We start from the raw sequence: 72,089 nt of genomic DNA, 5'->3' as shown, positions 1-72,089 counted from the left end.
GGTTGCAGTAAAGAAGTCAGCCAAAACCCACCAAAACCAAGATGGTGATGACAGTAACTTCTGGTCGTCCTCACTGTTACACTGCCACCTGCGCCATGACAGTTTACAAATGACGTGGAAACATCAGGAGGTTACCCTATATGGTCTAAAAAGGGGAGGCATGAATCATCCACCCCTTGTTTAGTGTATAATCAAGAAATAACCATAAAAATGGGCAACCAGAAGCCCCCAGGGCTGCTCTGCCTGTAGGGTACCCATTCTTTATTCCTTTACTTTCTTATTAAACTTGCTTTCACTTGACTGTATGGTCTTGCCCCGAATTATTTTGTGAGTTCCAAGAACCTTCTCTTAGAGTCTGGATCAGAACCCCTTTCCAGTATGAGTTTCTGATAAGAAATGTGTGCTCCTTCTTATTTTTGTTCCCCTGTACAGATTGTGCCTCTTTTCTTCCAGTTCTTTTAAGACTTTCTACTTATCACTATTTCAGCAATTTAATAATAATCTGCCTCAGTGTGGTTTTCTTTGTGTCTAACCTATTTGTGGTTTTTTGGATTCTTTGTATGAGCTGAGGATTTATACTTTTTATTAAAATTGTATTTCAGTTCTGGTTTCTAGCCTAACACAGAAGGAACTTAGAAATTATCATCTACAGAATATAGCTTTAAAAAATTGAAAAATTAACAATTATTTTTAGATTCATGAAAGAATTGAGATCACAAGAAAGATACACTGCCCCAAAAATTCTGACTCACATGCAAGCAGATATGGAGAATCAGAATTACAAGAGCACAAACCTACATGAAGAAATCTCAATGGCAACCAGTATCAGGATAAGAAAACCTTAACTGTAATTGATTAATTGCTGGATGTTCAGTGTGGAGAATTTTGAGGATTTGCATCACAACAGTGCCCTTCTTAGGAAAACCCCACACTTTTGTGAGCTTTACCTTGAAGAGCCTAACAGGTTCTCATTATGATAACCAGAAACAAAGTCCTTGAGTGATTCTGTCAGGGAGAGGGGGAAAGTAGCCAGTTTGAAATATTTCCAGAGCACTCTGTTCTCTGTAACAAGACCTGTCCTCAAAAGACTATTTCACCAGCCCCCTAACCACCTGAGATTTTGCCAGAGCCTGATGTAGGGGAAGGGAAATACCTAACTCCTACCCTCTCTAGCTGTCCAGTTACACCTAACTTTGGGGGAACGGAACTGAGAAGCACTTGTGAAGGTCAGGGCCCAGGGACACAAGCTCCCTAAAAGACTGAAACGTAATCATATGTCTATAGAACACTTCTCTTCCTCCCACCCCTTATACCACATCAATAGGGTTCCTATATAACAGGGCAATACAAATAAAAGATATACATATATCAGAAATTATTTAAGCAATCTCTATACAACCCCACAGATAACTGGGGAAACAAACATAAGGGTTCCAGAAGAATTTTTTAGCCTCTAACACTGATAGCATCAGGAGTCAGACAAATGCCTAAGCAAACAGGGGTGTGTCCCTGGTGAAACTCCACCTTCAAGCTGAAGATAGTTGAAAGCCAAGCTACAAGTCCCAGGTAAATCCATGAACCAGATTAAGAACCCCTCTTCCCATTTGGCACACATTCCTCTGATTGATCCTCACTGGTCACCTATGTTACATATACTTACCCTTCCCTAATTGCTTTGTACACTGTTGTGTTCACTATTGAGTGGTGTCTTTGTTTTAGCCTTTTTTGCATACTCACCAACCAATCAGCACATACTCACCTATTCTGAACTCATAAAAGCCCCAGACTCAGCCACACTGGGGGAGAAACCACTCAATTCTGGACGGTTGACCATTCTCACATCCCTTCTCCACTGAGAGCTGATTTGTCACTCAATAAAATTATTCTCTGCCCTCCTCACCCTTCAATTGTTAGTATATCTTCATTCTTTTTGGATGTGAGACAAGAACTTGGGAACTACTGAATGTGGGTACAAGCTATTACACAGGTGGGCTGGGGGATACACCTGGCCCAGCCACCTGAGCCAGTGCACAAGCCAGGTGCAGCCCACGCAGGCCAAGTGTGCAGGCTGTCTCCTGTAGTAGGTAGCATGGTCAAGCAAGGTCCAGGCAGGGGGACATCACTAGCCAGAGGTCCCCATCTTACAAAGTAACTGAGAAAAATCCTGTGTCTACACCTATAGCTCCAGCAAAGAGTAAACAAAGCCTAACACCTAGCCAGAAAAACATGAAACCTCAGTTATTTTTAACCAGTACTTGCTGTCCTGCTTTCCAAAAGTCATAAGGCATACAAAAAGACAAAAGACACAGTCCAAAGTGATAGAGAGGGCAAGCATCAGAACCAGACTCAGAAATGGCAGTGATGTTGAAATTATCCATCTGGTGATTTAAAACCACACTGATTAATATGCTAGGGAATTTAACCTTAAAAGTGTACAACATGCAAGAACAGCTGTGTAATGTATGGAGAGAAATGAAAACTTTAAGATAAAATCAAGAAGAAATTCTGGAAATAAAAAATGCTATAGAAAAAATGAAGAGTGTATTTGTTGGACCCATCAACAGTTAGGCATTGCTGAGAAAAGAATGAGTGAAATGTCAGGAGAAGCTTCCAAAATTGAAATAGAAAGAGAAAAAGAATTAAGAAGGAAATATCCTGAACTGTAGAATATTTAAAGACATAATGTATGTATAATAAGAATATAAGAAGAACAAAAAATGAGAAAGAAAAATAAATATTTGAAGTAATATTGACTGAATTTTTTCCTCAAATTAATGATAGACACCCAACCACAAACCCAGGAATCTCAGAGAACCAAACAGAATAAATAAAAATGACACCCACACATATACAGACTGGAGAAAATCAAAGATAAAGAGAGAGTCTTGAAAGAAGTCAGAAGAATAAAATACTCTCATTATAGAAGAGCAAGGATAATAATAATATCAGATTGCATTTCAGAAACCATGCAAGATTGTTAAAATTCAACAACCAGAAAACAGTTCAAATTATAAAAGATGTGAACAGACAATTCCTCAAGTAAGATATACAGATGTAAAATAAGCACATGAAAAGATCTTCAACATCATATGTCATTAGGGAATTACAAATTAAAACAAAATGATCCCACCACACCTATTAGAATGGCTATAATCCAAAATGCTGACAATAGCAAATGCTGATGTAGATTTGGAGCAATAGGAAACCTCAATCACTACTGACAATGAAATTTGAGACAGCCACTTCAAAAGACATTTTGGTAGTTTCTTACAAAACTAAAAAATTCTTTTTTCTTTTTTTTTGTTTTGTTTTGTTTGTTTTGTTTTGAGACTGAGTCTCGTTCTGTCGCCCAGACTGGAGTGCAGTGGTGCGATCTAGGCTCACTGCAAGCTCCACCTCCTGGGTTCATGCCATTCTCCTGCCTCAGCCTCCTGAGTAGCTGGGACTACTGGCTCCTGCCACCATGCCCGGCTAATTTTTTGTATTTTTAGTAGAGACGGGGTTTTACCGTGTTAGCCAGGACGGTCTCCATCTCCTGACCTTGTGATCTGCCCGCCTTGGCCTCCCAAAGTGCTGGGATTACAGGCATGAGCCACCGCACCCGGCCCTAAAACTAAACACATTCTTACCACACAATCCAGCAATCATGTTCTTTGATACTAACCCAGAGTTGAAAACTTATGTCTACACAAAAACGTGTATACAAATGTTTCTTGTTGTCAAAATTTGGAAGCAACAAAATGTCCTGTAACAGATAAATGAATAAACAAATTTGGTACATCCATAAAATGGAATATTATTTAATAATAAAAAGTAAAGAGCTATCAAACCATGAAGATACATTAAGGAATCTTAAATGTATATTGATAAGTGAAAGAAAATAATATAAAAAGGCTACATACTGTTTGACTCCAACTACTATATGTTATTTTGGAAAAGGCAAAGCTGAGAAGACAGTAAAAAGACCAGTGGTTGCCAGGAGTTCAGGAAGAGGAAAGAGGAATGAAATAGTGGTGCCAAGAGGATTTTAGGATAAAACTATTTTAATTGATACTATAATGGTGGATACGTGTCCTTATACATTTTCAAAAGCCATAGAATGCATGACATCAGAGTGAATTCTAATGTAAACTATGCTCTTTAGTCAGTAAAACTATATCAAGCCAGGTGTGGTGTCTCATGCCTATAATCCCAGCACTTTGGGAGGCCACAGGGGAGGAATTACTTGAGTCCAGGAATTTGAGACCAGCCTGGGCAACATAGCAATACCCCTACTCTACAAAAATTTTAAAAATTTGCCAAGTGTGGTGGTGTACTCCTGTAGTCCTAGATACTTGGGAGGCTGAGGCAGGAGGATCACTTGAGGCCAGGAATTTGAGGCTGCAGTGAGTTGTGACTGCTCCACTGCACCCTAGCCTGAGTGACTGTGAGACCCCATTCCCTTGCTCAATTATAATAAGTGTACCACACTAATGCAAAATAATAATAGGAAATATTGAAGGTAATAGGTTAATGGGAACTCTCTGTTCTTTCCTCTAATTTTTCTGTAAATATAAAACTGCTCTTGTCAATTAGTTTGATCCTTTTGAGTCTCATTTTTAGGCTCATTTTAGGGTAGGTAAAAATTAGCCTTGATTCTAGAGCTAATATATTCTCGTGTTTAAGTCTTAACCAAATGAGTGACCAAGGTCTCTACCACAAGCTCCGTATTCAGTAAAGCCTATCCAGTTTGGCTAGAGAGAAATCAAACAATCCTTGGCTCTATATGAGCTCTGGGAATTCTTCAACTTACAACTGCCTAATAATGGTACTTTCTCCAGAAGTTTTTCTTTGGCCATCTTGAGGGGTTTCTACTAGGAATACACAGAGTGTTACTAAGTCAAAGACTGAAGAACAACAAGAGATTTCTGTTTGTTTTACTGTTGTTGTTGTTCTTGTTTATTTGCTTGTTTGTTTTCTGCCTAGCTTATTTATCTGTAGTGCTCTGCTCTGTAAATTCTGCCTAAACTTTGATCTCTTGATGCTCTGCAGCAGGACTACTAAATTCTGCCTGGGTTCCCACTCCATTCACCAAAATCTTAAAATCGACTGCAAAAAGCTGAGACCATCACAAGTCTCACCTCAATTGTTTTCCTTCTCTCATGTATCCCAGCCTTATGTTATCTGTTGTCCAAATGTTGTTACAAAAGAACAAGATAAAAATTATGCTATCATTTTTTCTTTATAATAAATTATCCACATAAAATAAGCAGTTCAATTTCTCTAAGTAAAAGTATCAAAATCTAAGAATATTGATAGGAGAAGTCTCAGAATTGGTCCATAATTTCAGTCTCCCTACAGCATAGTACAGTATGAGGATCACCACTAGCAAAGTTTTTAAGTGAGCCAAGCCAATGCCATTTTTTGTTACCTTTCAAAATACTTTTTTTATTGTTATCTTTCAAAATACTTTCACTTTCTTAGCCTTTCACAAGATTATAACATCCTTCAGTTCAGTCTTTAGATGGTTATAATGATTTACCATTCCATTTGCACAAAACAGACAGCTATTCCTACATTTCTTGAAAAAAATATCAAGGTCTAGATTACTGTGGAAGAAATTCTAGTGATGTGACACCTGTAGGGATTTGTAGAGAACGATTTGGGAACTCCTTTGTTAACCACAAAATTACAGAAGAATTTTCTCCTAACTTGGGTGTTTTCTTTCCTCCATTTTTCTTTAACGCATTTTTTTTTGAGACAGAGTCCTGCTCTGTTGCCCAGGCTGGAGTGCAGTGGCACAAACTCAGCTGCCTCTAGGCTCAAGTGATTCTCATGCCTCAGCTTCCTGAGTAGCTTAGATTACAAGTGCACACCACCATGCCCGACTAATTTTTGTATTTTTAGTGAAGATGAGGTTTCATTATGTTGGTCAGGCTGGTCTCAAACTCCTGGCCTCAAGTTGATCCACCCACTTCAGCCTCCCAGAGTGCTGGGATTACAGGTGTGAGCCACCATGCCCGGCTTTTTAATGCATCCTTTAGGTCTCAAACCTCAAAAGAACATTTTATCTGTTGTATCTAAAAATAATGCTACTAATTACTTACTCAAATTAATACATTGAGAATTCACAACAATTAATCTTTTGCTTAAAGATACTTTATCAATGTAAGATCTGTCTTGTGTTGTTCTGTGGGAAGCAGAGAGAGAGTAGTGTCCATAACAAGAAGCAGTTGGGTTCATTGTTTGCTGCTAAATCCTCTTTTATATTTCGTGCCCTTGCTCACTAATCTACTAAAATTTCTTCAACACATCATTCTCTGTCTTCTTAAAGGTTTTCATCTTGCTTCTTCTACCTGAAAAACTCCTAATTTGGTCAAACTCATCCATTTTCTGGGTCTCAGTGTTTGTGTTAATGTCTCCTCCTTAGGAAATCCTGCCTTTGATCCTTTCTCAGGTTAGTAGAAATCTTGTTGGTGTTTACTTTTGTAGAAGCTTTTTTTCTTTTTTTTCCATCACTTAAGACGGTAGTTAATGGATATTTGTCTTTTCAACCAATCTGTAAGTTTCAGGAGTAGAGGTACCCTGGCTGCCTTTTAAACCACTTTATCCCAGTTGCTAGTTCATTATCTGCCTCATAGTAGATTCTGAATAAATACACTTACCAAATGACATAATAAATACCTCAGTGCAGTATGCCCTCCATATCCATAGATTCACCTAACTACCTATTGAAAATATTTGTTAAAGGAAAAGGATTTCCTTTGAACTGAACATGTATCGAATATTTTTCTTGTCACTTTTTCTTGTTTGGGCTGCATTCCACTGTTACTATTGTTACTCTCATGTAGAACAACTATTTACATAGCGCTTATATTGTATTAGATATTGTCATCTAGAGAGATTATCATCTAGAGATAAAGTATGCAGTCGTATGTGTTTAGGTTATATTCAAATTAGATATTATCATCTAGAGATAAAGTATGCAGAGGTATTATCATCTAAAGATCTTATATTATCTAGAGATCGATGCAGAAGCCTGGTGATTTCTGCATTTCCAACCTGGTTCATCTCATTGGGACCGGTTGGACAGTGGGTACAGCCCATGGAGGGCAAGCTGAAGCAGGGCAGGGCATTGCCTCACCCGGGAAGCACAAGGGGGTGGAGAATTTCCCTTTTCTAGCCAAGGGAAGCCATGAAGGACTGTACCTGGAGAAACAGTAGACTCCTGACCAAATACTGTGCTTTTCCCACAGTCTTAGCAATCAGCAGACCAGGAGGTACCCTACCATGCCTGGCTTGGTGGGTCCCATGCACACAGAGCCTTGCTCACTTCTAGCACAGCAGTCTGAGATCAACCTGCCATGCTGCAGCTTGACAGTGGGAGGGGCATCCGCCATTGTTGAGGCTTGAGTAGCTCACAGCCTAAACAAAGAAGCCAGAAAGCACAAACTGGGCGGAGCCCACTGCAGCTCAGCAAGTCCCACTGCCTCTATAGATTCCACCTCTGGTGGCAGGGCATAGTAGAATAAAAGGCAGCGGACAGTTTCTGCAGACTTAAATACCCCTGTCTGACAGCTCTGAAGAGAGCAGTGGTTCTCTCAGGACAGCACTCGAGCTCCGAGAACGGACAGTTTGCCTCCTCAAGCGGGTGCCTGACCCCCATGTAGCCTGACTGGGAAACACCTCCCAGTAGGGGCCGACAGACACCTCAAACAGGCAGGTGCCCCTCTGGGATGAAGCTTCCAGAGGAAGAATCAGGCAGCAATATTTGCTGTTCTGCAGCCTCCGCTGGTGATTCTCAGGCAAACAGGGTCTGGAGTGGACGGACCTCCAGAAAACTCCAACAGACCTGCAGCTGAGGGGTCTAACTGCAAGAAGAAAAACTAACAAACAGAAAGAAATAGCATCAACATCAACAAAAAGGACATCCACACCAAAATTCCATCTGTAGGTCACCAACATCAAAGACAAAAGGTAGATAAAACCACAAAGATGAAGAGAAACCAGAGCAGAAAAGCTGAAAATTCCAAAAAACAGAGCACCTCTTCTCCTGCAAAGGATGTCAGCTACTCGCCAGCAAGGGAGCAAAACTGGATGGAGAATGATTTTGACCAGTTGACAGAAGTAGGCTTCAGAAGATCAGTAATAACAAACTTCTCTGAGCTAAAGAAGCATGTTCTAATCCATCGCAAGGAAGCTAAAAACCTTGAAAAAAGACCAATTACTAACTAGAATAAACAGTGTAGAGAAGACCTTAAATTACCTGATGGAGCTGAAAACCACAGCACTAGAACTTCGTGACACATGCACAAGCTTCAGTAGCCAATTCAATCAAGTGGAAGAAAGGGTATCCGTGATTGAAGATCAAATTAATGAAATAAAGCGAGAAGACAAGATTAGAGAAAAAAGAGTAAAAGGAAACGAACAATGCCTCCACGAAATATGGGACTATGTGAAAAGGCCAAATCTATGTTGGATTGGTGTACCAGAAAGTGACGGGGAGAATGGAAACAAGTTAGTAAACACTCTTCAGGATATTATCCAGGAGAACTTCCCTAACCTAGCAAGGCAGGCCAACATTCAAATTCAGGAAATACAGAGAACAGCACAAAGATACTCCTGAAGAAGAACAACCCCAAGACACATAATTGTCAGATTTACCAAGGTTGAAATGAAGGAAAAAATGTTACGGGCAGCCAGAGAGAAAGGATGGATTACCCACAAACAGAAGCCCATCAGACTAACAGCTGGTCTCTCAGCAGAAACCCTACAAGCCAGAAGATAGTGGGGGCCAATATTCAACATTCTTAAATGTCCAACAATGATAGACTGGATTAAGAAAATGTGGCACATATACACCATGGAATACTATGCAGCCATTAAAAATGATGAGTTCATGTCCTTTGTAGGGACATGGATGAAGCTGGAAACCATCATTCTCAGCAAACTATTGCAAGGACAAAAATTCAAACACCGCATGTTCTCACTCATAGGTAGGAATTGAACAATGAGAACACTGGACATGGGAAGGGGAACATCACACAGCGGGGCCTGTTGTGGGGTGGGGGGATGGGGGAGGGATAGCATTTGGAGATATGCCTAATGTTAAATGACGGGTTACATGGTGGGTGCAGCACACCAACATGGCACATGTATACATATGTAACTAACTTGCATGTTGTGCACGTGTACCCTAAAACTTGAAGTATAATTAAAAAAAAGAAAAGAATTTTCAAACCAGAATCTCATATCCAGACAAACCAAGCTTCATAAGTGAAGGAGAGATAAAATTCTTTACAGATAAGCAAATGCTGACAGATTTTGTCACCACTAGGCCTGCCTTACAAGAGCTCCTGAAGGAAGCACTAAACATGGAAAAGAATAACCGGTACCAGCCACTGCAAAAACATGCCAAAGTAGCTGTCTTGAAGAAGCTCAATAAAATTCAAGATAACACAGAGAAGGAATTCAAAATCCTATCAAATAAATTTAACAAAGAAATTGAAACAATTAAAAAGAACCAAGAGGAAATTCTGGAGCTGAAAAATTCAGTTAAAAAATACATCAGAGGTTCTCAACAGCAGAATTGATCAAGCAGAAGAAAGCATTAGTGAGCTGGAAGATAAGCTATTGGAAAAAGCACAGTCAGAGGAGACAAACGAAAAAAATACAAAAAGAATGAAGTATAACTACAAGATACAGGAAATAGCCAAAAAACAGAAAATCGAAGTTATTGGCCTTGAAGAGGAGACAGAGAGGGACATCAGGGTAGAAAGTGATAAGAAACTAGAAATTCCATTACTGAGTGTATACCCTAAGAAATATAAATTGTCTTAATATAAAGACACTTGCACATGTATGTTCATTGCAACACTATTCACAATAACAAAGATTGGAATCAACCTAAATGCCAATCAATGGTATGCTGGATAAAGAAAATATGGTACATATACACCATGGAATACTATGCAGCCATGAACAGGAATGAGATCATGTCCCTTGCAGGAACATGGATGGAGCTGGAGGCCATTACCCTTCGCAAACTAATGCAGGAACAGAAAACCAAATGCTGCGTGTTTCCACTTATAAGTGAGAGCTAAATGATGAGAACACATGGACGCATAGAGGGGAAACACACATTGGTGGCTATCAGAGGGTGGAAAGTGGAGAGTAGAAGGAGGGCAAGGATCAGGAAAAATAACCAGAAGGTACTATGCTTAATACATGGTTGACAATATCTGTACAACAGAGCCCAATGGCACAAGTTTATCTATATAACAAACCTGCACATGTACTCCTGAAATTAAAATAAAAGTTAAATTTAAAAAAAAACATATAATGGAGCTCCAATATGTCTGGCAGCATATTTCTCAGTGGAAACCTTACACACCAGAAGAGAATGGTATGACATATTTAAAGTACTGAAGGAGAAACCTCAAAATTTTTTATCCTAGAATAATATGTCCAGTGAAGATACCCTTCAAACATGAAGCAGAAATAGCTTCACAGACAATTAAAAGCTGAGGGATTTCATCAAAACCAGAACTGTCCTACAAGAAATGCTAAAGGGAATTCTTCAGTCTGAGAAAAAGCGATGTTAACAAGCAAGAAAATATCATCTGAGTGTACAAAATTCACTGGTAATGCTAAGTACACATGCAAACACAGAATATTGTAATTTACACTGTAATTGTGGTGTGTAAACTACCCATATCTTAAGTAGAAAGACTAAAAGACAAACCTGTCAAAAATAATAACTACAATAACTTTTCAAGACATAGTATAATGAGATATAAATAGAAACACAAAAAAAGTAAAACCTCAGAGGGGATGAAGTTAAAGTGTAGACTTTTTACTAGTTTTCTTTTTGCTTGTTTGTTTATGCAAACAGTGTTAAGCTGTTATCAGCTTAAAATAATGGGTTATGGTAACCTCGAACCGGGAAACATACAACAGATATGCAAAAAATAAAAAGTAAAAAACTAAATTATAACACCAGAGAAAATCACCTTTGCTAGAGGAAGATAGGAAGGAAAGGAAGAAGGAAGAGAAGAGCACAGAACAACCAGTAAACAAGTAACACAATGGCAGGAGTAAGTCCTTATTATCAATAATAACATTGTATGTAAATGGACTAAATTCTCCAATCAAAAGACATAGAGTGGCTGAATGGATAACAAAACAAGACCCAATGATCTGTTGCTTATAGGAAACATATTTCAACTCTAAAGATTAAAATTGGAAATAAAGAGATGGAAAAAGATATTCCATTACAATGGAAACAAAAACAAGAGCAGGAGTCACAATACTTCTATCAGAAAAAAAAACAGATTTCAATAAAAAAATAAAAAGAGACAAAGGTTATTGATATTATAGACCTTATATAAGGTTATATAAATGATAAAGGGGTCAATTCAGCAAGAGATTATAACAATCGTAAATTTATAAGTTTCCAACTTTGGAGCACCCAAATATATAAAGCAAACTTTATTAGAGGTAAAGAGAGAGATAGACCCCAGTGCAATAATAGCTGAAGACCTCAACACCCCACCTTCAGCATTGGATAGATCATCCAGAGAGAAAATTAACAAAGAAACATTGGACTTAATCTGCATTGTAGACAGAATGGACCTAATAGATATTGACAGAATGTTTCATTCAACTGTTGCAGAATATATATCCTCATCCTCAGATGTATTATCCTCATGAATAGATCGTATGTCAGGCCACAAAACACGTCTTAAAAAATTCAAAAAAAATGAAATCATATCAAGTATTTTTTTTTACCATAATGGAATAAAACTAGAAATCAATAACAAAAGGAACTTTGACAACTATACAAACACGTGGAAATTAAACAATATGTTCCTGAATGACCAGTGAGTCAATGAAGAAATTAAGAAGAAAATTTGAAATTTTCTTGAAGTAAATGAAAATGAAAGGAAACAAAACATACCAAAACTATGTGACATGGTAAAAGCAACACTAAGATGAAAGTTTATAGCAATAAGCACCTACTCCAAAAAAGTAGAAAATCTTCAAATATACAACTTAACTATGCATCTTAAAACCTAGAAAAGCAAGACAAAACTAAACCCAAAATTAGCAGAGAAAATAAAGATCAGAGCAGAAATAAATGAAATTGAAATGAAAAAAAAAATTGAAAAGATCAACAAAATAAAACGTTGTTTTTTTTGAAAAGTTAAGCAAAATGAACAAACCGTTAGCCAGACTAAGAATAAAGAGAGAAAACTCAAATAAATAAAATCAGAGATGAAAAAGGGGACATTACAACTGATATTGTAGAAATTCAAAGGATCCTTAGAGACAACTATGAACAACTATATGCCAATAAATTGGAAAACACAGAAGAAATGTATAAATTCCTGGACTCAAACAAACTACCAAGATTGAACCATAAAGAAATCCAAAACCTGAATGGAACAATAAGTAATGAGATGAAAGCCATAATATAAAGTCTCTAGAGTTTCCTCAGAAAATTAAAAATAGAACTACCATGTGATCAAAGAATCCCACTACTAGATATGTATATCCAAGGGAAATAAAATCTATTATGTCAAAGAAATATCTCCACTTCTCTGTTTATTGCAGACTACTCACTATAGCCAAGCTATGGAATCAATCTAAGTGTTTATCAACAGATGAATCGATAAAGAAAATGTAATATATACATATATATATATGCATATACAAAATGGAAATGCAATTTAGCCTCAAAAAGAAGAGAGAAATCTCTTGATTTCTAACAACATGGATGAACTTGGAGGACATGATGTTAAGTAAAATAAGCCAGACACAAAAAGATGAATGTCTCATGATTATACTTATATGTAGAATATTAAAAAATTAATCTTATAGAAATCAAGAGTAGAATGGTGGTTACTAGATGATAAGGTGCCTAGGAGGGAGGTGGGAAGGGAAAAGGATATACAAGTACAGTTCAATAGGAGGAATAAGTGCAAGTCATCTATTGTATAGCATATTGACTATGCTATATGATGATATATTATATCCCAATAAATACAGAAATAATGGATCTTAAATGTTCCCATCCCAAAAATAATACCTATGTGATGTACTTCATTTGTCAATTAGGTAGATTAAAACATTCCACAATATATACATGATTCAAAACACCATAATATACAGAATCAATATACACAATTTTATCCATCAATTTTAAAAAATGACACTAATAATTAACTACTTAATCAAATGTATATACTGAGAATTCACTACATTTTAATCTTTGGCTTCCCCAGGAACACTTGATGAACTTAACATAATCTCTGACTGTAGAAAGCCTTCTCTTCTGTGTAGTTCCAGGGGAGGGAGAGAGAGGTGTAGAGTCCAGAATAGTATAGGTGAATATAGCTGTGGGCTCACTGTCTACTCCTCCCATCTCTTTTACACCTCTTCTTTGCTTACTAATCTGTTCAAGTTTCTTTGACACACAGAATGCTCCTTCTTCAGGATTTTCAGACACCGTATTTCTTTCACCTTAAAACTCTTACTTCTCCAACCCTATCCACTCTCTGTATACCAATATAGACATATCGTACTCAGGAAATCCTCACTTAGACCTCTGTAGCCTAGGTAAAATCTTCATGGTGTGCCCTTTGTGAGGAACTTCTTTCTTTTCTACTATTTATGACAATTGAAGTTAATAAATATTTTACTTCCCTCCTTACTCCGAGTTCCAATGTTAGGTCTACTTTCTCAGTCTGTGGACCACTGTATTCTAGAGGCTATTTCAGTGTCTGCCTCATAGGAAGCTCCCAATAAATATACTTACTCAATTTAAAAAAAAATGAAAACCAAGACCTAAGTTATGACTCAGTCCAACTAAGGAAAGGATCAAATGAAGATCATCTGACACAGGCAAGAAGTTGATACCTATTATGAGACCAGCTTTAATGTATGCATGCATCTAGGCTAACAACTAATTGAAATTCCAATGAAATTTATTCCAAAAGTAAGTGTTCTATATTTACTTGATAAGTAAAGAAAGGGGATAGACTAGCATAGGCCACGAGCGATGAAAGCACAACACCAGCCACAATTTAAACATGCTCTATTCCTCTTTTTCTTATATTACATTTTTTCTTAATGCATAACTCTTTCAGAAAGAGTAGGAAATGCAAAGAACTAGTCAATCAAACTGAAAATAATTAAATTTAAATTATCTGAAAGTCCAGCATCCATATTATGCCCCTCTCAGATTTATTTTTAGGTAAAAATATGCATTTTTTCTGAAAATGGTTTTAAACAATATATTGTCTTATTATATCTCTGTGAATAGTTGCATTTTTTGCTTTATTTTCTGTACCCATCTTTTGGTTGCTTGTGAGGCTGTATATCCCTGTTACTATTAATATTCTCATGGATGAATTTACTGTTACTGATTAACTTGCATTGGGAAAGGTGTTAGGCTGAATGGGTCACATAGATGAGAAGTCAGATACAGTTAAGTCCAATCAACTCGCAGGTGATCACTGTGTATGGTATCTGAGGTCAGACTATACCAGGAGCTACCGGTTTGCAGATGAGGCTAACCGATGCCTCCAGCACTTTTTCTTATAAACAACCTTCCCTTCTTTAATGTATTATGCTGCAATTCACAGGGACCTTGATGTTATCAGGAAAGGATTTTAAAGATAATCCACTCTGAGCCTTGATTTTCTGTAAACATGCTACCTGCTAGAGCCCTGACATTAGGAAATACTGCACTGCTGGCAAAAGGGATAGTGAGGGAGGGCCCTCTGAGAAGGTCTAGCCTAAGGTTTATGTATGTCTGTACAGTACTAGAAGTTGCTGCCCTGCGTCTTGTTTTTGTTTGCTCGTTTTAGAGAGGAAGTCTCACTAAGTTCGCTGGCTAGAGTGTAGTGGCTATCCACAGGCATGATCATACTGCACTGCAGCCTGAAGTTCCTGGACTCAAAGGACTTTCCTACCTCACTGCTGAGAGTAGAGGCATGCCCCATCATGCCTGGCTACATCTTGTTTTTAATCTGTCACAGTCATTTTCTCATATGTACAGCAGTTACTATGTTCTCAGGAACTGAATATTTAGTTTTCACTAAATGATTATTTTATCTATAAAATTCAGGATATAGGAAATAACAATATCCTGCGGAGAGGAAAATGTCACAATATCCCCTGCAAGAAAGGAGATAAGTTTCAATCTCCTTCTTTGAACTGAAAAAAAAAGAAAAAAGAACCAGAGGTCAAAACTGATTTTTTAAACACATAGTTTATCCAAGCAAGAGTCGGATGTGGTTATCCCCTGTATTAGTTATATGCATTATGGACATTTTCTTACAGTGTTTGCTGTGTATTTTCACTGTGTTTACTTTTCCGTGAAAGGCAAAGTAAATACAGTGAAAATACCAGTTTTACAAAGAGTAAATTAATTTGCTTTAAGCTTCAGGAAAACCAGATTTTTGTTGTTTTATATTTAGATTCCAGCAGAAGGCATGAGAAACCAAATGATGCCCTTGTACTCACATTTAAACAGAGAAACTTATTAAAATATATTAGGATGACATTCATTATAGGTTTCTGAAAGATATAAAATTTGTACTAACTAATAAAATATTTGAGGAAATTAAGAGGGCAGGAAACTAATTTAACATCATGGTCAAAAGGATAGACTTCCTCTACATCTGGATCATTAGTTACATGAGATGGGAGAAATAGCTTAAATATTCCTCATGAGATCGGTTTAAAAGCCAAGAAGAAAAACTCGATTACATTTGATTGCATGCAAATTCTAAATTTCTTTATTTAAAAAAAAAGGCAAAGTAAACACAGTGAAAATATACAGCAAACGCTGTAAGAAAATGTCTGTAATGCATATAACTAATACAGGGTATGTATTCACAATATAGGGATGACCACATAGTCTCTTATTTGAACAGCCCATTTGCAAAATGGGCAAAAGATCTGAATAATCACTTTATTCAAATGTTAAATACACATGATCAGATGCTCAACATTACCAGCAATTAATTACTTCCAGAGCATCAACCTATATGGTACAAGATATTAGCCAATACAAGCTAATACAAGATATTAGCCAAGAACAATTTTATTACTTAAAAATGTTTTATTGTATTTGTTCTAGGGTAAAATTTATACACAAAGAAAATTCATGCAAATCTATTTGGTGGCTTCATGACCTCAGGAGTGCACACCCTGTAGTTTGAGAAGTGTAGTGTTGTACCATGCATAATAGCTAACTACTAAATAGTATCTTACTGTTTACAAAATGCTTTCACATGGAGTCTCAAAGATGAAAAGAAAAAACAAAACATTCAGGGACAACTACTTATCTCTGGAATGAGATGATAATTACTTTAAGTACTCAGCATGGAATGCCTGATATACTACACATGCTATTTATTGTAATCTTCCAATGATCACATTTTAAATTAGGTAGATGACTTACCTGAGGCCACACAGCTAGTAAAAGGACTGAACTCAAGTTTTCTGAATGCAGGTGCTCTGTTCTTTCTTTTGCCAACTGCCTTCTTACAATACAGAGTGCAATGGCATATTTTTTTTATTATTAAAAAAAAAAGAAATAAAGAAAAACAAGGTGGGTGTTATTGGCTGTGATTTGGAAGGCACCAACCCAAACATCAAGTCCTATTATAATTGAAGTATTAGCAATTATTTTATTTTCCTAAGTCATTTATCTCTCTTCAGCTAGAATATCTGCACAGCTTGATCCCTCACTTTGTTTAGATTTCTGCTTAATTGACCACTCCTAAGCTTGACCTTCAGTGAACAAATGCTGCAAAATGGCACATGACACCATAAGTCTCTATTACCTTACATGACTTGCATTTCTTCATAGCAGTTATCTACTTGACATTATGGTATATATGCTATTGCCTTTCATTTATTTTTTAATTGGCAGCCTGCTGAAATAGAACAGATTGTGAGCAAGGACTTTGCTATTCATTTCTATACTCCTACCACCTAGAATAGTATTGCACATACTATAGGTATTATATAAACATTTTAAAAAGAAATTTGTGTTAAATCAACTGTCTAGACATGCCTGCCTAAGAATGCAACCCTGAGAATCTCCACTTACTAGGTTTTATTGATACATTTGGTATTAGTAATCTAAGGCCAGAGTTAGTTGAGCATGGATACCAAGTGCCTTCATTGTACATTCTCCAAGAGGGATTTCCAAGCCAGAAATAGCACAGATGAAAAACAGAACAAACCACTAAACCACGTCTACTTGTGGAATAATTTCAAAAAGGAAAAGGTTGAGAAGGCTTTTCAAAATCTAAGACATTATGCCAAATATATAGCACTACACAGAATCAAGGTAGGAAGCTTAGAAACTTCTATCTCCAGAAGGAGTAATCCAACTTCCTATGGTTCCACTGTTCAAGCTACTCCAGATTCTAAGAAGGAAGTAAAACATGGTGTACTGCAGGGAAACTCAAAGTAATTGAGTTTGTTTGAATTTTCAGACTAAGCTGATAGAAAAACATGTGGTTTATTTTAAAGTTTCTGCTATCAGTTATTTTTTCATCATAATTTAACTGGTGAATCTGGTATTTATTTAGGCTCTGAGTGTATTTTTATTCAGGCTATCCGATATGGTTTGGCAGTGTCCTCACCTAAATCTCATCTTAAACTGTAGTTCCCATAGTCCCCACATGTCATGGGAGGGACAGGATGGGAGGTAATTGAATCATGAGGGCTGTTGCCCAATGCCATTCTTGTGATAGTAAGTTCTCATGAGATCTGATTGTTTTATAAGGGGCTTCCCTTTTCATCCACTCTCATTTCTCTCTCCTGCTGCCATGTGAAGAAGGATGTGTTTGCTTCCCTTTCCACCATGATTATAAGTTGCCTGAGGCTTCCCCAGCCCTGTGGAACTGTGAGTCAATTAAACCTCTTTCCTTCATAAATTACCCAGTCTTGGGTATGTCCTTACAGCAGCATGAGAATGAACTATACAGAGAGTGGGGTGCTTCTATAAGGATATCTGAAAATGTGGAAGCAACTTTGGAACTAGGTAACAGGCAGAGGTTGGAACAGTTTGGAGGGCTCAGAAGAAGTGGAAAATGTGGGAAAGTTTGGAAATTCCTAAAGACTTCTTGAATGTCTTTGACCAAAATGCTGACATAAACAATAAAGTCCAGGCTGAGGTGGTATCAGATGGAGATGAGGAACATTTGGGAACTGGAATAAAGGTAATTCTTGCTGTTTTACAAAGAGACTGGTGACATTTGGTCCCTGCCCTAGAGATCTGTGGAGCTTTGAAATGGAGAGAGATGATTTAGGGAATCTGGTGGAAGAAATTTCTAAGCAGCAAAGTGTTGAACAGAAAGCAGAGCATAAAAGTTTAAAAAATCTGCAGCTTGACAATACGATACAAAAGAAAAACCCATTTTCTGGGAAGAAATTCAAGCCTGCTGCAGAAATTTGCATAATTAACGAGGAGCCAAATGTTAATTACCAAGACAATGGGAAAAATGTCTCCAGCACATGTCAGAGGCCTTCATGGAAGCCCATTCCATCACAGGCCCAGAAGCCTAGTAGTGAAAAATGGTTTTCTGGGCCCCCACATCCCACTGCTCTATGCAGCCTTGGAACATGGTGCCCTGCATCCCAGCTGCTTCAGCTCTAGCCATGGCTGAAAGGGGCCAACGTACAGCTCAGACCATTGCTTGAGAGGGGTCAAGCCCCAAGCCTTGGCAGCTTCCATGTGGTATTGGGCCTCTGGGTGCATGGAAGTCAATAATTGAGGTTTGGGAGTTTCTGCCTAGATTTCAGAGGATGTATGGCAATGCCTGGATGTCCAGGCAGAAGTTTACTGCAGGGGCAGAGCCCTCATGAAGAACCTCTGCCAGGGCAGTGCAGAAGGGAAATGTGGGGTCAGAGCACCCACACATGGTCCCCACTGAGGTACTGACTAGTGGAGCTGTGAAAAGAGGGTTACTGTTCTCCAGACTCTGGAATGGTAGATCCACTGACAGCTTGCATTGTGGGCCTGGAAAAGCCACACTCAATGCCAGCCCATGAAAACAGCCAGGAATGGGGCTGTACCCTTCAAAGCCACAGGAGCAGAGCTGCTCAAAGCCATGGGAGCCCACTTCTTGCATCAGCATGACCTGGATGTGAGACATGGAGTCAAAGGTGATCATTTTGGTACTTTAAGGTTTGATGACTGCCCTATTAGATTTTAGACTTGCATGGGACCTGTAGCCCCTTTGTTTTGGCTGATTTCTCCCATTTGGAATGGGTTATTTACCCAATACCTGTATCGGCATTGTATCTAGAAAGTGACTAAACTGATTTTTATTTTACAGGCTTATAGGTGAAAGGGACTTGCTTTGTCTCAGATGAGACTTTGGACTTGGACTTTTGACTTAGTGCTGGAGTGAGTTAAGACTTTGGGCAACTGTTGGGAGGGCATGATTGTGTTTTGAAATGCGAGGACATGAGATTTGGGTGTCCCTACCCAAATCTCATCTTGAATTGTAGTAACCATAATTTCCATGTGTCATGGGAGGGATCCAGTGGGATGTAATTGAATCATTGGGGCAGTTTGCCCCATGCTATTCTCATGATAGTGACTGAGTTCTCACGAGATCTGATAGTTTTATAAAAGTCTTCCTTCTTCCCTCAGCTCTCATTTCTCTCTCCTGCTGCCATGTGAAAAAGAACTTATTTGCTTTCCCTTCTGCTATGATTGTAAGTTTTCTGAGGCCTCCCTAGCCCTGCAGAAATGTGAGCCAATTAAATCTCTTTCCTTTATAAATTACCCAGTCTCGAGTATTTCTTCAAAGCAGCATGAGAACAGACTAATACACTTTGTCATAATATTCTGCAACTACAAAGTCATAAACATTTAAATTACTGTCATAAAGCTAAGAAGAAATACCCTGCCATATTCCAAACTCCTGGAGGAGCTCAAGCTCTGCTTTCTAAGTAATCCCTTCTGTGCTTTACTACTCGATGATCACTAAACTAGGATCCCTAAGTGAGATGACTCAGTTACATTGTGGCTCTATCAGCAGCCACGTGGCATTGGCTAGGGAAAAAGAAAGATCAAAATAGTAGGCATTTGCACCACTAATTTTCTACCATCTTGTATTTTCATAATTTGTTATTTATTTCCCTTTCTGACACTCATAAGCTAATACAGTAAACACTGAAGAATATAGGAACATTATTAACTGGGCACATAGGAGTCTTTTTCCTTGTACCAAAAATTCTCAAGCACTAAATCCAAAATATAAAGTGCAATAAAATCCATATACCACTTACCCATCACTCATAAATTATTTTTCTCTTCTTCACATGTTAACACCCAAAATCAAGCAAAAGCTATTAATAAATCTAAGTTCCAATGAAATTTGCTCTTGCTGCTGAACAAATCTAAGTAAATTATAGATAGATATTAGTAACTTGAGGTAAGAATTCCCAAAACTAGATGTATGGGGTGAGGAGTTAACTATTGACAACAGTAGAGAATCTCATTTCCAATTTAAGGGATAAATAATATCAGGGGAAATCCTGAGAGCCAAAAGTGGAAGTACAGAAGTAAAGATGAGAAAATAAATTATTAGCTAGGAAGATTCCTCAATGAATGCTTCCTAGAGTATGGTCTATTACAGATAAATTGAACAAATAGAGGATGGAGATAAGAGAAATTAAAGGCACAGAGTACAGTGCTATGGTTTAAATGCTTTTGTCCCCTCCAAAACCAATGCTTAAACTTAGTACACAAAGCAACAGTGTTGGCAGGTGAGGCCTAATGGGAAGTGTTTAAATGATGAGGGCTCTGCTCTTTTAAATGGATTAATGCCACTATAAAAAGAGCTTGTGGGGGTGAATCAGCTATTTTTTGGCTCTCCTGTCATGTAAGGACACAGCAAGAAAGCCTCATCAGATACTGATGCCTCAACCTTGGAATTCCAACCTCAAGAATTGTGAGAAACAAGTTTCTGTGCTGTATAATTACCCAGTCTATGGTATTCCATTACAGCAGCACTATGCAGTCTAAGACAGTGGGAAAATATGCCTTCTTCATTGCAGAAAGGGTCAGAGAACAATAGTTTTCATGAACGAGAAATGTCATTCTCTCATATATTCTCCATGTGCCATGCAATGAACATGAGATGAATGGTGCCAGTTCTAGCTACGTACAGTATATTAGAACTTGTCCATGTCATCTCTGAAGTTTCCATGTGAATTCACCCTCCCCTCTGGCCCCAATACTAAGCCTCTCCTTTATTCCACTACTTTCCAAAGTAGAGAAATCAACCCTAGAACTACAGAAGCCCTTTCTGCCAACAGAATTTTCTGGAGTTTATAGTATTTGTTCAGGGCAAAAGGAAAATCAGGCAAAACCACAATATGGACTACAAAATTGCAGAGGAGAACTAGGTCTGAGAAGCATTCAAGTTGGAGAGGAAGGAATGCCACAGTTGTGAAAATGTGTTCTGGGTAGGTGACTGCAAAGTGAGGGGTAGAAATGCGTAACCCAACTGGAGAAAGCCTACTGGTGCCAGAATAACTGCTGCTCCCCAGAACACCCACCCTCCCCACTAGGAATGTGGAACAGACTGTAGAGAATCCAAACAACACCCTTACGCAGGAAGTAAATACACTAAGAGTGCAACCAGATGGCTTAATAGGCCATCAGTGACTGTTTTTCCCCTCTTTTCCCATTCCCTTTTCTTCTTATGGCTTAAAAGACCAGTCATGCATGTATTGCAAAGACAGAGATCTGCCTCTTCTTGCTATTACCCAAGATGGCCTCACATGTATCCCCTGAATAAATCTTTGACTACCTACCAATTTGGAGTGGTCTGCTCCTTTCTTTGGTCTGAGCTTGCCCTGTTCTTATGAAGGGTAGATCTTGGTCCAGCAGGGAGTTTTCCCAACAGTCACCTTGCTATTTAACTATATTCACTCACTGTTCAAGTATCCCACTTCCATTATTCCAACTTGTGTACAGAATTCAACTCTCTTTAAAACCTATTATATACATAAATCACAATGTATATGCATTAAGTAGAATACACTCTATGAAATACAGAATAACATGTAAAAAATTGACATAGTGGGGAAAATAAAGCATAAAACAAGATTGAGGAAGGAGATAAGCTTTGGCTCCTAGTTTCAACAGTTCAATGAAACAAAGATCAAAGCTGATATCTGACTTTCATAATTTCATTCAGATGGGAGTCGGATAGACAAGTGTTAGCTTTGCAAAGGATAAAATAATTTAGTTTAGACTTTGGGAAAATCAGACTCCTGTGTTTTAACATAAAATGTTCAGCCCAAGCAGGAAGCATAAGAAACCAATCAATGCCCTTGTGCTAATATTGTAAGTGGCAAGGCTTTGGAATAAGATAGACCTTGTTTGAATCTGGCCCCAACCCTAACTAGTCACATAATTTTGGGAAAATAGCTTAAATGATTGCTACAGACTGAATTGTGTCACCCAAATTCATATGATGAAGCCCTAACCCCCAGTGTGATGATATTTGAAAATATGAAGCCTTTGGGAGGTAATTCTTTTATGACATCAGGGTCTTCATGATGTGATTGGTCCCCTTTAAAGAAAAGGCATCAGATCTCTCTGTCTCTCTGTCTCTGTCTCTGTCTCTCTCTCTCTCTCTCACACACACACACACACACACACACACACACATACACTCTCACTCACTCTCTCTCTCCCTCAACCCTCACCAAGTAATGATCCAGTATGAATATGGCTATCTGCAAGCCAGAAAGAAGGCCCACACCAGAAGCTAAGTTGGCTGGCACCTTGATCTTGGAACCCCAACCTCCAGAACTGGGGGAAATGCCTGTCATTTAAGCTACCCAGTCTATGCTATTTTGTTATAGTAGTCTGAGACTCAAGTCAACTAAGACAATAGTCTTCTCTAAAATGGGGAAACTCTGCCTCATAGGGTTGATTTGAAAATCTAGTGACATAAAGCACATACATTGTATTTTACGGTCTTCTAGTGCATCATGAGAAATCAATATGCGGTAGGAATCATTGTTCTTAGCAAGATAAAGACATTTAAAATATTGATACTATTGAGTATCAATAGTATCAATAGCATTGAGAACTATTTCACACTATTGAGAATTTAGGACATCAGGGTCTTCATGATGTGACTGGTCTCCTTTAAAGAAAAGCCATCAGATCTCTCTGTCTCTCAAAAGTGTGAAATAACTTTTCACACTTCTCAAAATACTCAAAAGTGTGAAATAACACAAATAGTTCCACACAACTGAAACTTTGGTATATGCAGAAGGGTATGGAAAATGAGGTCAGAATGGTAAAATAGTAAGCTACCTTTTTTCATAAAGGGAGGAATGGAAGTTTCATTGTGAAAAAAATAGGTACATAATTGGGAGATTTTATGCAATAAGAGGATGAATTGAAGGCAGAACACTCATTCCTCAGCTAGAAATTAGATAAAACAGATGATGATGATGATGATGATGATGGTATTTATTATTGTTATTATTTTGAGATGGAGTCTTGCTCTGTTGCCCAGGCTGCAATGCAGTGGTGCAATCTAGACTCACTGCAACCTCCACCTCCCGGGTTCAAGTGATTCTCCTGCCTCAGCCTCCTGAGTAGCTGGGACTACGGGCACCTGCCACCACACCTGGCTAATTTTTGTATTTTTACTAGAGATGGGGTTTCACCATGTTGGCCAGGCTGATATCGAACTTCTGACCTCGTGATCCACCCGCCTCAGCCTCCCAAATTGGAAAAAACAGATTATTAAGTATTGAGGAATTTTTCTGCTGGTTGTCAAATATTTTGCATTATAAAGGCATTTATACCACAGGAATTGGCAATTGCTACAAATCAGAGCTCTTCTGTAGTTGTTATAGTTAGATTAATATCTACAGTTTTGCAACTGCATTCTATTTGTTGCATTTGTTCTTTGTTTCTTCGCCCCTTTTTCTGCCTTTTATTGTTTTAACTGAGCAATGATTTTTTCTTTTCTTCTCAACATATGTATTATACTTTTTAAAAAATTTTTATTGTTTGCTTAGAGTTTCAAAAATATAGCTTTAACTAACCAAAATCTATCTTTAAATATTACTATATTGCTTTATGTATACAACACATACCATACAACAGAAAATCCCCATTCCTCCATTTTTTCCCTGGCTCATTTCTTGTATTTATATACTATAATGACTGAATACATCATTACTATTATTACTTAAAAGAAAGTTATCTTTTAAATCAATTCAGAATCAAAATTTTTAAAATTTAATTGACTTGCATTTATGCCTTCTCTGACGGTCTTCTTTTCTTCATGTAGATCTGATCTCCTTCACTTTTGAATAATAATTTTGCCAGATATAGAATTCTAGATTGCCATGCTTTTTCTTTCAATATATTTAAGCATTTCATTTTATCTTCTTCTTTCTCTTATTGCCTCCAGTGTTTCTGACAAAAACTCCACAGTGATTCTTGGAATTGTTTCTCTATATATAATACAATATTTTACTTTTCTGACTTTGACCAAGATTTTTCTTTTACTTTTCTGCAGTTGAAATATAAAATGTCCAGATATGATTTGTTTTTCAGCATTTATTGCAGTGGATAATATCTGAGCTTCTGCATCTGAGGTTTTGGCTCTGGTTGGTTTTAAATATTTTTTGGCAATTATTTCTCCAAATACTGATACAGGAGATAGAAAGATGTTATCTTAGGCAGAGAGTGAGGGCAAAAGAGTCCTTGGCAGAACTTCCCTTCTAACAGAAAGCAGCCCCAAAATCACTTATTTTCTAATAAATAGCAGCCTGAAAGATGGAACTGCAAACATAGAGAAGGAAGCTGGGAGCTTGCATGGGGGGATGCTAGCAGCTGCACCAATAGAAAAGGCTACCTGGTGCCAGGCATATTCACCATGGGGCTCCACCTTTCCTTTTTTGTTAGCATGTGTACAGTAAGAAAGAAATAAGCAACATGGAGTAGCTACCCACCTGCATAATAAAAGATGGGGGTAGGGGCAGTCAGAGATTTGGGCCCTATGCAGATGGCACAGCTGGTCCTAACCAGTTTTTCACACCCTATATAGATCAGACACCGTCTCCCCACTAGCTCATCTATAAAAACCTCTGCATTTCACAGCAGATCAGCAACCATTTTTCCAGGACTCCTCTCTGTAGCAGAGAGCTATTCTCTTTCTTTTGTCTATTAAAATTCAGCTCTAAACCTCACCCTTTGTGTGTGTCTGCATCCTTGATCTCTGTGGCCATGTGACCAAGAACCTCAGGTGTCACACCAGACAAAGAGACCATTTCAGTACTTTTTATGCTTCCTTCTTTCTTTCCTTCTGGCTTTTCAATTACGTATATGCTACATCTTAAGATATCCCACCACAGTTATTAGATATTCTGTGGGCTGGAGGGCTTAATACTTTTTTCCTTTGCATTTAGTTTTGGAAATTTCTATTGATGTATCTTCAAGGTAACATTCTTTTCTAGATTATGTCTGGTCTATTGATTATTTTCAATTTCTGTTACCATTGTTTCACTTCATACATTTTTGTTTGATACCACTCTTAGTGTTTTCTTCTGTCTGCTTATGTTACCCATCTGTTCGGCATGCAGTCTACTTTTTCCATTAGAGCTCTTAACACATTAATCATAGTAATTTTAGATTCCCTGTCAGCAAATTTCCACATCAGGATCATATCTAAGTCTGCTTCTAATGGTTCTTTTGACTCTTCAGACTGTTTTTCCTTGTCTTTAGCATAACTTGCTTTTTCTTTCTTTTTTTTTTTGTCAAAAGGAAGACATATATGATCAGGTAATAGGAACTGAAATAAACAGACCTTTAGTATGAGATTTTTTGTTAGTCTGGCTAGTTGTTAAAATGTTATTTACTTTTTGTCCTGAATGTCGGTGCCAAAGGCTTCAGAATCCTTTACTGTCCTTTTTGTCTCTCCTCTTGACTTTGAACTTCCCTGAGCATCCTCCTCAGAGATCCTACCAAGAATAATCAAGAAAAATAAGGGAAGATAATATAAATGGTCAGTATCAGGAATGTAAAGGGATGACACTACAGATATTAAAATGGTAATAAAAAATTATGAAAAGTATTATGCAAATAAGTTTACTTACTCACGTAAGTCCTGTAAAACAAAAATGTATTACAAAAAAAATCCTGTGAAACACAATTTACCAAAACTGTCTTGTAAGGAAATAAAACAACTAAATATTTTTATATCTATTAGAGAAAGAGAAGTTGTAACAAAAATCTTTCCGTAGTGAAAGTTTTGGGAATAGACACTTTATGAATTCTATCAGACATTTGAGGATAAAAGTTTACCACGTCTATACAATCTGTTTTAGAAATGTCAGTTTGCTGTCACACTAAAATTAAAGATATTACACAGAAACTAAAACAAAAACCAATTCTCACATGAAAATAAATGCAAAAACACTTTTAAAATATTGAAAAATTATACTTACCAATATACTTATCAATATGATAAATTATAATACATCATTAAAAGTGTTTTATCTCAGGGACATAAGATTGGTTCAACATTTAAACCTCAATAACCTTTCCCTCTTCCTTGAGAAAGAGAAATTTATTTACTTGAGAGACAAAAGGAGAAGGCACCTGACTGAGGTGGCTGATGGCCATGAATGCATAAAGCAATCTTGCTAACTGAGGCTCTCAACAAATGGGTTTTGTTCTGACTCTTAGGGATAATTAGAGAAAGGCTTTAACACTCTCCACTTCCATTTTCCTTTCTGAGATCACAAAAATTATCACAAGGCTTTATCCATGGGTTTACAATGGACTTTAAAAGTCCCAAATGTGGTTTCTTGGTGTGATGTGTAAGAGAAAAGCTTCAGCTGAATTAAATTTAAAAGAGTTTAACTGAGCAATGAAGGATTTGTTATTCAGGCAGCCTCCCAAGCCAGAGTAGGCTCAGAGACTCCAGCGCAGCCACATGGTGGAAGATTTATGAAGAGAAAAAGAAAAGTGAGATACAGAAAATGGACATGAGACAGAGAGCTGGATTGGTTATAGCTCAGAGTTTGCCTTATTTGAACACGGTTTGAACAAGTTGGCCACATTTGATTGGCCAAACCTTGGTGATTGACACAAGAGTATACTACAGTCTGTTTACACTCCCATTTAGGCCATCATTCACGCTGTATGAGAAACCTTTAGGCTGAACTTAGAATATGTAAGAAGGCAGCTTTAGGCTAAACTTGATTTAACATTGCTCTTCTACTTACTTTTGCTTTTCTCCTTAGAGGCTTTCTGCTGTCTCCTAGACTGATGACTGGGTACAGATTGACAAACATTTTCTATAATAAGCCATACAGCAAAATCGTTACACTCTGCAGCTGGATGGACTCTGTTGCTAGTCAACTCTTCATTGCACCATGAAGTAGACATTGACAATGCATAAGTGAATAATCACAGTTGTGTTTCAATAAAATTTTACTTACAAAGTGGATGGTGTGTTAGTATTGTCCCACAGGCAGTAATTTACTAACATCTTGGTTAGAACATTAATCTGGCGGGAACTTTTCCTGAGGACTTTGAATGAGCATAGGAATTAGTACTTCAGATGATAAAAAGTCATGAAGGTTCATCCAGACGTTTTCCCCCTTATCAGGAGCTTTTGTATGTTCTATTAGTGAGCTTTCTGTGTGATGGCACAAATTGCAAATTATTGCCCACTGCTTCAGAATCAGTACAAATGCACATTTTTAAAGCATTTCTTTGCTTCATCTATTACAATTTTATCTGCACAGTATGGATTATGGAGCAATGTTCTGAATTGTCTTCACTGGTGACAGTAATTTTTATGTTGTATGCTGGAGTCCTAACCAAGGCATTACTCTACATGAAATGACTACCAAAAAGGGGAAAGAAAAATGTCCTGAAACATCGTAATTTCTACCAAGTATCCTCTACTCCCTGACCTTTGAATTGGGGTAAACTGACCTTCCTAATATCCCTCTCTACCTATTATCTTAAGACCAACTCAGTTTCTCTACATTAACAGCAACATAAACCTATAAAAGAAAACCATGAACACTCAAAGGTATTTTTATGGCCATCCTTCCAGATCCTCCTTGCTTTTTCTTAACTTACTTTTGCTTTGATAAAGTTATCATATGGCTCCAAATCCAGATGTCAACTATCCTCTCCATGACCCTAGTTTGTACTAAGACGATCAGCTTTCTTCTGCTCCATAGATGTCCTCAGATCATTTGTATTATTTGTGAAGCAAACCAAAAATACTTCTCAAAATACTTAGGACTGTTAAGTTAAAAACAGAAAATGGAGGGGAACATGCTGCCTCAGGCACTATTTGCCTGATGACAGGACATAAATCTTTTCAGCCTGGAGAAGGCACCACCAGGAACCTGAGGAATCTGGGAACAGATTTTACTACCTTCCCACGTTTTCCCACTTTTTAAATGACTGGAACTGCTTTCTCCTTTGCTTTTCACTATATAGAATTTATGGCTCTTTATTGAAATACTATTTAAACAAGGTTTCTAAGCCACAGCCTGGAGAGAGAAATACTTTTGAACTGAGGCCTATCCCTTGTGATGGGCAGAGCACACATTAATAAGCTGCTTGTTTTTCTTTTGTTAATTTGACATTTGTTTTCAGGAGAGTGTCAACTAATAACCTAAAAAGGGAAATTTTAAAAAAACTTGTTTTCTCCCCTACAGCTGTATTTCGGGCCCCACTTTCCACTCATGGCCACATCCTGCTTGCAGATCTGCTGCTGGGTTAACACATCATCTGCCAGTTGGTGTCATTTATTTGACATCTTGGGGTTATAGTACTCTGAAGGACACCCACTGCCCTTAACAGAAAAACACTGCTGAGCAAAGGGTTTAACAGGACTCTCGCTCTACCAGAAGTTCAGTGCATTTTCCAGGATTTTCAAGGCTTCGATGCTGTCATGTTGTGAGCCCACTATCCACTTGTGTTTTTCCATGAATAATGAAGGAAACCTGAGTAATCATGAATGTAATCATTGAGGTAAAGTAACCTAGTCATAGTCAAGAGGACAGCTAGTATTAAACTCCTTTATATATATATTTGAGAAAGGATTTATATATTCATAATAACTTTCTGATCTGGAAAGCCCTAGGTTTGTCAACTATTAATAACTGGGTGAATGCTTCAGGTAGTATTTAAACCAATTGCTATTTCATAGCAGACATTCTCCCATGCAGGAGATGCAGTAAAGTACTGGTAGCAATAGATGCTCCTACCAAGATCTCCTCCTGCAACCGCACAGGAAAGGAGGGAGAAGAAACCACCTTGCTTCTCTCGTATTTGACAATCATTCATCGGAATAGAGGTCCCTAATGTCCCACATGTAAGTCTGCTGGCTAAGAAAGTTCTAAGGTTGGAACTCCATTCAGGTATCAACATTTGTAAGAAAAAAAATTTTAAATATAACTTTGATACAAATTTTACTTTGATTAAGATACCTACAGGAAAGAAACTGTTCATTTTCTCTAACAGGATGGAAAGCAAAAAACACGGGTGGGAGGAGTCTGCACGTTGTTTCACAACTCCTCTCTCCCTAGGGCAAAGCAGAGTGTGAGGAAGCCAGCACTGGTCAAGTGACTCTAAGGAGGGCCATTTTCCCTTGTTGTCTTTGAAAATACTTCATTTTCTTAGCATTTCAGGAGATTATAACATCCTGTATTTCAGTTTCTGAGAGCTTTACTGACTGATTTCCCTATTCAAAACAATCCTCATTTCCTACATTTCTGAAGATCTCAAGATCTGGACTACTGTTGAAGAAATTCCCAGTAAGGTGAGTATTGTGGGTATTTTTTATAGAAAAGGTCTAGATGCTTCCTTGAAATCCACAAAATCACAAGGGAAAAATCAATATTGGTTCTTCAGGGCAGTGGGGTGAGGGCAGTAAGGCTGGTATCAACTATATTCAGAAAAGCAAAAACTGCAGTTACTACTTCCAATTCTTTACTTACTTCAGAGATAGATATCCTTTATTCTACAACTGGGGCATGAATGAAGGAATATGCATTTTGACTATTGCAGATTTTAAAACAAATTCTCTGAGTATATATTCTCTGAGGTTAGAAAGCTTGGTGGACATTGGGGTCTGGGCAAAAGACAAGATAACGATTTCATTCTTTTTTATGGCTGCATAGTATTCCACGCTGTATATGCACAACATGGATACAGCTGGAGAACATTATCCTAAGTGAACTAACACAGGAATACCAAATACTGCATGTTCTCACTTATAAGTGGAAGTTAAACATTGAATCCATGTGGACACAAGATGGGAACAGTAGACACTGCGGAGTGCTTGAGAGGGAAAGGTGGGAGCAGTATGTGGGTTGGAAGGCTATCTATCTGGTACTATGCTCGCTGGGATCACTGGACAACAAGCCTCAGCGACACACAGTTTACTCATTTAACAAGCCTGCACATGTACCCCCTGAACCTAAAATGAAAGTAGAAGATAAAATAAGACAAGATAATTATGTGCACAAAGTATCAGGAAATAATATTAAGTAAAAACACATCTAGACATACAGCTGTATTTTATGGTATCTCAATTTTACAAAACATGTTCTCACACACAAACCTATGTGAGAATGTTTTGTAAATAATATTATTCTACAAATGCAAACACATAGTAGAAAATTTATCCATTTTGCAAACACAATTATTCAAATAAATTGTGTCAATATTTTCATAAGTATGTTTAACTTTTACATAAGCATCATTCTATACTGGATGTACAAGGCAGTTTTTATTCATTTTAAGATTACTTCCTGCCCTCCTGAAAGTTAATGATTTTTTATTTTTCTAGTGGCAATGTATAGGGGAGAGGCACAGAAGACAATTTGAAATAAATTTATATTGTCAAAGTTTAGAATTTTTAGAAGACTTTCTGTATAGCCTGGTGCAATATCTCAGTGTACTTGACTAGAATATGAGATTTTAAATGTTGATTTCAGAATTTATATATGTTAGATAAATATTGCTATCAATTATGTTGCTCAAATTTGTAAAAATGTTTTTTTCACCTTGTTCATTTGGTATTGGAAGATATAATATAAAAACTCCTATTATAAGACTGTATCTTCTTGTACTCCTCTCAAATTCATATATATAATATATAGATATGCTCACATGCATAGTTGTATAATGTATATTATGTGTGTATGTGATCATGCATACATGTTTCCAAACATAAACATACACATATAAATATATATATTTGTGGCACTGTGTACATATGTGTATATATGAAGATAAATATATTATATAACATTATATTGTCATGAAGGACTATTCAATAATGAAAAATAATATACATTTATTATTAGATAAATCTATAATTTAAATTATTGTATCTTCCCAGGAATTCAACCTTTTACCATGTGGTATCTGATAATACTCTTTGTCTTAAGATCTTTTTAAAATGATTCTAACATAGATAAGCTGGCTTTCTTCTAGTTTCTCCTTGTGTGATAATTTAAATTTTTTTTTCATCTTTCAGTGATCTTTTACTGACAACATACATATAGAAATTTTAAATCAAATTTGATAAAAGTTGTCATTTAACTAGTTAACCTCTTTATGTATAGGCTAATAATTAACATATTTTGGCCTGTTTCTGCTATCTTCACTTCAATTTATAACACTTCTATATTCTCCTACTTGTCTTTTTTTTTAAACTTATATTTCCATCTCACCCTTTAAGACAATTACATTAGTAAACTGTCATATTCTTTTTCTTCCCTCCCTCCACCATGTTGGTATACTTTCTGTTTCTCTTTTCTTTGATCAGGGCTTTCTTTTTAAGTCATAGGCACACATAATCAAGTTCGTTTTTCATTCTTGCTTGTCTTTTGGCCTGCAGCTTTTTAAAATTTTTTTTTAATTTTCTACTGAAAAGTACTTCCAAAAATGTTTCTGTGTGCATCTTTGTCTGGAAAAACTACTGAGGCCTTGAGGTTCAGAGAATAGTTTTTGAGGATCTTTTGTTTAAATATCATTTTGTTTAGATTGAAATTCTAGTTTTAAAATTATTTTTTCCTTCAAGACAAGATGAGAGCATTTCTTTTGTACCTGGGTGGCGTGATATGTTTTGAAAATCAGAACTTGGAGGTTTATAAAGATTACTTAACGCACATTTTTCTAGAAACCCCAGTGTTATCAGTGTCATTACTACAAAAGCAAAAGCACTAATGTTTCGGCATCAAAACATATGAACATTTGTGTTTAAGTGGAATAAATAAAAATCATACATAGCCTCCTGTAAGCTCACATCTGGTTTCATTTTGCAAATAAATTGTGTTGTGATACTCACAAAACAAATGAAAACTTCCCATTTCTAAACTTTTTGTTTAGCAATTTATATGGGACTTTGGACCAGCATTATATAAAAATGATTCCATTCTCCTCTTTCAAGTAGATTTGTTGTTGAGAATCAGTTTCAATCTAATTTTTGGATCTCTGCAGGTGATCTATTCTTCATTCTCAGAGGCTTATGGAGTATTTATTTGCTTTTTAGGTTCTTCAGTTTCACTGTATGTCTTTGTATATATTTTTTCCTTCATTCTATGCTTATCAATCTGAGGACACTCATGTTCTCTCAAGAAGAAAGCAATTAACAGCCCCAGGAGTTTAAATATCTAAATTACACAAGAGGTACACAAATACATGTTTTCTATAATTAAAATATTTGTTTTTGTAGTTGTTTTTATTGAGATGGAGTTTTACTCTTGTCACTCAGGCTGGAGTGCAGTGGCATGATATCTGCTCACTGCAGACTCCACCTCCCGGGTTCAAGCAATTCTGTTGCCTCAGCCTCCTGAGTAGCTTGGATTATGGATTACAGGCACCCACCACCACGCCTGGCTAACTTTTGTTATTTTTAGTAAAGACGGGCTTTCACCATGTTGGCCAGGCTGGTCTTGAACTCTTGACCTCAGGTGAACTTCCTCCCTCAGCCTCCCAGAGTGCTATGTCAATTTAAAAAGGAAATAGGAATCCATAGCATGCTTTGAGTGTCATCATGTGCTAAAGTGCACTGGTGCTAAAGAGGTCCAGAGGAGTAACACTCTGTCCATAAGGGGACTCTGAAAATTTCTAGAAGACAAACTCTCAGTTGAGTCTAAAATGTTGTAGGAGAGGTAGTCAGAGAGAGGAATGTGGGGATGGCTTTCTAGGCAATGAGAAGAGAATTAGCAAAGTCATGAAGCATGAAAATGTTTTATACTTCTGAAACGTAAGATATGAGGAACACACAAGTGCCAGAGGTTAAAAAAAAAAAAAGAATGCAGATTATTCAAAGCCTTCTGAAACAATACAAGAAGCAAGGAATGTATTGAAAAGAAAATGGGCAAATATTGAAAGATTTCAGTGGGATAAAAATGTGGCTTATAGAGAGAAATGTGGATCTGTGAAATGAAAATGAATTAGACAAATCAAGCCTAAAAGAAAAATCAAGCAACTATTGAAATATTCCAGCCAATAAATCCTGTGTTCCTGCAATAGAGAAAATGTAGATGTCCAGGAAAGTGATAGTTTTATGGGCACAGAGGACAAATATGGCAGAGTCCAACACCAAGGAAGAGGATACTAACGAGAGCTGACAAGAGAAGAGTTAAGGAGAATAGGGTCGGCGCCCCAGCATGAAACTGTAGTGCTGTGGCAGAAAGTTATTCATATAAGGTGGGGGGCTGCAGCCCATTTACACCTAGGCCACTCCAGTCATAGTGGTGGGTGTGGGAAGATTTAAGAAACAACAGGCAGGTTTTGGGGGATAGGCTCCAGCCCCAGTAAAGGATGGGAAGAGGAACCAAGCACTTTGACACTGCACAGCCCATACTCTAAACACTGAGACAATTGCTTGTTCACAGACCTCTCTCTAACACCTGGACCCAGTTCAACTATCCTCATTCAATGGGATGAATTACTTGGACATTGCTAAAGCAACAGTTCTTCACTCAATTTCTGCAGTAACACATTTGGTCATTAAGTCCTTCTTTATCACACATATCCATGAACAACTCTTTCTTTTTCTTTTTTATTATTATTATACTTTAAGTTTTAGGGTACGTGTGCACAACGTGCAGGTTTGTTACATATGTATACACGTGCCATGTTGGTGTGCTGCACCCATTAACTCATCATTTAGCATTAGGTATATCACCTAATGCTATCCCTCCCCGCTCCCCCCACCCCACAACAGTCCCCAGAGTGTGATGCTCCCCTTCCTGTGTCCACGTGTTCTCATTGTTCAATTCTCACCTATGAGTGAGAACATGCAGTGTTTGGTTTTCTGTCCTTGCGATAGTTTGCTGAGAATGATGGTTTCCAGCTTCATCATCCTGATACCAAAGCCTGGTAGAGACACAACAAAAAAAGAGAATTTTAGACCAATATCCTTGATGAACATTGATGCAAAAATCCTCAATAAAATACTGGCAAACTGAATCCAGCAGCACATCAAAAAGCTTATCCACCATGATCAAGTGGGCTTCACCCCTGGGACGCAAGGCTGGTTCAACATAGAAAAATCAATAAACGTAATCCAGCATATAAACAGAACCAAAGACAAAAACCACATTATTATCTCAATAGATGCAGAAAAGGCCTTTGACAAAATTCAACAATGCTTCATGCTAAAAACTGTCAATAAATTAGGTGTGGATGGGACGTATCTCAAAATAATAAGAGCTATCTGTGACAAACCCACAGCCAATATCATACTGAATGGACAAAAACTGGAAGCATTCCCTTTGAAAACTGGCACAATGAACAACTCTTTCTTATGGGCCACTCATTCACATAGGCATACATCTTCTTTTAAATTGTCTGTATACATGTGTAACACTGTATACCATTTTTTCTCTTGCAGGCTCACTTATATCTTTAGAGATGGCAAATAACTACAAGAAAATTGTTCTACTAAAGGGATTAGAGGTCATCAATGATTATCATTTTAGAATTGTTAAGTCCTTACTGAGTAACGATTTAAAACTTAATCCAAAAATGAAAGAAGAGTATGACAAAATTCAGATTGCTGACCTGATGGAGGAAAAGTTCCCAGGTGATGCTGGTTTGGGCAAACTAATAGAATTCTTCAAAGAAATACCAACACTAGGAGACCTTGCTGAAACTCTTAAAACAGAAAAGTTAAAAGGTAATTGGGAAGAGGGAACACCCACTCCCTGCAACGATCCCCACCCTTCCCAACCTTGATTAGAATGCCACCTTGGTCGTAGCTGATACATCCTTTTCCCAATTTGTGACTCACTGGCCATGACAATGTTGGTACTTCAGATGCCAACAAGTTGACAACTTATGGCATTCCATTACTAATGTGGATTGACATATATCGGAGTTGAGGTGCAATAAAAGAACAAAAAGGAGAGGGAGTTGAAGAGAGACTGAGACTTCTAGTACATTCGAAAGATTACATAATAACAAGATAAAATTATAAAAATTGTTGTTTATATCTGAGATATGCACATTTAGCCAATTAATGTGTCCATTCTATTGAGAATATTCAACACATCATCATCCTTTATAATACAAAAGATAACACAGTACTTAAATGTAAGCATTGCTCCTGGAAGTATGAAGACCTCCCCTCTTGTCATATCATTGAGTTAAAATAACTAAAACAAAGTCAGCCAGGCGCGGTGGCTCACGCCTGTAATCCCAACACTTTGGGAGGCTGAGGGAGGTGGATCACAAGGTCAGGAGATCGACACCATCCTGGCTAACAAGGTGAAACCCCGTCTCTACTAAAAAATATAAAAAATTAGCCAGGCGTGGTGGCAGGCACCTGTAGTCCCAGCTACTCGGAGGCTGAGGCAGGAGAATGGCGTGAACCCGAGAGGCAGAGCTGGCAGTGAGCCGAGATTGCGCCACTGCACTCCAGCCTGGGCGACAGAGCGAGACTCCGTCTCAAAAAAAAAAGAAAAAAAGTCAAAACTCACCATATCTCACCTCACAAACATATTTAACATCTCCTTTCACTGGTTTCTGTAATTTAAATAGATCATCCGGAGAATATGACTAAGCAGTCAACATCATGAGAATCTTACATTTTAAAAGGAAATTATAGAAGAATAGGATTGGGAAAGGGTTTGACTGAGCACATGGAGTTCAGAGGACAGGTAGGATGTTCTCACTGCACAGGGGAGGAGTGATGAAAGCACTGAGGAGTATGAGTCAGTGTTTGTGCCTTTGTTTCTCCTGTTGGCCTCCTGGAAGCCAGACTAGGCTAATGCAATAGAGGTAGACTAAAATACACCTGAACTCTCAAGCAGGCGCTAAGAGCAAATAGTATTGAAACTGCTTCAGCTGTCCCCAATCATCTGCTCTGGGTTTCTACATCTTCCTTTTTTCTGCATTGGTTGTGAATAAAATTGAATCCATTCCAGTCAAAGGAATAACCCCATCTAAAAAGACGAAACAGAAAGAAGTGGATCCTGCTACACCTGCATCCACCCCAAGCAACCGTCTCACAGCTAAAGGAGCAGAGGAGACTCTTGGACCTCAGGTAAGCTTCAGGAAGAGGAGCAGGCTTCAGGTCTCACAGTGGAAGCTCTGCTGTGGCTCTTCCACTCCATCTGTCCAGCAGGCAGTTATTTCTTCATATGTTTCCCATCAAGTTTCAGATTTATCAAATTACATAATAATTGATCATCTTTCTGCAAGGCAACAAGTTAAACGCTTTAGTAAACATAATGTAAATATATATAAAATAAATATAATATTTTCATCCCCAATAGAGAAGGATGTTAACTTGAGAGTCAGATAAAAAATGTTTGCCTATGTTTACAAAAGCCTAGTTTTTTAACTGCAAGTCAGCATATCCCAAAGCACAAGTAAGTAAGGAGTGATGTGCGTTACTTTCTCTGCTCCCTTTTTAAAAATGAAACCATCTATGCCCTGGTCTTTCAATTGGCCTGGGGATGTACTTAAGTTTCCAAGAAAAATAATTTATGTATAATAAATATATTACCTTGTAATGAAAATGTGCTCTGCTTCATTTGACACTGAAAATAATTAACTAGAAAAATAAACTACTTGTAGAAAAGAAAAAAACCATCTGAAGAAGAGACGGGAGCCAAAAGGAGTAAGATGTCTAAAGAGCAGACTCGGCCTTCCTGTTCTGCAGGAGCCGGCATGTCCACAGCCATGGGCCGTTCCCCACCTCCCCAGACCTCATCATCAGCTCCACCCAACACTTCCTCAACTGAGGTACACTCTTCCTGGTCCCCATTTGATTCATTTTCTTCAACCCAAAATGTAGGAATCTGATTTCATCTTCTACTGAAAAATGACATCAATGATCAGCCAGTAAATCAAATGTATAGACTAAGAATTCACTGCATTTTAATCTTTTGCTTCCACAGGCATACTTGATGAACTTGACATTATCTCCGACTGCAGGAAGTTTTGTGTCCTGTGTTGTTAGGGGAAGAGAGAGAGAGCTGTGGAATCTGGAACTTTCAGCAATGGACTCACTGTCTACTGCCCCCATCTATTACACACCCCTTCCTTTTGCTCACTAATTTGTTCAAGTTTCTTTGACATACACCATGCTCCTTTTTCCTTTAGGATTTTCACACACCATATTTCTTTCACCTTAAAACTCTTACCTGACCAACCCTATCCACCCTCTGGATCCCAATATTGAGATCTTATCCTCAGGGAATCCTCACTTAGAACCCTGTAACAGGTTAAATCTTCATGGTGTTCTGTTTCCTAGGAACTTCTTTCTTTTCTACTGTTTATGACAACTGAAGTTAATAAGTGTTTATCTTTCCCACCTACACAAAGTAGTTCCAAGATTAGGGCTAGTTTGTAATTCTGTGGACCACCGTAAATTAGGGCCTAGTTCAGTGTCTGCCTCATGGGAAGCTTCCAATAAATACCTTTACTCAATGAAAAAATGAAAACCCAGTGGCTCACGCCTGTAATCCCAGCACTTTGAGAGGCCGAGGCGGGTGGATTGCCTGAGGTCAGGAGTTCGAGACCAGTCTGGCCAACATGGTGAAACACCATCTCTACTAAAAACACAAAAAAATTAGCTGGGTGTGGTGGCGTGCGCCTATAATCTCAGCTACTCAGGAGGCTGAGGCAGAGGAATTGCTTGAACCAGGGAGGTGGAAGTTGCAGTGAGCTGAGGTCGCACCACTGCACTCCAGCCTGGGCAACAGAGTGAGACTCCGTCCCAAAATAAAAAAGTAAAAAAAAAAAAAAGGAAACCATATTCTAAGATATGAAACACTACAGCTAAGCAAATGACAAATGAAGGTCATCTGACTCAGTCAAAGACACCTATTGTGATGCCAAAAGGTTGAAAAAACAAAGAGAAGTGATGGAATAGGGAAGAGAGCTCAGGAGTTTGGGAAAATGTAGGCAGACAGAAGACGATACACCAAGACTTACAAATGAAAGAAAGTAAATTACAATTAATAACTGCATGATTCTGATAATCCTTATAATGCTGTACTCATCTCAAATTTGGACAGGTCAGCCTTACTATATGCATGTATCAGCAATAGTCTAAAAACTAATTGAAACTCTAATGAGCTTTATTATAAAAAACAATGTTCTATATTTCTGATACACAATAGAGGGAATCAACTATGATGGGCAACAAGTGATGAAACCACAACACCAACCTTAATTTGCTCTATTCCCTTTTTTCTTACATTAGATTTTGTATTAATATGACTATTTCAGAAAAAAAGGAATAAACGCAGACAAACAAGATCAAACTTGATTAACTTTACGTGAAATTCCAGCATCTATAACATGCCACATTTCTCTATATACCCTCTCATATTTACTCGTATGTATACACATATTTTTTCTGAAAATATCATCATACAATGTAATGTCCTATTATGTCTCTCTCAGCAGTTATATGATCCCCTTCATGCAGGTCTTGTATTCGTGTGGCTTCTTGTGAGGTTGCATATCAGTTACTATTAATATTCTCATGGATGAGTCTACGGTTACTGATTAAACTTGCGTTGGGAAAGGACTCTTCTGTGTTAGGCTGAATGGGTCGCATGGATGAAAAGTCAGATCAAATAAAGTCCAATCACTCACAGATGATCACTGTATATGGTATTCCAGATCAGACCACTCCAGGAGCTGCTGGTTTGTGAATGAGGCCTACTTATTCCTCCAGTGCTTTTTTTGAAATTGAACAACTTTCCCTTCATTAATGTGTTCTGCTCCAAATAAAGGAAATCTGGATGTTATAGAGAGAGGATATTAAAGACAATCCACTCTGATCCTTGGTTTTCTGTCAGCATGCTACCTCCTAGAGCCTTGACATTGAGAAAGCCTGCAATGGTGGAAATGACACTCTGTAGAGTGTCTGTAGCCTGAACCTACTGGGATGAGGGCATTCTGAGGGGTTTAGCCCACAGGTGTTCTCACCTGCTTTAACAGCATTTATCTTAGGCAGGAAAAGTATGAGTTGTATGCTAAAAATTGCCCTGTCTACATTGGTAATAACTAAATACTATTGATGTATGTGGTTTTTGGTGGACACCCTTTACCATTTTCAGCACTATTTAATTGTATTTTGTCTATTTTTATGCTCTGGCATTTTAAGCTGGTAAGAGTAAAACTACAACTCATTATTTTATCCTAAATTTAATTCATGATAATTGGCTCAGCATCCACTTGTCTTATGTTGCTATTATATCTTACATTTTAAGGATTATTCTGTTTAGAGAAAAGTCTTCTTTTACTATGTGGTCTCCTATATTACTTCCTCTGGCTATGAGACTACTTCAGGATATCCTCTCCTTCCCTGTATCCTGGCCCCAGCTCTACACATCTATAATGTTTTGGGGCCCAATGTTGTGACCTGAGGTCACTGAAGAGCAATTCTGTATTCCTCACTCAAAAATTTCTTTTTTGTATTCCTTTCTTATCATGCACAGAGCGTAAAACCATCGGCCAACCGTCAGGCAACTGCCAGTAAAAATATTTTCCGAGAAGACCCAGTGATCGTGATGGTACTAAATGCAACAAAAATATTTAAATATGAATCCTTAGAAAATGAGCAAAGAAGAATGTTTCATGCTACAGTGGCTACGCAGACGCAGTTCTTTCATGTGAAGGTTTTAAACATCAATTTGAAGGGGAAATTCATTAAAAAGAGAATCATCATTATATCAAATTATTCTAAACATAATAGTCTCCTAGAGGTGAATGAAGCCTCTTCTGTATCTGAAGCTGGTCCTGACCAAACGTTTGAGGTTCCAAAGGATATCATCAGAAGAGCAAAGAAAACTCCAAAGATCAATATTCTTCACAAACAAACTTCAGGATATATTGTATATGGATTATTTATGCTACATACGGTAAGGCATCAAAGCTGTTTTGTGGCATTTTCTACAATAACACGAAATTAAAAGCCCTGATGTGCTAAATGGAAGTTTGCATATTTACTTAACATTAGAATTCAAGACTCTCTCAAAACTACTGACAAGTAGATAAAGTCTTCTTCAAGGTTAAGACCAGGATTAGGAGAACTATTAATGTTCTCATTCTTTCCAAAATATCACCCTGAAGTTCTTTAGTAAAACATTCACTGAGAAACCTTGAGACTTCATCAGCTATGACTATGTATTATGAGTCATAACAATCAAAGATAATGAGGGATCTAGATCCATACAAACATAATACTAAACTTATTTATTTGATTATAATCTCAATTGTAGCAAAAATCACATTGTTTTCATTTTGAATACAGTATTGTCCTTTGAGGCTTGAGTTCCAGTTTTGACAATCAGGGCAAGAAATGAATTGACTGTTTATACCTGGAAATCAATTGCAGAAAACAGGTAGGACAATGTTCTGACCAAATGAAGTGCATTCATCATAAAGTATTGAACGACAGAAATATAAATTTGGGTGATACTTGGAGAATCAGGTAATCTGTACTCGTATGTTAGATATGTCACAAAATAAGAGCAGAATACTTTTTCTGATATGTTACTGTCAAAATTCATGAAACTACTTAGCTTGAGACATTCCAACTCAGAAAACCATCTATACCTGGCTATTGATTCCAGTAATTTCTTAGATGACCGACAGCTCATGATCTGTTATATTTATTTTCTAGAATGACCTCTTATTTTACCAGCATTGCTTTCTGTACACACTCTTAAAGAAATTCTTAGAAATACACATCCAGAACGATGAGTAATAGCCATGATGAGCAAGAAACTGGAATGTTTGAGCTTAAGGACCTGAGTTCAGGATGGGAGCAGATGTTGAAAGAGATTCAGTAAATGGAGAAAGTCAAAAAAGTAATTAGATAGTTACTAGAAGCTTGTTTTTTATTACAGATTCCTCATAACATAGTGAATGATGAGTTGTAACAGATGCCCATTCTTTTTGCATAAGGGCAGAGGCCAAATAAGCCTACCAAGGACTTCAGGTTCCTTTGTATCAAGGTGCTTTGGGAAGCATAGCTGTCTTGGAGGTGAAAGAAGTTGAAATTGGGAAGATAACTCATTGCTCTAGAACTGTAATAGAAATACTTAGAACATTAAGGACTTAAACAAAAAGGATATTGAGGGAGAGCTCTGTGAGATGGTCTAGACTAAGGCATATGTATTGTATGTTGATACAGTACTAGGAGTTGCTGTCTTGTGTCTTGTTTTTAATCTGTCACAAGAGACTTTCCCGTATGCACGGTAGTTACTATGTTCTCACAAACATGATATTAATTTTTTGTTGCAGAAAATTGTAAATAGGAAGACGACAATCTATGAAATTCAAGATAAAACAGGAAGTATGGCTGTAGTAGGAAAAGGAGAATGCCACAATATCCCCTGTGAAAAAGGAGATAAGCTTCGACTTTTCTGCTTTCGACTGAGAAAGAGGGAAAATATGTCAAAATTGATGTCAGAAATGCATAGTTTCATCCAGGTGAGAAATAAAGAAACAAATGTTAGTTTTCCAAAGATGAAAATCATTTGCTTTAAGTTTTAGGAAACCACACTTCTGTTGTTTCACACTTAAAATTCTGCAGAGTTCATGAGAAACCAAATGAGGCCCTTGTACTTACATTTAAATAGAGAAAATTATTAAAATATATTAATACTGACAATTATCTTCTTCAAAAAGACATGAAACTTGTGCTAAATATTAAAATATTTGAAGAAATTAGGAGGCCATGGGCCTAATTGAAGTTAGTTATCAAAACCAAGTTCTTTGCAGTAAGATAGGCTTGGTATATATCTTGCTCATTAGTTGTATGATATAGGAGAAATAGCTTACATGTTCCTCATAAGATTGGTTTGAAAATTAAATGAGATCATGGATATACATTTTGTATCCCATTGCCTTCCTTGTACATTATGACAAACCAGTATGCACTACATACTACTGCTCTTAACAAGGTAAAGACAGACATTGGAAAGACTTCAGGCAGAGAAAATGTTGCATACAAATATTAAAAGTGAGAAACAGCATAGTGAGTTCTGTACAACCTTGGCATATGTGGAAAGGTATGAGAAACTCATGCAAGACAGGTAACAAGCAGCCCTTTTCTCATCTGTCTTATGCCATAAAGACAAAAATGGATTTCATTTTAAAAAATAAGTAAATAAAGATTTTATTTTACTAAGAATGTTAGATCATTTTACATTTTAGAAAAAAAATATTGGCAGTTGCCTGGAAGAATACATTAGATAGAGGCAATCTTTGAAGGTAATGACATCTATTAGAATTTAATAAAGGATGATATTCTCACATATTTAAAGATGTTATGCTTTCCCTAATATTAAAAAACATTAAACAAAAAAATGAATACTTTCAGATACAGAAAAATACAAACCAGAGAAGCCATGACTCCAGGAGCATGGCACTACCCCAGCAACAGAGTCAGCATCCAAAACCTTCAGAGGCTGGCACAACCCTACCTGAAAGCCGTCTCAAGACTCCTCAGATGCCACCAACAACCCCATCCAGCAGTTCCTTCACCAAGGTACAATATCCTGGGTCCCATGCCTCATATCTCCCAAACATATATTACAGGGCTCATTAGACAGTTGAAAGAGTTTCTCTTCTAATCCCTAACTGCGTACAATCTCTTGATAAAATTAAATCACCCATGTATTTACTGAATGCATGCAGTGAGATACTACCACATGATAGTCTTTGCTATCTAAAAGATATTTGTGCAATGATTGCTGATCACAAGAGGGCTAGTATCTTGTGTTGCTCCACCCGTGGGAGGGGTAATGGCCAGAGAAGTAGAGATAAAGACAAAGAGTGTGTTATGACCCACATTCCAATTTCTTTCACAACTTTCCCCTTTGCTTATTGGTATTATTTCTGAATTTATTTTCAGCATTCCAAGTTGAAATAAATATTCGAAGTATATATTTGGAAACATGCTATTCATTGTTGGGAATCTATTTCTCCCATCTCATCACTGGCAAGAATTTCCTTAAATTTCAGATGCCAGCTTAAGTATTTTCCTGTGGCAAGTCCTCAATGATACAAGATAGCAGAACTGTTGAGTCCTCCTATTCTTTGCTTTAACAGGGCCTCCTGTCAATGAGAGTAAATTACTAATTTCACAGAAGTGAACAGAGAGGCTTATCATATAAGATGTTTTCCATACTTCCTTAATCTGGGGTTTCCCTTAATAGGGTCAGTGTAGCACATGATGTATTTGTAGAACAGAAAAAACTACAAGTCCCAGCATAGAACATGTAACAACAATGTTCTATGTTTGAGCACTTAACTAGGTGTTGGGTCTTACATGTTGTTCCTGATGTACATTATCTCATTCCCTCTTCATAACCATCAAGAGGATGCTACTTTCTGTCCCAATTCACATAGAAGAAAATAGACATATGCAAACATAAAAAAAAATCTTCCTCAAGTTCTCAAAGACAGTGTTAGAGTCAGGATTCATATCCAGCCCTATTGAAATGCAAAACTTGAACAATTTATGATTATGTGGCTTTACATTAAAAGTTGAGATATACTAATGTCAGCAATTTATTTTACAAATTTCGGAATTGACACTGTCATTTAATGGGTATGTTTGCATAGCCCAGGCTCTGCAGGGCTTCTCAAAAATAATGAGGTATCCAGAATGAACAAAGTGTACTGTCATACAGAAGCCACTCTCCAGAATTGGAGCCCTCTCATTCTTCTCTATAACAGAGTGGTTTTTATATATTAGATAACTGAATTCTAGAAGTGGTAGAACTATGGAAATTAACCTATTAATGAATGGTAAAAAATCAGTGAAAATAGAGAAAATTATATGATTGAGACCACCTATGTCCTTGCTTTTGGAAAAAAATGTTAAAAAGCAAATGCTCAAGTAGATTGTTAAGTATTTCTAAATATGATTAACAGCCCTGAGGATTCTGGTTAACTTATACAGACTACAAAACAGCAGAATTCTGCATCTGGAATTGTGGATTTGAAAGAATCTTTTTAGCACAGTGATTAGATAGATAGATAGAAACATAAAGCTGGATTTCCTACAATCTAAAGAACAGACAACAGGTACCCATTTGTGTATTTCCTCGACTAGAAAGACTTAGTTAATAAACACCCATCAGACATTTTCAGAGTGAAGTTTGTAATTTCAGTTTCTGTGTATGCAGAAGAAGAGATTTAGGGAATTTACATTTATACAGATATTCCAGAGAACATTCACAAAGACAGGGTCCTGTTAAAATGGATAAAATATTTATCATGTTGTGACTCATATTGAAAATTATTATCCAGAAAAAAATAATCTGTTTTCCTCCCAACAACTAAGGACACAACCACTCAAACTCCTGACCTCAATCTCCTAATTCAGCCCCAGAGCAGAGGCAGCCTCAGCAAACTGCAGTGAAGAACTCATTTCCATAGGGGTTCCAGCATCAGGTTTCTCAGTTATGCCCAAAAACCACATCATGCAGTTTCTTACACAAGATACTATCTTGCATTTCCCATTCCTGTGCTTCACAACATCATAATTACTAGGGTGATGGGATCATGACAGGCACCTCATTGATCCCGACTGAATACAATCTATTTAATAAAATTTATCATCATTAGTTAAGTATATTGAGACCTTATTAGATTTTGTCTTTTGGTGTTTACAAAGTATATGTTCATGAAATCATTCCTGACTCAAGAGGATTACTGTCTTTTGTTGGTCTAGGTGTAGAGAGAGATCGTGGGGATGTAGCCAGATAAAGGAAGATGAATACAAGAATGTGTTCATTATCTATATTCCAGTTACCTTTCATCCTTTCACTTTGTTTATGACCACACCTCAGGTTTTATTTTAAACTATCCATGGTCCTTTCCAAATCAGAAGCTTTGACATAGATTGCTTCCTTTGCTGGGATCATTTTCTCCAGTCTCTTGTCTAGCCCACCTCTCCAGCCTAAATCCCTTCCTAGCACAAGTCCTCACTGGTACCTGTGGGGGTTTGTCCCACAGACCCTGACCCAACAACAGATGAAGAACATACACTGACACAGATATTCTGCTTGTCAGTTTGGCTAAGGGTCCAGACCCATCACAGACACCAAGGAAGGTGCTGTAAAGAGTAGCAGCCACAGCCTCCACTAGCCAGCCCTGCGGGCATTTATTTAGCACAGACTTAATTGACAAAGGCTTTGAGTCAACACACCTGTAGGTAATTAATCTGATCGCACACCCCCCCCCCCCCACAAGTAGAGAGCCATTATGCACCCACGGTTGATCAAAGGTTGGTCTTAAGACCACATGAGTAAACAAGCTATTTAGATAAACTACCTTCCTTTGTACCCACTTTAAGCTATTTACTCAAGGTAAGAATTAGGCTGATTTCAGCCATAGCCCTATCTTGAGACTTTTACAAAACCTTCCAGCCTTCCAAGAAGATTTGTGTCTATGTCCTATAACTTCATTTTAAAATTTTTCCACCAGCCTGACTGAACTACAACATGTCCCCCTTTTCTGTTTTCTGCATCAGGTTCTCTTGACTGAAGCGTACAGATGTGTGCAGCAACAAGTCTGTTGGGCAGGGCAGTCATTGCTTTATTCCGGCTTTGCATCCTAGAATTAGCAAATAACATAAGACAATCATGAATATAATTAGCAGCATTCTTTTCCAGTCAAAGAGTGACCCCCAGGAGCAGGGGTCAAACCAGTAGAGATAATCTTGCACACCCTTCCATATGGCTGTTTGTTGGGTGTGTGGATCTATAGTGTGAAAGGATTCTAAAATTTTAGTTTTAAGTTGCTTTATGTCTGCTGTTAAATTGTCATGAAAGGTTTCCCAGAGGTGTTGTTTCACCTCATTTCAACCATATATTGATTGATTCCATGGTAGAGAAATGATACAGATATGTTTATGCCCCCAGTCGCAGTTTCATTGCTGTCAGAATGCCAGTGCATCTTGTTGCTCCCCGACATATTCTAAGACAGCCTCGAGGGCTTGCAGTAGTGCAAGAATCTTTTGATCTATACCTTGCTGTAAGAGAAGTTTATTAGACACATTTCTGGCCATATTATCTACAAAAGCAGCTGTTCGTACTGATTCAGTAATAGATGCAACAGCCATACTAGCAGTTGCCAGGATAACTATGGCTGAGACCATAAAGGCTATAAGTGTGCCTATGAATCTTTTGAGTCTGAACTGGGACAGGGGACATTCTAAGGTGGCAAGGGCAGAGGAACCTTGCCAATCACATGTCAAATTGACTGGTAGGAATGCCTCAGATTGTCTTAATATCATAACGCTAGCAATATTTAAATTAGATATATTGTCATTAGTGATACATGAGGCAAACCAAGCCTGTCCCTGCACCTGGGTCACAAAGGCGGAGTTTTGGGGTGTCATGGAAATATCAGTTCCCATAAGGAAAACATATGGATGGGGAGTGCAAATTAGGCACTGATCAGTGTGATTACAAGTGAAGGCTATAGTATAATTGTGACTGGAATTATGATATGTCCCATGCCAGGTGTCAGAGGAGGTGCTAAGATGTCCCAGGCACCATACAGTGTCATGGGGTGGCAAGGACTTTACTTGGGGTCTGGGATAACCCATCCCCCCATCAGCCCAAATCATAGGGGAACGTGATGAGGTTACAAAACTGATTGATGCCATGATGGATGAGGACATCAGTAAGGCTGCCCTGCAAACAGCTGTGTGGGCTCCAGTCTAAGATGTTATAATTGCCTAGTTGGAGGCTATGGGCTTGTTCCCCATGACAGACCTCCCAGCTAAAGTGGAATTCATTACTTTCCTGGCTTTGTTCTTTAGCACAGGAAGGAATGTTTGGGAAAGCAGCATTAATTGCATTACCCAGTTTGAGGCTGCCTGCAGCTAAGACTGTCAAGGCAATTCTTTTGCCATGATGTAGTCACAGTTGGGTTTGGGCAGGTACACATTAAGAGTTAGAACCTTTATAACTTACACAGTGGAAGGATAGTGGAGTGATATGTAGTGTTATCTGGCACCTGAGTCCAATGTGTGCCATTATTGAGAGACCCCACTGGGTGTAAATCTAACCCTCCTAGCCAAGCAATCACATTATTAAAGGCTGGAAAGGGAGTGTCTGCCCAAGTGACAGGGCGAAAGAAAGGCAGATCTAAGGTATGAGCCCAGTAGAGTTTAGCAGGTACAGGTTGCAGACAAAGCGAGAGCATAAAAAAGGAACAATACCCTAAGTGAGCTGCAATGTACAACAGAAAGCATAGCAAGAAGCAAATTATCTGGAGTGAATGGTGTCTGTGTCTGGAGCAGGATTCGTTCAGCCTCCTGAGTTGTCCTCTTCAGCATCCCCCAGGTAATGTCCGGGGCTTGTGTCATCCAAGGAAGCCACATCGTCCAGGGCTGTGGGTCCTGCAGGGTTAGTTCCTTCATTTCTGGTACCAGGTTGGGTCCTAGCCACGCCGTGATATGGTTTGATGTGTCATGCTGGAATCCAAAGAGGACCTGAGGGTGTGTGGACACAAGCATACCCTCTTCCCCACGTTAATAATTCACTTGGACCACACCATACATTACCGTTCACATCTTTCCATAAAACTGAAGGTTTTATGCCTAGAGAGGTTTTAGCAAAGTACTTTTCTACAGCTGATTGAAATTTGTCATCTCAATCTTAAAAATCAAGCATAAATAAGGCTTGTGCCAATAGTGTGGCAGGGTATTTACCCATACTCCCCCTTTTCTGTTTCTTGAGCATATTTTTAAGGGTGGAGTCAGCACATTCTACTATGGCTTGTCTTTGGGGGTTATATGGGATGCCTGTGGAATGTTGGATATTCCACGTGTGACAAAATTGTTGAAATTGTGAGCTGGCATAAGCTGGACCATTATCAGTTTTAATTTTTGTGGGCCGTTCCATAAATGCAAAAGTTAATGACATCTCCAGTGGATTTTCCAGGAAGAACGTGTGCACTAATTACATGAATGTTAGTATCAACAGATACATGTACATATCTTAGTTTTCCAAATTCAGGGATGTGTGTAACATCTGTTTGCCATAACTGATTAGGTTCTAGTCCTCTGGGGTTAACACCTGTTGAAGGAGGAGATGTGCCTGTGAGCTCACAATCCGGGCATTGTAGGATAATTTGTTTAGCCAGTCTCTGGATAAGTTGAATTTGCTTAGATAAGTTTCTCCAATTTTGGTGGAAAAATTGATGCGATTAGGTGGCTTGGTCAAGCAGTGATGTCATAACCTGAAGGTCTGCTTGTTCATTGCCATAAGCCAATGGGCCAGGCAGTGAGCTATGGGCTCGAATGTGTGTAATAAAAATAGGATGTGTACGTTGATCTAGCAATTGCTGAAGTCAGAGAAAAAGAGCACACAGGGCGGGCTCCAGAGTGGACTTAATTAGGGCTGTCTCAAAGTTCTGCAATAAATAGAGTAAGCAGAATCGCTAACTATATTGATGGGCTGAGTGGAAAAAGTTTCCAAGGCCAATATCAGAGCCCCAATCTCAGCTCTCTGAGCGCTAGTAAACCCAGATCTAGTGATTGAATTACGTCTCCACCAGACTGGCGCTTTTCCATGTTTACCGGAACCATCAGTAAACAGTGTTAAAGCATTAGGTGTGGGGGAGTGAACTACTTTTGTAAGTAAAACATTTACTATACTTTTTGGGAATGACGAAAATGGGTGAATCCCAAGGGCTATTAAGAGAGTATCATCCATAAAATGAATAACTTTGCAATCAGGAATTTTTTTTTTCTACTGGGGAGCAAAGTTTGCTTTTAATTGCTCCTTAACTAACTCACAGGCCTTTTGTAATTTCTCTCCCTTTAGAGGTTACCGTTTTACTTAAATTGGATTTGGAGAGAGTCAAGTTAGGGATAAGAGAGAGATAACAGTGGCCATTATTAGAAAGAGGTTTTTTAAATTTTAAAATTTTTCTTAAATCTTAGCATAGAATTATAATCTGGGATATCGCTTGTATACAAGGAGCACATGAAATTTTGCCGTGGTCCGCCTGCGGAGCTGGAGAGCTAAGCAGGCGGGCCCCACGGTGGTGGCTGCGTTGTACTTGCCTAGGCGCCGCTTTTGCCTGTGTCGGTTTTTTTGTTTGTTTTTCCTGTGCGGCTCCCTCCTGCTGCCTGTTGGGTGGACCTTCCCGCAAGTGCCTCCTGCCCCTCCCCAGCAGGCTAGCTCCTGCGGCTGGGCCTGGCTTCCTGTCGCGGCAGCTGCGCAGGTTGAGTTCCTGGGAGCATTAGCTGGCTGCGGATTTGTGAGCTTCCCCGCTGCCGAGCCTTTTTTTCTACCTACTGCTTGCTTGGCCGCACAACTCCGGCTTCTAATGCTTTTTAAAATCTTTTTATAAGCGTTAAAAAAAAACGGGTTTATGATTGCCTTGTTGATCTTGCATTACTGGGCAGGTGAACGGCTCCCCTTTTAATGCCGCTTGCTCTTAAGACAGGGTTCCATACCTGGAGCATATCCTGTCTTTTTTCCCATCTATTGGAGGAGGGGGCTCAGGCAAAACCTCCGTTCCTCTTTGTTATTTTGGCTTGGTGTTATTGGGGCTGAGGGAAGAGGAAGTGATAAGGCAGGTGATGGTTCCTCCTCCTTCCCCTTTTTAGGCTCTTCTGGTTGCAATGAACCAGAGCCGCTCTAACTAAAGCCCATAGCGTTAGGGCTGTTACTGGGACCCATTGCCCTTGTTCATAATGTTGTTTAAGATTTCTCCCTACTTGCTCCCAGAGCTCTGCATCTAGCATGCCTTCTTTTAAGAACCATGGATTATGGGTAACAACAGTTTGCATTAGGTCCCTTAATTGAGCCTGTGAAACTGAGGCTCCGCTAGCCTTAAGCAGCTGTTTCAATACTTTTATATACTGTTTCTGTTGAGCTGATAACTTTTGTGCAATGATGAAACCCTAGCCTGAACTATCCCCGCCCCTGCCAAACTTGGAAATCCCAAGCGGGCACTAATGACTTACTGACTCGCTGACCGATGTTGCAGTTTTTTTCACCTTCGTTTTTGGGAGGTCCGTTGCACTCCCTTTGCAGCATTCCTCACACAGGGCACCAGCTGCAGGGGTCCATCCTGCAGACCCTGACCCAACGACAGATGAATAACATACACTGACACAGATATTCTGCCTGTCAGCTCAGCTACAGGCCCAGGCCCCTCACAGACACCAAGGAAGGTGCTGTAAAGAGTAGCAGCCACAGCCTCGACTAGCTGGCCCTGTGGGCATTTATTTAGCACAGAGTTAATTGACAAAGCTTTTGAGTCAACAAACCTGTGGGTAGTTTGGTTGCCGGCCCCGCCCCTACAGAGAGCAATTATGCACCCGCGGTTGATCAAAATTTGGCCTTAAGACCATGTGGGTAAACAAGCTATTTAGATCAACTACTCTACCTTCCTTTGTACCCACTTTAAGCGATTTACTCAAGGTAAGAATTAGGCTGCTTTCAGCCATAACGCTATCTTGAGACTTTTACAAAACTTTCCAGCCTTCCAAGAAGATTTGTGTCTATGTCCTATAACTTCATCTTAAAATTTTTCCCACCAGCCTGACTGAACTCCCACAGGTACCCACGTTTCAGATTAGATGAGGCCCTCCCATTGTTGGTTCTCTCAGGTCCTTCATTTATGAGTTTCCTAGCTCCCTTTACTTTTCATGATAGCATTTGAACAACTGGAGTGAAGGAGTGATTTTCCCCCTTTCTATACCATAAGCTCAGATGGTAGGTAGAGTCTACCCCAGAGGAACAGAATACAAGAGGGAAAAGGTCAGTTCATGCTATGTGCATCAATTCTTATTCCAGATTACCTTTTCCTCTGACATGATGGGGTAGTTACCTGCACTCAGGGTTCAGAAACCTGTATTTATGGTGAAAGGGCAGGAAACTTGGAGGAAAGGCAAATGAATTAAATCACTATTTTTACAATCATTTCTCACCCAAGCCCTAAGCTGCATTCTGACCCAGCAACAGACACCTCCACCACTTTATATACACCCTGGAAGATAAGCTTCCTATATACAAGCTCTCTATTTTGTTTTCGTTGTTATCATTGTAGTTCTTAATTTTAATTAAATATATTGCCTCAATAGTTTATTCAAGTATTATTTGAGCTAGCAGCCTGTGTCTTTTTGCCAACTTGGCACAAGTGGCTATGAATGGAGCCCTTGCTCAATCATTGCAACCTCAGATCCATATTCTCTTGGCCACTTCAATGTCCACTTAAATGAACATCTCCAGACAATGCCTTTCTCACTTACATTGATCGAATGGGATTATGTAGGAATTTCTAAATCTTACCTGCCAAAATCTTAATCACAACCCTTGCTAAAGCTGTACAGATTATTCTGCTGTACCTAAACATCTCTAGAGCACAGGAATCCCAGGAGGATATTATGCCTTTATGGCCTCAAATACCTAAACACATCATGCAGCCATTTATTCTTGGGTGTCCAACTACCACCTGAAAAAAAAAGTATCCAACTACTTACTTATGGCTCACTAGGTGAGCACAAAAGTCTTGTTCCATTCATCATGGGTTTGCCAAAAGATTTTATCTGATATAGGTTCTATATGGATTGGGATTTAAAACAAGAAGCAGCCTATTCTTATCATTGATTTCTTATGTTATGTTAACCTAAAACCAAAAACACAAATTGACATGAATCAGGACTGGGGCCGGGCGTGGTGGCTCACACCTGTAATCCCAGCACTTTGGGAGGCCAAGGTGGGAGGATCACGAGGTCAGGAGATCGAGACCATCCTGGCTAACATGGTGAAACTCCGTCTCTACTAAAAATACAAAAAAATTAGCCAGGCATGGTGGCGGGCGCCTGTGGTCCCAGCTACTTGGGAGGCTGAGGCAGGAGAATGGCATGAACCCAGGAGGTGGAGCTTGCAGTGAGCCGAGATCACGCCACTGCACTCCAGCCTGGGTGACAGAGCGAGCGAGACTCCATCTCAAAAAAAAAAAAAAAAAAAAAAAAAAAAAAAAGAATCAGGACCAGGGATGGTAAGGAAAAGAATTACTCTGAGAAAATTTTTTAATAATTTAAAATACTAGTCAACCAGAATATATATTTTCTCATCCAAATTCCACCATTGTGATGGACTGTTTTATTTGGCTGTTTTTGAGAAGATAATAACTCAAGATGTTTTTGTCAATAAGTGGTAGATATGAATAAAGAAGTTTCTTTAATAAAATACTTTCTATACCAATTTGATCTAGGGTTTCCATGAGAAAGATAAACAGGGAGTATGAGACATAAGTGATCAGAGTAGACATCCAAATCCCTGCAGAATGAGTACGATACCAAACATAAATGATATTCTACTTTCTGAGTATTTACAGGGTACTGGTTTTAAAACCTGCATTCTATATGTATATGTACATTATCACATCCCTTTTTCATAACACAGTCATGAGAATGCTACTCACAGCCTTATACATAAGAGAAAACTGAAATACATGGGATTTAAAAATATTCCCCAAGTTTACAAAGATAGTGAGTGTGCTAAATGTAAATTACATGTACTTTATGTATCTTTTCTTATTTGTTCTTCCTTACACTGCCTCGATGATGTCATTATTAGTCACATTTCATATTTCTAAATACTGAGGAAATGAGAGGTTAAATCTTCATTTAAGATACTGCTTTTGAGGGCCAAGATGACTAACAAGAAACAGCTAGTGTGCACCACTCTTGTAGAGAGAAGAGAGTAGCAAGTAAATGCTAGATCTTCTACTGGAACATCCAGGTGGAACATTGAGATCCACCAAGAAGAAAACTTTATCCATGGAGAATAGAGAAGAGTGTGAGAAGACAACTGCTCACCTGGGAATGGCACGGAGCCAGAGGAGGCTTCTCCACTGCAGGGAAATGGTGAGTGAGTGAGAGTCTCTGGGGACCCATACTTCTGCCACGGACCTTTGCCACCCTGGGCTCAGGAGATACCCCTATGAGACCACCCCACTGGAGCCTTCAGACTGAGAGGGAGAGCTAAGTGGGGCCTGGGCAGAGCCACCACTCAGGCATCCAAGGAACCCTTGGAGCCTTGGATCCAAGTATCCTGGAATTAGCGGCTACAGCTCTGGCAATAGGGGAGGTCGGGCTACCTCACAGGCCTTCAGGAAAGGAGCTGAATCCAGGGGACTAAGCAGCACTGGACTGCAAGCCTCGCCTCCACTGCACCTCACAGGATAAAGTTCACTAGCCTAGTACTCCAGCCACCCCCCTGCCTGGGCTTATGGGCCAGTAGCAGCTCTGCACTTCCCTGGGATGGAGCCCCCAGAGGGAGAGGCAGCCCGCCATTTTTGCTGTTTCACAGCCATTGTCACGGCTGCCTTCAGGCCCTGGAGAGTGTGTGGTGATTAGGGACTGGCTGGATCCCCAGCACAGCACAGATACCTCATGAAAAAGTGTCCAGACTGTTTTATACATGGATTCCCGATGCCAGTTCTCCTCACTGGGCAGGACCTCCTGACTTCAGACTCTAGTTATTCCCTGCCTGAGCTTTGGTGACTATAGCATCTGTATACTTCCCTGGGATGAAGCTCCTAGAGGGAAAGGTAGGCTGCCATTTTTCCCATCTTGCAGCCCTCTCACCAATTGCCTTCAGGTTCTGAAGGATGGGCAGTAATTAGTGATGGGCAGATCCCCAGCACACTGGAGCCACCCCACAAAGAAGTGGTCGGACTATTGTAACCGTGGGTCCCTGTTCAAATTTCTTCTCACTGGGTGGGGCCTTCGGACCTGGGACTCGAACACAACTACCCTGCCCCCTCCTGAACACGTCAGTGGAAAGCGGCTTTGCATTTGTCTCAGGAGAAAATCTCAGAGATAACCCACAACTTCTCCACCATTGCAGCTGCAGTGGCACTGCCCTAACTGCTCTCGGGCAGGGAAAGAAACAAAAGGCCTGGTCACTACACTGGCACCTTCAGCACACAGCAGCAAGCATTGGAGAGGAGTCCAGTCTCTCTTCCCTATGAGTTCCCAGCCCTACTCTTCACCAGACAGGGCTCCTGGCTTTGAACTGCAGAACAGCTGCCCCACCCATGGCTAAGCATACCATCTGCTAGTGACTCTGCGTTTCCATGGGGAGAGGGTCCCAGAGGCAACTGACAGCCCCACTGCAACGGCCACAGCAGTGGTTCTGCCCCTGATCCCCTTAGTCCAAGGAAGAAACAAAGACCCCGAGAGTTTCACCTGCGCTTCCAGCATACCACAGTCACCATACAGGCAGCAAGGCACAGTCTCTCCTCCCTATGAATCCTCAGTGCCCCACTCCTCAATGAGCTGAGCCCCTAGTTGTGGCCAGCAATGTAGCTGCCCATTCCCTAGCTGAACATTCCCAGTAGCAGTGGCTCTGCATTTCTCTGAGGTGCAGCTCCCAGAGGCAACCAAAAGCCCCTCTGCCACTGCTGCTGCAGTGGTACTGCCCTGCTGCCTTCAGACTGGGGAAGGAGCTGCAGTTGCCCTAAGGAGAAGAACTCAGTCTATCTCTCTTGTGACCCACCCGTAGCCCTGCTCTTCACCAAACAGGGACCCTCTGGCTTGGGCCCACAGCACAGCTGCCCCATCTTTGGCCAGTTGCACTGTCTGATAGCAGCACCTCGTTTCTCTGGGGTGGACCACCAAGAGACAAGTGAAAGGCCCACTGCCATAACCACTGCTAAGGTTTCTTCTGCCGCAGCCTCCAAGCTGGGGAGGGAACATAAAATCTGAGTTCACCCCAGAGCTGCAGTGTGCCAAGCTAAGATCTGCAGCCAGTACTCAAGTGGGAAAGGAGCCCACACTTTCAGAGGACTGAGAGGGAGCATGCCCTGCATAGAGCCTGCCTACTGGCGGATATACTTAAGCACCACCTACTGGATCACAGCCTAAAACTTCAACACCAAAAATATTTTGCTAATATAGACCCCTGTGTAACCATGGACAAGAATTTAGCTAGAAATTAAAACCCTGCACAAAGCCTCAGCTCTGTAACAACATCCAGGAAAGAAGGTTTCTAACTACTCAAAAGAAACAGTGCAAGAACTCTGGCAATTCAGAAAGCCAGAGTGTCTTGTTTCCTCCAAATGATTGCACTAGTTCCCAAGCAAGGGTTCTTAACCAGGCTAAAATGGCTGAAATGACAGAAGTAGAATTCAGAATATGGGTAGGAATTAAGAAAAATGACATTCAAGAGAAAGTTAAAACTCAGACCAAGAAATCTAAGGGTTTCAATAAAATAATACAGGAGCTGATAGAAAAAATGGCCATCACAAAAAAGAACCAAACTGATCCGATAAAGCTGAAAAATACATGACAAGAATTTCATAATGCAATTGCATGTATTAACAGCAGAATAAAATAACCTCAGGAAAAAAACCTCAGAGTTCAAAGACTGGTTCTGTGAAATAACTCAATCAGAAATAAAATAGAAAAAAAGGGAATTAAAAAGAATGAAAAAAACTTCTGAGAAATATGGGATTTTGTAAGGAGACAAAGTCTAGAACTCATTGGTGTCCCTGAAAGAGAGAAGAAGAAAGCAAACACCTTTAAAACATATTTCAGGATATCATCCATGAAAAATTCCCCGGCCTTGTTAGAGAGGCAAACTTTCAAATTCAGGGTACATAGAGAAATCCTGTGAGATACTACACAAAAAGACCTTCCCCAAGACACATAATCATAAGCTTTTCCAAGGTCGAAATGAATTTTAAAATGTTAAAGACAGATAGAGAGAAGGGGCAGGTCACCGGGCAGATCACCTGCAAAAGGAACCCTATCAGACTAACAGCAGAACTTTCGACAGGAGCCTGACAAGCCAGAAGAGCTTGGGGCCTATATTCAGCATTTTTAAAGAAAATAATTTCCAAGCAAGCATTTCACATACAGCCAAACAAAGCTTCATAAATGAAAAAGAAATGAGATCCTTTTCAGACAAGCAAATGCTGAGGGAATTTGTTACCACCAGACATGCCTTATAAGAGATACTGAAAGGAACACTAATTATGGAAAGGAAAGAACATTACCAGACACTACAAAAACACAATTAAGTAGACAGAATAGTGACACTATAAAGCAACCACAAAAACAAGTCTGCATAATAATCAGCTAACAACACAATGACAGGATCAAATCTGCAGATGTCAATATTAACATTTAATGTAAACAGGCTACACACTCCACTTAAAAGGCAGAGAGTGGCAAGCTGGATAAAGAAGCAAGATCCAATACTGTCTTCAAGAGATCTATCTCACATGCAATGACACCCATTGACTCAAAATAAAGGGACAAAGAAAAATCTACCAAACAAATAGAAAGCAGAAAAAAAAAACAGAGGGTGCCATCCTAATTTCAGAAAAAACAGACTTTAAACCAACAAAGAGTTAAAAAGACAAAGAAGGGCATTTCATAATGGTAAAGGCTTTGATTCAACAAGAAGACCTAACTACCTTGAATATATACACAGACAACACAGGAGCACCTAGACTCACACAACAAGTTCTCAGAGACCCACAAAGAGACTTATATTCACATGCAAAAATAGTGGGAAACTTCAACACTACACTGGCAGTAATAGTTTGATCATTGAGGCAAAAAAAAAAAATAGCAAAGATATTCAGGACTTGCACTCAATGCTTAACCAAATGGACCTAATGGACATTTATGGAACTCTCAACCTAAAACAACAAACACACATTCTTCTTATTGCCACATAGCACACACTCTAAAATCAACCACACAATCAGATATAAAACAATCCTCAGCAAATTCAAGAAAACAGAATCATACCAACCACCTTCTCAGACACAGTGCAATAAAAGTATAAATCTATAGTAAGAAAATGGCTCCAACCCTACAATTACATGGAAATTAAATAACCTTCTCCTGAATGACTTTTGGGTGAATAATGAAGGCAGAAATGAAGAAATTCTTTGAAACTAATGAGAACAAAGATAAAATACATCAGAATCTCTGGGACATTGCTAAGTCAGTCTTAAGAGAGAAGTTTGTAGCACTAAGCGCTCACATCAAAAAATTTAAAAGATCTCAAATTAACAACCTAACATCACAACTAGAAGAACTAGAAAAACAAGAACAATCAATCTCCAAGCTAGCAAAAGAAGAAATAACCAATATCAGAGCTAAACTAAAAGAAATTGAGATGTAAAAAACAGGCAAAAGATCAACGAATCCAGGAGTTCATCTATTGAAAAAATTAATAAGAAAGATTGCTAGACAGACTAAAAAAAGAGACAAGATCTAAACAAACACAATTAGAAATGACCAAGGGAAATTACCACTGACCCCACAGAAATACAACAATCCTTCAGAGACTACTATAATCACCTCTATGCACACAAGCTATAAAACCTAGAAGAAATGGATAAATTCCTAGAAACATATAACCTCTGAAGACTAACCCAGGAGGAAATTGAATATCTGAATAGACCAAGAACAAGTTCTGAAATTGAATCAGTAAGAAAAAGTCTACCAACTAAAAGTAGCCCATGATGAGATGGATTCACAGGCAAATGCTATCAGATGCATAAAGATGAGCTGGTACCATTCCTACTGAAACTATTCCAAAAATTGGGGAGGAGGGACTCATCTCCAATTCATTCTATGAGGCCAGCATCATCCTGATACCAAAAGACAGAGACACAACAAAAAAAGAAAACTTCAGGTGGTTATTCTTGACGAACATAGATGCAAAAATCCTCAACAAAATACAAGTAAAAAAAAATCTAGCAGTACCTCAAAAAGCTAGTCCAACACAGTCAAGTAGGCTTTATCTCTGGAATACGAGGTTACATACACAAACAATAAATGTGATTCATCACATAAAGAGAACCAAAAAGCTACATAATCATCTCAATTGATGCAGAAACAGCCTTCAATAAAATGCAACATCCCTTCATGTTAAAAACCCTAGATACTCTAGATATTGAATGAACATACTTCAAAATAATAAGAACCATCTCCAACAAACCCACAGCCAACATCATACTTTATGGACAAAAGCTAGAAGTACTCCCCTTCAAAACTGGAACAAGAAAAGGATGGCCTCTCTCACTATTCCTATTCAACAGAGTACTAGAAATCCTGGCCAGAGTAATCAAAGGCATCCAAGATAGGAAAAGAAAAAGTCAAAAGATAAAGAAGAAAGGCATCCAAGTAGGAAAAGAGAAAGTCAAATAAAGAAATAAAAGGCATCCAAGTAGGAAAAGAGAAAGTCAAACTATCACTTTTTGCGGAAGACAAAAATCCTATATTTAGAAAAATCCATAGTCTCTGCCGAAAAGCTCTTTGATCTCATAAACAACTTCAGCAAAGTTTCAGGATACAAAATCAATATACAAAAATCAGTACACATTCCTATAAACCAACAACATCCAAGCTGAGAGTCAAAACAGGAATGCAATTCCATTCACAATTGCCACAAAAATTGACAAAACGATTTATTGTATTCAACAAGGTTGGAAATCACCATACTACTTTTTTTTCTAGAGCAGGCTATTTGTGGGATGAGAGGGTTTTCTTAGAATGTAGTCTGTTTTGTATATTGTGTCTTATGTGACAGGCACTGTGTACATCACTTTGGATCCATTTTTCTCATAATCTTCCAATCAAAATAATGAGGCAATCATTTCATTTTTTATATGAGGAAACTGAAGCTTGGAGAGGTTAGGCAATCACATAGAGGCTAACCAAGGAGGTAGTTATTGTAGATAGTTCCTATGTACCATAAGAATTACAAAACACTGCTCAAAGAAATGAGGGAACACAAACAAATAGAAAAAATTCCATGTTCATGGACAGGAAAAAATCAATATTATTAAAAATGGTCATATTTCCCAAAGCAATGTACAGATTCAATGCTATTCCTATCAAACTACCAATGACATTCTTCACAGAATTAGAAAACACGATTTTAAAATTTATATAAAACCAAAAATGAACTTGAAGAGTCAAAGCAATCCTAAGCAAAAAGAACAAAGCTGGAGGTATCACTTGACCCAACTTCAAACTGTACTACAAGGTTACAGTAACCCGAACAGCATAGTACTGGTACAAAAACAGACACATAGACCAATGGAACAGAATAGAGAGCCCAGAAATAAGGCCGCCCACCTACAATCACTGGATCTTTGACAAAGTTGACAATGACAAGCAATGGGGTAAGGACTCCTTTTTCAATAAATGGTGCTGGGATAACTAGCTAGTCATATGCAGAAGATTAAAACTGGACCCCTTCCTTACACCATATACAAAAGTCAATTCAAGATGAATTGAAGACTTCAGTGTAAAACCTAAAACTATAAAAACCCTGGAAGATGACCTAGAAAATACCATTCTGGATATAAGGCCTGGCAAAGACTTCATTTTGAAGATGCCATAAACAATTACAACATAAAGAAAAAATGACAAATAGGACTTCATTAAACTAATGAGCTTCTGCACAGCAAAAGAAACTACCAAAAAAGTAATCAAACAATCTACAGAATGAGAAAAAAATTTGCAAACTTTGCATCCAACAAAGATCTGTTATCCAGAATCTGTAAGGAATGTAAACCAATTTACAAGAAAAAAATGAGCCATCCCATTAAAAAGTGGGCAAAGGATGTGAACAGACACTTCTCAATAGAAAACAGGCTCATGGCCAACAAACATATGAAAAAATGCTCAACATCACTAATTATTAGAGAAATGCAAATCAAAACCACAATGAGATAACATCTCACACCGATCAGAATGACTGTTATTAAAAAGTCAAAAAATGACAGATGCTGGTGAGCTGGCAGAGAAAAGGGAACACTTATATACTACCAGTGGAAGTGTTAATTAGTTCAGCCATGGCAGAAAGCAGTGTGACAATTCCTCAAATAACTTAAAACAGAACTCCCATTTGACCCAGCAATCCTAGTACTGGGCATGTGCCCAAAGGAATATAAATTATTCTACCACAAAGACACATGCATGCACACATTCATTGCACCACTATTCACAATAGCAAAGACATGGAATCACCCTAAATGTCCATCGACGTTAGACTGGATAAAGAAAGTGTGGCACATGTACACCATGGAATACTAGACAGCCACAAAAAACAATAAGATCACGTCCTTTGCACCAACATGAATGGAGCTGGATGCCATTATCCTAAGCAACTTAATGCAAGAACAGAAAACCCAATGCCACATGTTCTTACTTATAAACGGAGCTAAACAATAAGAACACATGGACCCAAAAAGGAGAACAACAGACACTGAGGCCTACTTGAAAATGGAGGGTGGGAAGAGGGAGAGGATGAAAAAACAATTCTTAGTGGGTATCAGGCTTAATACCTGGGTGATGAAATAATCTGTCCACCAAACCCCTGTGACATGCAGTTTACCTATATAACAAACCTGTGCATGTACCTCTGAACTTAAAATAAAAGTTAAAAAAATAATTTTTGCTCTTACAGGCAGCATTCAAATCCAGCCTTAATGAACTCTAAAACTTAAGTATTTCATGGTCATATATTGCTTCCAGAGTTAGAATGTAGATGTTAAAATTTCTGAAATATTTTTCTATATATTTAAAGTTAGACATTGTTATGGTTTGAGTTTGTTTCCATAATTCAGGTTCTGCAAGGCTTCTCATGAGAAATTAGGTAACTGTGACTCACTATTTCATTCTTTCTCTTTCACTGCCATGTTAAGACCTATGAATCAGATGCCTATATCTTCAGTGAATGGGCAGGCAACTTGAAGCTAAGGTAAAAGGAAAACTGAGTCACTATCCTCCAATCTAGTGTCTTACCCATTACCAAATTGCACTCTGACCAGCCTTCTTTCTGCATCACTAATACATGTATAACAGTTGAAGACAGGACTCCTATGTAAGGAGTTCTCATTTTTACATTTTGTTTTGTTGCTGCTTTTGTTCTTTTTGACTGGTCAATTCCAATAATTCATATTTCTCTGTACAGTTTCTAAAATTACTATTTGTGGATAGTGCTATCAATCTGCCTATTTGCCATCTTACTTCAGTGGTTAGATGGAGCGCATTCCTGGTCATTATCAGCTCTGATCCATTTACTCTCTGCTACTTCAAAGACAAACATTTAAAGACAATCTGTTTTCTAACGCATAATGGCTTAGACTAAATGGAGTGATAGTTTCTAAGTTCTCCTGTCTAAATACATAATACAGCCATTTCTACATTCATAGGAATTATTCTGCTGTACATAAACTCCCTTAGATACAATAATTTCAGAAAGAGGCATGTATCTCCATGGCCACCTACACCTAAATGCACCATGGACTTTTTCTCCTTTGGTGACCCACTCGAAGGTTGTCTCACCACTCAATCTATGATTCACCAGGTGAGCAGGAAAGCCTTGGCCTTTTACTCATCAAGGGTGCGCTCAAAAATTTGTGTATGATATAGATTCATTACGCTTTGGGATCTAAATACCGAAGAAGACAGAAGCATGACCATCTGTCCTGACTCATCTAAAGCATAGATCACAGAATGGCATGAGTCATGATCAGGGATGGTAGTAGGGAGAAATTACAATGAGGAAAATAATCAGCAACTATTTAAATTAATATTCAACCAAAGCCAAGATCTTAGGCATCCAAATTCTGCTACTGTAATGAAAATGTTTTTATTTATATTTAATTATGTATATTTAATTGTTAATGATTTAGGGTGTACAAGTACAGATTTGTTACATGGTTAAATTGCACAGTGGTGAAGTTGGGTCTTTTAGTGTATCCATCACCTGAATAGTGTATGTTGTACCCATTAGATAATCTCTCATCCCTCACCCTACTCCCACACTTCCACCTTTCTGAGTCTCCAGTGTCTATTATCACAACCCCCGTATGTCCAATATCACTTCTTGGCCTTTCCACTAAGATAACTGTAATATCTGATCTTATCAGTTTTGACTTATTTTGAAGAGATACTTGTTCAATTCACTTTTATCAATAAGATTAGACTACTAGCTTTGGTAGAAGGGAATAGAGACTAGCTTATTTAATATTCTTCCCATACTTCCTCAATGGGATTTTCTACAACTGGGTCAACATAAAGCATAAAGTATCTGTGAATAGAGCAAACACACAAACACTGCATATACTATAACAATGAAAATAATAATGATATTTCTTCTTATTGAGCATTCACTGGATTCTGAAGTAAAGCTGTGTTTATTACAAAATGTATAGCATATATTCTTTATTGCATATCCATGAAGATGCAACCTGTATCTCATTTCACATATGAGAATCATGAGGTTCAAAGAAGTTAGAAATCTCTCCCAAGCTAATAAAGATAATTAGTATTAGTTGAAAGATTCATATTCAACTTAGTCAACTAAAAAGTTTTTGTAGTTGAGGGAGTATGTTCCTTCCAGTGTGAGAGAGTAGATATTAAAATATCTGTAATATATCAATAAGCATTTCAAATAGTGTTGAATTTTACATTTATTTTTATAATCCAGACTCTTCAAGCTTCTAAAACAGGATGAGGTGCACAAAATGGCTAGGGTTTGTTGTCCTCACTAGGAAACCATCATAAGCAAACAGATCTTTCAGCACTTTCCTTCTATCTCCTTAAGGACAAAAGAAAAATATTATGGAAATCTACAAATAGAAATAAATGAGAGCGATTTGATATTGGAAGTAGAATGTCCTTAAGTGCTTTCCTTAGTGCTTAGAGAGAGTCACATATGATTTTCCAGACACCCATTTTCCTTACATTAACAAGATATATATATATAGACATGTTCTGGGAATGCCCTAGTGAAATCTGGAATGGTTGTGATTGCTGCTGGGAATCCTGAAGGATTTTGGACACCTGATGCACATCACTGGATAAACAGAATCCTGACTGGAACTGTGCTTTCAGAGAGTGCTGATAGCGAAATGAAGATCGGTATGCCCAAACAACCAACAACTGATTTTTCTGGGTCCTGAAGTGCAAATTACAGGAATCCTTTGTGTATTTGCTTGATGAAAATGGCTTCCATCCATTTGGCTAACATTGTTCTGAAACTTGCTACCCTTATAACCTAGGAGGGTTATTTAACAAAAATAACTCAAGCAGAGGTGCTTGACCAAGTTAGCCTAGATGAGTTTTCACCAGAAACAGCCAAGGCCCAATCACACACCTATAGAATTTCAGTCAATAAAATGAAGGATGAAATGCCATTTGTAAATGTACAGGTGAAGAGGTTATGATATCTGAATTTATGCTGTTTGCCAGAGAAAATGCAAGAGGGAAGAAAATGTAAAAAAAAAAAAAAGAAAAAAATAAATTAAAAAATCAAAAATCAAAACAGATAGATGATGATACAGATATAGATGATATAGATAGATATAGATATAGAGGCAGATACATAATCAGGCTTCATCTCATAGTGAAACCATTAATCAGAAAAGTCGAGCTTTTCCTCAGAACACAAATGCCAGAATCACCCGAACATATGACTCCAAGAAGATAGTATCGTCTCGAAAGTGGAGAGTCTGCATAGGTAAACTTCAGTCATCAGAGAGCTTCCAACTCTGAGCCATCCTCAGATGTCACAGAAAATGTCACAAACCCCATCTGGTAGTTCTTTAACCAAAGTGCCAGCTTCTTGTTGCCATTCTTTGTGCCTCTCTTTACTATAATTAAAGGGATAATCAGTATCTTGACAGAGCTTTTCAATCAATCTCTGACTAAATACAGCTTTTTATTTTACTATATTTCTCATTCATTTATTAAGTATATAATCAGAGATGCTACTAGATTCTAGGATTTTTATGATTTACAAGGGATACATTGATAAAATCATTCCTGACCTAAAGACATTATTGTGATTTATGGTCCAGATATAGAGAACGAGTGGAGGAGAGTAAACAAAGATGAAGACATACAAGAGTGTGTTCCTCTCTTACATTTCATTGTTCATTCACAGCTTTCCCCTTTGCTTCAGAACCATAACTCACAGTTTATTTTCCACATTCTTACTCTTTCCTACATGTGTTGTTTCATATAATGCTACTCCTTTTGTCTGGAATCTTTTTCTCCTATTCCTTCACTGGCCTTTATATTTTCTGGGCCAGCCTAAAACTGTCCTCAAGCAAGACCTCCTGATAACCCCGTCCAAAAATAAGACAGATCATCTCTTTGTGTCCTTCACATGCCCATTTATTTCCTTTATAATACTTGTCACCACAGTAATTATAGTATATTTTCAACCCTGTAAGTAATTGAGATTATATATGCTACCTGCTCAGGTAAGTAAAAACAAGGGTCCATGAATGAGTTTATATCAGTGTGTGTCAAATCCTATTCCACACTGCATTTTACTTACCAGTAAGTTGGACCGTGTAGTCACCTGCCTCTGTGCCATAGCACCCTCTATCAGCAGTGAATAAGAAGTCAACTTACAGAAAGAAAAGGGGAGTATTAAGTCATTATTCTCTCATCTAGTTTTTCACCCAGGCCCCAAGATCCACACTGACCCAGCCTACAGCCTCAGTGACTCCCCCACACCTATGAGTTGAAAACAGACTTATTCTTTACAGGAGTTTGCTATATGTGATTGGATTTTTTCTTTATTATTTTGTTATTGTTACCCAAAGTTCATATTTTCCTGAAGAGTGTCTACAGATTTTATCTGGTGGATCAGTAAACGGGCAGTGTGTTTTTCTCATCTTGGCAGAATTGGCCTCAAATAGACCCCATGCCTAATCATTGCCAGCTCAGATCCATTTTCTCTTATGCTATAATGCTAGTTTCTGTGTATGCTGAAATGTGGGTTGAGAAAACTAAGTGTATGCCAGCATCCAGAGAGATTAGCAGAGGGAAGATTCTATAAAAAGGGATTTTGAAGCACACACACACACACACACATATATATATATACACATGTATTACATCCAACTTATGCAGGAAAATATTAAGCAGAAAAAACAGTTCTTTCTGTCATAAAGTGAAAGATTGAATTACCCAAATTTATGACTCTAGAAGGATGAAGCCCACGCAGGAGCACAGTCATCGCCTACAAACTTTAGAATCATCTCACCAACTGTGGCCCCTCCTGTTTCTTCTGATACTTCCACCAACCGCCATCCAGAAGTTCCTTAAATAAGGTACCACCTTTCTATTTCCATTCCTGTACCTCTAAAATATAATTGTAAAGGTAATCAGAGTCTTCAAAGGGATTCTCATTTAAACTCTATGTATTATTTCATTATTTTACATTTCTCATTCATTTATCAATATCTAATTGGACATGCCACTGGATTCTAAGTCCTTCAATACTCACAAAATGTGCATTCATGTAATCATTTCTGTCTTCAAGAAGATTACTGTTTTTCATTGGCGCAAATATAGTGTATGTGGGGAGGTATCCAGACAAGGAGAGATGAATACAGCAGTATGTTCGTACCTTCCATTCCAGTTTCCTTTCACAATTTTCCACTATGACTAATGACCATAACTTAGGATTGATATTCAAAATTCCTATTTCTTTCCATAACTAGTGTCTTGACATATGCTACTTCCTTTGTTTAGAATCCCTTACTCTCATCTCTTCATTTGCCCCAATATATTTCTGGGCCAAAAAAAATCCCCTTCCTCAGAAAAATACTGCACTGATATCCTCCTCCTGCCATAGAACACATCATGCCAAGGTGTCCTGAACATTTCTCTTTATTTTATTTAGAACTTTTATTACAATTCTAATAATGGAGTGTTCTTCAACCATACTTGATAATAAGTATAGTTTATAGATTTCTTGTCCAGAAGAACATCAGACAAAAGTGGACTAATGAATTTATATCTAAGTGTTCCAATTAAATCCCAGCCTGCTTTCGGCCATGATATGACCAGTGGAGTCACCTCCACCTAGGGAACAGAAGACTATGATCTACAATGAGAGGGAAGGTGATGAAAGAGAAAGGCAAGAGGAGAATCACGTCACCACTCTTTTAGTTGAAGACATGTCACCATACAGCGTAGTTGAAGACAGATTACCTATATACAGGGGTTCTCAATTTGTGGTAGTTTTTTTGGTTTGTTTATGTTTTTGTTGTTTTTGATAAGCCCAAGCATCATATTTTCCTCAATAAATTATACGTGATTTACTGGAGAGTCAAAGCTAGCATGTCCTCTTTAGCCATCTTGGCTTAGGTGACCATGGATGGAACTCATATGTAGTCATTACCAGCTGAGACTCACTTTTCTGTTACTTCATAGACATAATTGGACATCCCAGGACAACATTCTGGAAAAGAACTTATTTCTCCTACATTTTGGCTTTGAAGGGACTACACAAAGTTTGCCTAAGTTCTACCATTTTAAATACGCATTATGGTCTGTTTCTATAGCCATTAGATTTATTTGACTGCATCTAAACCTCCCTTAGCCCAGGAATCCCAGCTAGGGTCCTATGTCTCCTATACTTAACCACCCATATAGCCATTTCTTCTTTGATATCTAGCACTTCCACAGGATGCCTGGAAAATACGTCCGATTACTTCCTCTGTGATTCACTAGCTCTGAAAGAAGTCCTTGCTTTTATATATTATAGGTCATCCCAAAGTGATTGTTTGTATTTAATACAATCTATGTTTGTATTAATTTTTAATTAATTATTATTAACTTTATAAATTTTTCTATGCTTTTGGATTTAAAGTCAAAAGCAGACCATTCTTATTTTTCATCTTTTGTCATGACTCTCCTAAATCAAAGAGCCCAGAATGGTTGGGAAAACAAATGGAGATATTACTGGCTCAGAATTACTATATGGGAAAAAAAGAAGCTATTAGTTTTATTCCCAATCACTACAACTTTATCTGGGTTTTCCACAAAAGTGTCAACATAAATTATAATTCTTTTCTGGATCAGGTTGACACGCAAACCTTGCATAGTCTTTGAAATAACAATGAAAATAATATTTTTCTAACTGAGCATCTACTGGATAAAGCTGGAAGTGAAAATTATGTTTTTATGTACATGATTGCATTTATTCTTCAGTACACCTCTATGAGCACAGTAGGAAGACCGTGTTCAAGGGAAAAAATGTGTTCTGCTCTAGACAAGTTAAGTTTGAGATTCCCACAGGACATCTAAGAATTATCCATCTGATATATAGAGCTTGAACTTGGATAATTTTGGCTGGGCCTTTTAGTGAATTATGTCAGTATAGATATAGTTGTTAAAACAGTGGATGTGACTGAAAGTACCTAATAGAATAGAAATAATGATGCCTCTCATTTACTGAGTATGCAGAATGACTCAGACCATTCTAAGGGTTTTTCAATAATTATCTCCATTAATCCTTTATAATCCAATTGTTTCATTAACTCATTTAATTCTTTGTGGTACACAATGAACAGAAGAGGGAGTTAAATTTGAGGGTGGTCAACATAGTTCATAACAGTCCTAAATTACCAAGGATGTCCCTAAGCAAATCAGAACACTAAGGTAGCTGTCTTTAGTGAAAAACATCTCTGTGTAGACAGAGATGGTTGGATCTACATGACAAAGTTTATGCTGTTTGTCACATATAATCATGTGGGATTCTTGGAACAAATAAAGGCTAATATTGGAATGCAAAAAGATCAGAATAAAGGCTAACATATTCAGACACACAAAAATGCAAAGGCTTTCTGATTGCTCCAGTTCTCAGGGACATTAGTCAAAATTCCCAAGCCTTCCTTGACAGCAGTTGCACCAGGAATACATTTTGTACACTTCTCCTACGTTTCTGCCCAGTGAGAAGTTTCCCTTTAGCCCTTGTCGTTGGACACACCAGCTCCTTTCTCTATCCTATTGTTCCCTGACATCTCCTGCCCTTTCACTTGGGCTCATGCTGGGTAGGAGTGAATATCGCATTTCATGGTCCCAACAGAGGGGGAAGATGTGATTCCAAGGACAAGAATTCATTAAAGGAGATAGGTGAGAATGAGAAAAAAGTCCTTCAGATGGAAATAGAAGAAGAGATGTGGCTCACAGGGAGGAGAGGCAGTGTAATTGAAGAAAGAACTGTATGGCCACCTGCATCTCAACTGGTTTATTTTTATCTCTTTATGCTTCAAGGTCACCAAGGACAAGGATATCAAATAACTACCATTCAATCTTTACTCAAGTGTGGAAATTTTGCCTGAAGTCCTCTGCCTAAAAACCTGATGCCACTGGTAATGATGTTTATGAAGATAAGATCAAAGCACAGAAAATCATATATGTATATATATATGGTTGAAATACTATATATAATATATATATATACCAGCTATGAATTCTAGGAAATGGAATATTAAGGGTGCATTTTATTTCATTAGTTTTACTTTTATGCATTTTCTTCATATCATATTTTCCATTCAGAATTTTCATAATTTGAAAAAAAATAAACTTTTTTTTTTCTAAAAGAGTGCTTCCATAGGAGTTTCTGTAATCTGTCTGTGAGTTACGTAAAAGCAAATAAACTGTGGCCTGCAAGTCAGGGTGGGGCACACAGATTTATAGTTTGGATGGGATCTTTAAGGAATAGGCCCTGGTCAAGACCGAACTGATTGTGCCCTGCCCAAAGAATCCAGACCAAGGGGCAGGTAGGGGTAAAATCCAGCCTATGATTCTGTTGCAAGCACTGTGTCCTGGGAATGAGTTGCTCTAGCCAAAACTAGAGATATCTTTTCAGAATTGGACTCCTGAAGGGGGAATAATTGGGTAATTTGCTTGCCAAACCAGGCATATTCTGGTGATGTGCATGAAGGCACTTGCCTATGTTAGAGGAATTCCTGGCCCTGTTTGATGTAAATTATCTGGTTCTATACATTTCCTTCAGCACCAACAGCTCCTCAGAAGCTCTCCAACCATATTTCCTCTTCCCACATTCCACTATATGAATCCATCAGAAAGTTGCCCAGGCAGACAGTTAACTTAGGCAAACTGAAGAATAATTAATTTATTTTAGAGTAGAATGGCAAAAAGTCAGTATCTAGAACTTACAATGTATTTATAGATCATATATTTGGCACCTGGTGCAATTATTTTGTGCCACTTAATCTTCACAGCAGCTCTAGAAGGTTGACAGTTTTCTCCTTTTTACTCTCCATATATAAAGAAAAAAGGGCACAGAAAGCAAATTTACTTACCAAGTGACACTTAGGTGGTCTTATATAGTCCTTGATTTAACATCCAGGCCTGTTGTTCTGGCTTGGGTTAGGTGTGCTGACGTTAGGAGAACAGGGATAAGATGCAAATTAAACAATGAATAAGACGGATTCCACCTAAGATGGAGAAAGCTGAAAAGAGCCTCACTCTCACCCTTACAATTATGAAAAAGTAGATAAATGCAAAATAACAATCTTCTGTACTCACCAGAGAACTGTGGTGATCTGAAGCTATATATCCTAATTAATCTAAGGAAAAGAGGCATTATAAATTCTGCCTTTATGGTTTGGACCAACAATCCAAGGAATAAATATAGGTTTTTTTTTCCTCTTGTCCTGCTCCTTTCCGATTATGTCTTTTATCAGACATAAAGGTAAGAAAGTATGATAGATTCAGATACCATGAATAAGTTTTTTTAGACATTCTTTATTGCCAGATATCATTGCTAATATTCATATGTGTGTGTGTATATATATACATATATATGATAATTTGGTTCATTTGGGAAAATCAAATTTTGAAGGATGTTTTGAAGCCACCGAATTTTTTCCTCATGTGCAGTGAAAAAACAGAGATTGAGTGAAGTGGTCAAAATCACATCATTCAGCTAGTTAGGAAACAGATATCATCTTGAGAAGATGTCACAAACTGCTAAAACATCCTCCAAATTCAAATTTGACTTATGGACACTGAGCAAATAACTGCTTTATATACAAATGATATTGGTATTCTGAGCTACTCAAATACACAGTATTCATATTACTTTATGTAAACTAGATATAATGGACCACTCCTGAGTATGTAGATGATGGTAATTAACAGTTAGAGAATGAGTCATTTAGGTGCTTTGTCTAATATGTTTGCTGATTTCTCCCTGAAATTTTAACTTCTAAGGACAGTCATGTCTGTAAATGAGATAAGAAAGAAATTATCTTCCACCCAAAAGAATTAGCCTGTTCACTGTGTTTTAATTTAAACAACGTCAACCTCTAATGCCTTGACCCCACTCTATCTTATATTTTTATATCTTACTACACATCAGAGCTCCTACTTGGGACCACAAGTAGGTGAGAATCTGGGGCTTCCTCTAACTTTGAAATGTGTGAACCAAAGAGAAAGACAGAACAGCTCACAGAGATCTAATCTACCCTCATAGACATCTTAGAGATCAGTTTGTACCAAGAGGTTCTCTGCAAGAGGCAGAGAAATAGCTCTGAGAGAATCTCTAGTGTATTAGCAAATGATTGTGATTGGAAGAGGCAAACCCAACACTGTTAGCAACATTATTTCTCTAAAACCACATAGTGAGGCATGTATTAGAATTTTATTATGATAAACACATGAGATCAACCACTTAACAAATTTCAAGTTTACAATACAGTATTAGGAACTATAAGCGCAGTGTTGTGCAGCAGATCTACAGAGCTTATTCATCTGGCATATCTGAAGTTGTATACCCATCGAATAGCAGCTTCTATTTCCCCCTTCCTCCAGCCCCAGCCAACCACCATTTTATTTTCTGCTCCTGTAAGTTTGGCTATTATAGATACTCTACATAAGTGGACTCATACAGTATTTATTCTCTTATGACTGGCTTATTATGCTTAGCATAATGCCCTCAAGGTTCATTCATGCTGTAACTATTGCAGAATTTCATTCATGCTGTAACTATTGCAGAATTTCCTTCATTAAGAAATAATAACATTCCATTATATATACATACCACATTTTCTTATCTAGTCATTCAAAACTGGGACATTCAGGTAGTTTTCACATCTTGTCTACTTTGAATAATACTGTAATGTACATAGGAGTGCTAGTAATATCTCTTCCACTTCCTATTTTAATTATTTTGCATAAATACCAGGAAGAAGAAATCTTGGGTCATATGGTATTCATATTTTTTCTTCCAACTTTTATTTTAGATTCAGGGGCTACAAGTGCAGATTTGTTACATCAATACATAACATGTTGCTGGGATTGGCGTACAAATGATTTTGTCACCCAGGTAGTGAGCACAGTATCTGATAGGTAGTTTTTCAGTCTTCACCCTCCTCCCACCCTCGACCTTTAAGTAAACCACCAGTGTCTATTGTGCTTCTTTTTGTGTCCTTGCGTACTCAATGTTTAGCTCCTACTTATTAGTAAGAACACGTGGTATTTGGTTTTCTGTTCCTGTGTTATTTTGCTTCAGATAATGCCTTGCAGCTGCATCTATGTTCCTGCAAAGGACATGATTTGTTGCAGGAAGTCAGGGACCCTGAATGGAGGGACTGGCTGGAGCCATGGCAGAGGAACATAAATTGTGAAGATTTCGTGGACATCTATCAGTTCCCAAATAATACTTTTATAATTTCTTAAGCCTGTCCTTAC

At 38.2% G+C, this 72,089-nt stretch overlaps 1 protein-coding gene across 3 annotated transcripts; it reads left to right on the top strand.

Moving 5' to 3' along the window:
- Positions 1-29,641: 29,641 nt before the first annotated feature.
- PYHIN1 (pyrin and HIN domain family member 1) lies at positions 29,642-68,670 on the top strand. Of its 3 annotated transcripts, XM_003258676.4 has the most exons (9): positions 29,642-29,858; positions 34,953-35,237; positions 36,487-36,605; positions 37,142-37,309; positions 40,021-40,443; positions 41,831-42,019; positions 42,912-43,079; positions 65,565-65,689; positions 68,643-68,670. In XM_003258676.4, the coding sequence occupies exons 2-8, from the start codon at positions 34,973-34,975 to the stop codon at positions 65,682-65,684; spliced, it is 1,452 nt and encodes a 483-aa protein (XP_003258724.2). In that variant the 5' UTR covers positions 29,642-29,858; positions 34,953-34,972; the 3' UTR covers positions 65,685-65,689; positions 68,643-68,670. The 3 variants fall into 3 exon arrangements, with proteins under 3 accessions (XP_003258724.2, XP_004089896.2, XP_030680014.1); XM_004089848.3 differs by lacking the exon at positions 65,565-65,689; XM_030824154.1 differs by lacking the exons at positions 29,642-29,858; positions 68,643-68,670 and having other exon boundaries at positions 34,973-35,235; positions 36,458-36,605; positions 65,565-65,684.
- The last annotated feature ends 3,419 nt before the right edge of the window (positions 68,671-72,089 follow it).

This window comes from Nomascus leucogenys, chromosome 12 (assembly GCF_006542625.1).
Source record: "Nomascus leucogenys isolate Asia chromosome 12, Asia_NLE_v1, whole genome shotgun sequence".
NCBI classification, from domain to species: domain Eukaryota; kingdom Metazoa; phylum Chordata; class Mammalia; order Primates; family Hylobatidae; genus Nomascus; species Nomascus leucogenys.
This window is presented reverse-complemented; position numbering and strand designations above follow the sequence as displayed.

Excerpts from the sequence above, each read along its gene's own strand:
- PYHIN1 (XM_030824154.1), top strand. The coding sequence starts at position 34,973 with ATGGCAAATAACTACAAGAAAATTGTTCTACTAAAGGGATTAGAGGTC. Across the intron at positions 42,020-42,911 it reads AAATGCATAGTTTCATCCAG|ATACAGAAAAATACAAACCA; the intron begins GTGAGAAATAAA and ends GAATACTTTCAG. Across the intron at positions 43,080-65,564 it reads CCAGCAGTTCCTTCACCAAG|AAGGATGAAGCCCACGCAGG; the intron begins GTACAATATCCT and ends TTATGACTCTAG.